Source organism: Tenrec ecaudatus, chromosome 2 (assembly GCF_050624435.1).
Source record: "Tenrec ecaudatus isolate mTenEca1 chromosome 2, mTenEca1.hap1, whole genome shotgun sequence".
NCBI classification, from domain to species: domain Eukaryota; kingdom Metazoa; phylum Chordata; class Mammalia; order Afrosoricida; family Tenrecidae; genus Tenrec; species Tenrec ecaudatus.
Window position 1 is genome coordinate 187,636,832 of NC_134531.1, and position 72,089 is coordinate 187,708,920.

Consider the following 72,089-nt stretch of genomic DNA (forward strand, 5'->3'; position numbering starts at 1 on the left):
CTGATGCTATGAAGAGGAACAACATCAGAATAATTGGATTACTGGAGGAAGACACAACAAAGAAGTCAACTACAAAAATAGTGAGAGAATTCTTGGAGGAAAACTTCCCCAGATTAATAAATGAAAACCAGGCAACCATTCAGAAAGTGAAAAGAACACCAGCTAGACTGAATTCCAATAAGTCTCCAAGACACATAATAGTTAAACAATCCAACTTTGAGGAAAAGGAGAAAATCATGAGAGCAGCTAGCGAAAAAGAAGCAGTCACATATAAAGGTTCCCAAATAAGCATGTGCTCAAACCTATCAGCAGACACTATGAAGAAGAGGCGAGAGTGGAGTTACATATTCCAAAAATTGAAGGAAAATAACATAAACCTAAGAATACTCTATCCAGCCAAAAGTTGGTTACCTGAAAGGATAAACAGAATGAACAGATCACTGGCAAACCAAACCAAAGAAATAAAGGAACACATTTCAATAGCATGGATGAGCATTGAAAGAGGGGACACTGGGGCAGGGAATGTATGGATGTGCTTTATACAATTGATGTATGTATATGTATGGATTGTGGTAAGAGTTGTATGAGTCCCTAATAAAATGTAAAAGAAGAAAAGAGAAAAAAATGATTAGGGCAAAGACTGTACAGATGTGCTTTATACAATTGATGTATGTATATATATGAACTGTGAAAAGAATTGTATGAGCCCCAATAAATTGTTAAAATTAAAAAAAAAAAAAGAAAGAGGGGGACACTAAAACAGACCCTAATGAAATCAAAAGGATGATTACACAAAACTACGAAGGATTGTACTCCAATAAATTTAATAACTTTGAAGACATGGACAAATTCTTGGAAAAAATATCCCTCCCTTGACTAACCTTGATGGACATCAAAAGTCTCAACAGATCCATAGCAATAGAAGACATAGATAAGATTGTCAAGGGATTACCAACAGGTAAAGCAAGCCCTCCCACTCTGCCCTTCTTGAGGAGTTATCTGCTAATTCTAGACTTCTTTTAGTTTTTTCGTTATTGTTGTTTTGTTCTCTTTTGTTGGTTTGTTTTGCTCTGTCTTGCTTTTTGTGCATATTATTATCCCTGCAGGTATATCTAGATAAGACAGGCAGGATAAAAAATCTGGAGGAGAAAACAATTGGACCGATGGTTCTGGGTGAACATGGGAGCCGGGGAGGTGAGGGAAAGGAAGTGGTGTGAACAAACCCAGGGACAAGGAAATAACAAGTGATCCAAAATCAGTGGCAAGGAGAGTGTAAGAGGCCTGGTAGGACTTGATCAAGGGCAATGTAACAGAGAGGAATTACTGAAACCCAAATGAAGACTGAATATAATAGAGGGACAAGAAGAAAGTATAGGCAAATAGAGGAAAGAACTAGGAGACAAAGGGCATTTATAGAGGTCTAAATACAGCCATGTACATATGTAAATATATTTATATATGACAATGGGAAATAGATCTATTTATAAGTGTAGTACTAAGGTAGCAGATGGACATTGGGCCTCACCACAAGTACTCCCTTAATACAAGAGTACTTTGTTCTATTAACCTGTTATTCCATGATGCTCACCTTCCCAACAGGATTGCTGAAGACAAAGAGGATGCATAACCAAATATGGAAAAGAAAGCTGATGGTGCTTGGTTATCAAAAAAATATAGCATCTGGGGTCTTAAAGGTTTGAAGATAAACAAGCGGCCATCTAGCTGAGAAGCAACAAAACCGACATGGAAGAAGCACACCACCCTGTGTGATCACGAGGTGTCAACAGAATCAAAGAACAAAAAATCATATCATTGTGAATGAGGGGGAGTACTGAGTGGAGACCCAAAAAACCATCTGTAGACAACTGGACATCCCTTACAGAAGGGTTGTGGGGAGGAGATGAGGTAGTCAGGGTGCAATAGAGCACTGATGAAACGTACAACTTTCCTCTAGTTCTTTAATGCCCCTCCCTCCAGGATCATGATCTATCTTACATATTCGGCTAGACCAGAGCATGTACACTGGTAGAGATCAGAGCTGGAAACACAGGGAATCCAGGACAGATAGACCACTCAGGACCAATAATGAGAGTACTGATACCGGGAGGATAAGGGAAAGGTCGGGGGAGAAAGGGAAAACTGATCACAATGATTTGCATATAACCCTCTCCCTAGGGGACAGACAACAGAAAAGTCGGTGAAGGGAGACTTGGTCAGTGGAAGACATGAAAACATAGTAATAAATTATATTTTATCAAGGGTTTGTAAATTTATAAATTTTAAATTGTCAAAAATTTGTAAGGGCGGGGAAAAATGAGGAGCTGATACCAAGGGCTCAAGTAGAAAGAACATGTTTAGAAAATGATGATGGCAACAAATGTAAAAATGTGCTGACACAATGGATTTATGTATGGATTGTGATAAGAGTTGTACAAGTCCCCAATAGAATGATAAAAAAAAAATAGGTAGCCCTGAGTTCAACCTCAATTGTCCTACTACCTTGAGCAAGTCCATGTGTCTCTCTAAGCCTCAGTTTGCTCCTCTGATGAATGGGATAATAGTTCCTCTTACTCAGGGCAGCCATAGGGTCCAATAACATGAAGCATAAAAACAATCTAGCAATGTATCTGGCATATAAGTAGATGTATGGCAGAGTGGTCATTATTGTCCTAACTCTCAGACCAGTAGAAAAGGCCTGGCAATCTATATCTGTATTGTACAGGGGATCACCTTGAGTGTTACTTTCTGTCTAACTGGCAGCTAGTAATTCCAATCAGACTTCAGTCCCAGGAAGAGTGAGAGAGGAGACCCAAATTTCGCTACAAATGTATATTTTGGGAAAGTTCAAAATAAAATAAAGACACAACTTTAAGTTCATACCCAGAAGGCCCTTCCCAGTCTTTCTGCCTCTCATTCTGTCTCTGTTGTCAACTTTTCTTTTAAGTATCTCTAACCTTTCCCCACCCCACACTTGTGATCAGAGCAGTTGTGAAGATGGCAAAGTACCTAGCAGTGTTTCCTTCTGTTGTCTATAAGGCGCCTATGGATGGGAACCAACTTAATGGCACATTCCACCACCTACCACCACCACCACCACCACCACCACCACCACCACCACCACCACCACCACCACCTCCACCACCACCACCTCCACCTCCACCTCCACCTCCACCTCCACCTCCACCTCCACCACCACCACCACCACCTCCACCTCCACCTCCACCACCACCACCACCTCCACCACCTACCACCACCACCACCACCACCACCACCACCACCACCACCACCTCCACCCCACCTCCACCACCACCACCTCCACCCCACCTCCACCACCACCACCACCACCACCACCTCCACCACTACCACCACCACCACCACCACCATCACCACCACCACCATCACCACCACCACCACCACCACCACCACCACCACCACCACCACCACCACCACCTACCACCACCACCACCACCACCACCACCACCACCACCACCACCTACCACCACCACCACCACCACACCACCACCACCACCACCACCTACCACCACCACCACCACCACCACCACCACTACCACCAATCCTTTCCTCAAATGAAGCCCACAGTCCAACTCCCCACGCGGTCCCAGGGGAATTGTGGAGGCTCCAACATCCCCGAGAACACAGGAAGTCCTGTTCTTGACATCCCTAGTCAGAGAGTGCTGGGCATTATCAATAAGGAACATAATTCGTTGTGCCTTTTTCTTGAGGCCCTTAAGACAATCCTTCAATTTCTGCAGAATGCAAAATAAAAGTATTTTTGCATAAGTTTAAAGGACCCAAGTGATTAAAAGACATGCCCCCAAAGCCATCGTTTTATAGGGCCCTAACTTTATTTTATAGGGTCGCTATGAGTTGGCATAAATTCAATGGCAGTGACTTGTTGGGTTGTTTTTTTTTACTTTGTTTTGGGTTGTGCAAACAGTGATCATACTTGGCTGATAAGGAAAGTTGAGGTCTGTCTACCCAGAGGTGCCTCCAAAGAAAGACCTAGTGGTCTACTTCTAAAAAATTGAAAACAAAGCAAACAAACCCTGGTGGAACACAGCTCTACCCCCACAAGGGGCCACCATGAGCCAGCATCGTTTTAGGTGCAGCTGGGAGTGGTGACCGCCGTGAGCGCACACCACTGGGACGCCCACCCAAAGGGGCAGGAGAGGCGCACTGTCTGTGGTTAGCAGACTCTATTATACCCAATACAATATTGACTCCCTGTGCTTGTTAGTGGGACTCCTCGTTTGTTCAGAGCATCATTTAGCTCACTTTCCCGTGACTCACTCACTGCTCACAGACAGACTTCCTTGAAATTGGGGGTGGTCATGTAATACATTCTGGCCAATGAGACAAGCAAACATGGGAAACCTTTGGGCACTTGTTGGCTTTCCTGACAAAATGGCAGGAACCATACATGTGTGCTTCCACAACGTTATTCAACCCGGTGCAGACATGGTGGGTGACATTACAAACACCATCTTTCAAGCAAGATGAGAAAGCTCACTGCCATTGGTCAAGGAAATGTCAACTCACAGAGACCCTCTAGGACACGGCAGAACTGTCTCTGCAAGTTTCTGAGACTGTAACTCTTTATATGGCAGTAGAAAGCCCCAATTTTCTCCCTCCAAGTTGGCTGGTGGTTCCAAAGTACTGACCTTGTCGTTAGCGTCCAAATGCAAAACGATTACACCACCAGGGCTCCTCAAAAAACAAAATGAGCATGTGGAGGTAATTCCTAGATATGGCTCCTGCAATAATTTATCTGCTGAACTAGAGCCAGCCTGATATCTGCTGATGGGTCAAGACATTAGAAAAAGGGGTAATACACTCTCATGAAGAGATCGCTGAAGATATGGGAGCTATAGCAAAATGGGGTGAAGAAACCAGATGGTGCTTCGCTATCAGAAAACGTGTGTCTGTGTGTCTGGAGTCTTAGAGGTTTGTCTTAAAACAAGGGAGGCCTCAACTAAGTGCACATGGAAGAACAGCAGCCAGTGTGATTCAAGGATTATAAATAATGAAATCCAAATTTATAGGAGGGAATGCATCAGAGCTTCACTTGTGAACACTTGGTTTGTAGAAAACTATTGATGACATTGGAAATCCAAAATCCATTTGCAGGGTCTCCACCTCGATAAAACCTGCGGTGAATCCCCTGTGACCACAGTCGAGGGATACGGATAGCCTGCTATCAGACATAGATCATTATCAAGTCAATTATGACTGATGTAGTTAGGTTAAAATTTATCCCTTTTATCCAATTATAAAATTGTTTTTAATGTAAAATAAAGAAAATAGTCTATTTGTTTCAGTCACTTTATTGGGCAGGATTCATTTCTCCTAGTCATTCCTATATTGCCCAGAGCTGAACATGTTTATAGGAGATAGCAAGTCCGCACTTGATTTGGTTTGAAGGCTAGTGGTTCTCAGAGTGTGTGCTTTGGAACACCAGTTCCTTGGGGTGTTACTAGGGATTGGGCCCCACAAGGATTCTAGGGTGTAGAATGCCAAACTCTTGAAGGTTAAACAAGCCTCTCTACTGCCCAATTTCCCAGAGTCTTGGCTGTGTCATAAGCCATCAGGAGGGAGATTAAGAATAAAAATTTTCCACAGTGTCTTTGTCCATGGGAATTTTTCTCGTGGAGAACCATGACTGAAGGATGTCTTTTAGAGAGTCCTAAATTAGACTTCTTTATATTTTAAAAGAAAGGATATGTCAATGCTTTTGTTAAGGTCTCCTAGCTGGTTGCAAGCATCAATGAAATTAAAATGTGAGCGCCTTTGGGCACACCTGGATGAACACAGGAGTACTCAAAATCAAAGCAAAAAACTCTTTGTTGTCAAATCTATTCTGACCCCTGTGGGCCCTATAGGGCAGACTAGAACTGCCCCCCTGGGCCTCCAGGACTCTCGATGGGGGTGGAAAGCCTCATCTGTCTCCGTTGAAGTGGCTGGCGGTTTCAAACTGCTGACTTCAGGGTTGTCAGTACAATATGTAACCCACTCTATCACTAGGGCACCGAGGCAGTGAATTACGGTTGAGAAGGCAGTAGCTAGAGTGGTCAGGAAGATCTTGGGCATACATCCTGATTCTTTTCATTGCCTACCTGCATCACCATGAGCAAACACCTCCCCTCTCTTTCAGTTATAGGCTTCTCATCTACAAACCGACTCATAGTGCCTATCACACAGGGTGCTTGTGATGTGCAAAAGGTCTACAACAAACTAGGAAAAAAGACCTGGGGATCCACTCCTGAAAACCAGCCTGTGAAAACCTTATGGATCACAACAGAATGTTTTCTGACTCATTTGCTTAGGGACGGCAGCAGGAAGGATCAATCATGAGAGGCAGACATCGTATTTGGTGAAATGAATGGCCCGAGAGGGCACTAAAGGCCCACGATATGATAGAATGTCATAACCGCCTTACTTATGGACTCACTAATTGTCAGGCTGGTGTGGTACTAGGCAGCATTTCGTTCTGTTGTGCACAGCGTGTTATGGGTCAAATCGACTCAATGGCAGCTAATAAGAGCACCAATGGTCTAATACATATCAAATGCTCAATTAATGGTCAGGAAAACCAACAGCATCTTCCAGATGCCCCGTAATGTTAAGAAAGATCCTTAGATCTAGGAGGCAAACAGAAGAAAACCTAGCATCACTTTGGACACACATGCCAATGATATTTCACCAGGAAATGACAAAAGCCAGGAAAGTCTCGGCAGGTGCCCAAGAAGAGTTATACTCTCCAGCCCAAGATTACCAGAGACAAGAACCTCTTCATTCTGCAATGGTCATTCTTACCCCCGGGGACTAATGCATGCACAGCCACCCCTCTGTTCTCAAAACCACCTTCCTTCCTTGTGGTGGTGACCGTCTTCCCCTGATCTTCTGTACCCCAGAAGTCCTCTCTTCCTCCACAGTCTACCATGATTTGGTCTTTGCTTCTGCTCTCTCCACTCTCCCTGCCTTTCTCGGTGCCTCAATGTCACTAACTCCTTCCACTCTTGGACCACGCACATGTTCCCTTGTGTGTCTGGTTGCTGGCTTAACTCTTCCTTCTGTTCTCTCCACACATGCCAATACTTTAGGAGAAGTTTCCCCCCAAACCCCTTGTTATCCACATACAATGCTTCTTATGTATTTCCTGAAAACTAAACCACACTTGCAATGGTGCATTCATAGAATTAAGAAATAATGTCTAGCTACTTCTGGAGTATATACTTTGTGAATTTTGCTTTACTTACCATTGTATCCCTAGGGCCCGAAGAGAGCCGGGCACAGAAATTAGGTGCCCATCAACTAACTCTTAGTTGAAGTGGCTGTTGAATGATGTATCATCTAGACAAAGTTTCTGACTTATTTCTGAGGGCCCATGGGGCCACAGGATTGACCCGAAGGGACCCATTCAAGTCACTTCCTGTGAGAGAGGGTAGTGTTTGAGCTTCATTGTGTGAATGGCCATGCAGTGCCCCCATCTTCAGTGATCCCACACCCCAACATTCCATAGGGGGCCCTTTAAAGATCCTTGGGAGAATCTTCTCCCAGGAGCATTCTTGGAAGAACTCATGTCTTCCAATTTGCTTCGGCTGCTGGGAAGCTGGGTCAGACTTTGTAAACTTCTCTTGAAACCATGTGAGAGCCAATGGCATGCACCTTATAGTAAGAACACCCAGAAGGCGTTTGCCTTTGTTACCCTTATTTTCCTGTTGCTCTGTTTTCTCACCATGCTTATTTTATATCCTGATTTACATAACTCAAATCCCTCCTGCTATTTTTCAAATTCAAATATTAAGATTAACTATTTTAAAGTATAAGATTCAGTGATATCTAGCATTCATGCATTCTGTAATCATCACCTGTATGTAGTTAATTCCAAAATAGGTTCATCTCTCCAAAAGAAAACTTGTGCCCACTCAGCAGTTGCTCCCCATTGCCCCTTCCTCCCAGCCCCTGGCAATCACCTCTCTGCTTTCTGTCTTTATGGGTTTGCCTATGCTGGGCATCTCAATCATGCAGCACATGTTTTTTTACCTCTGGGTTCATTCACTTAGGTTGTGAACAGAGGCCCATCCATGCTAGTTTCGTGTGTCAGAACATCATTCCTCTTTATGGTGTGCTTTGATCAGAAATGGGAGCCACCAGAAGCTGAGGTATTGCGGGCTGTTTGAGATGTAAAAGGCAGAAAAATCTCACCAGGTCTCTGGAGATTTCACCATAGAGTCTTGCACACAGAAAACCAATGTCCCGTGGATGATCCAATATTACATTCCAGAGGTCTTGGGACCTGAGTACAAGCTGCTTCTCTCCAGAGATATTCTCCCAGAATAGACAGAGGTGTCACTCAGCATAAAAATAACCTTGACAGTGATCTTCGTGCCAGGAAGATAGCCACAAACACAAGTGCCAAGGGACATGGTGGCAGGGAGGGGCTTCTAAATTAAGTGTTGGGCTGTGAGTTATATTGGCATGGGTCTGACCTGTCAGTTCTGCTCCTCTGGGTGCATGTTCCTGGTTTGGCAGGTGGTGGGTTGAGAAGGAACTTGGGAAGCCCAAATCGGAAAAGATGCCAAGAAATGTGGTCTGATTTCCAGTACTTAGGTTCTACGTTGAGACTGAACGTAACCGAGGAGCTTGGAATCAAGGAAAATAAATGAATTTTGACTCTGTGAATGGGACTCAGACAAGCAAATGTAATGGCCGTTGGTTACATGGGGAGGGGTCCATTAATGTGTAACATTGATAAATAATTGACCTGAGAGATTGGTTTTTGACACTAGAGATGATAACAAAAAGAACAAGGGGCTGAGTGGACGAGACGTAACTGTGGAAACTGCCACAGCCCAGTCTAATGTCCTTCGATGATATATCACTGTGTTTTTCTTTTAAAATATCACAGAAGGTGAAATGCGATCTAGGCATTTGGAGAAGGCTTAGGGACAAAGTGAACCCAGGGAAAGATCTCGAGCTACGTCACTTTGGAAACGTCACCTGCATGGCCCTTAGTTTTCTGTTCTGTAAAGTAGGACCATAGCATGATTACATCAAAGAGCTACTGTGTGGATGAAAACTGATCATGCAAATGAGATCCCTGGCATGTATAAGACGTTCTATGATTTTTTTTCTCTCTCTCCCTCCTTCTTTCAACGTCTAGAATTAAGGTTCCTCTCTAGTATGGTAGGGGAGGTAGGAGGGGAGGAGATAAAGGGGAGTTGATATCAAGGCGTTCGATAAGGAAGAAAATGTTTGAAGCTTGTTGTGGTAGCAATTATACAATACTGCTTGATGGAATTCCACTCTGGAATGGTATGATATGTGTATTAGCTACCAATAAAATGGTTTTTGGGGGAAAAAGGGTAAATATTGGAGGAGCACAATAAAGCACAACACTGAATGATGAATTTCTGGATTATCTCAAGAACAAATTTGACACATTGGACACTAAAGGCAGAAGACCTGATGAGCTTTGGGAGGACATCAAGAACATCATTCTTGAGGAAGGCAAAAGATCATTAACAAGACAGGAAAGGAAATATCAAAGTGGATGCCAGAAGAATCTCTGAAACTTGCTCTTAATTCTAAAGTAGCCAAAGAAAATGAATGAAAGGATGGAGTCAAAGAGTTGCATAGAAAATTTCAAAGGGGAGTTCAAGAAGACAGTTCAAGTATTCTAATTATATGTGCAAAGAGCTAGAGTTAGAAAACCAAAAACAACACACTTAGCATATCTTAAAGTGAAAGAACTAAAAAAACACAAAAATTCAAGCCTTAAGTTGGAATTGTAAAAGATTCTATGGGCAAAATATTGAATGATGCAAGAAACATCAAAAGAAGAAAGAAAGAATACACAGTCACTATTCAAAAAATAATTAGTCAACATCCCACTGTTTCAGAAGCAGTGTGAGTGAGAACCAATGGAGCTGAAGCAAGAAGTTCAAGTTGCATACATGTACCACCTAAAAAGGAGAGGGGAGGGAGAAAACAGAAATGGGCAGCAGGGGAAAAGGCACTAACCCACTCAAGGAGAGGGTATTGTTTATATCTCCACGGGGAATGAGGGACCAGACTTCAACCCGGTGCTCCAAGATTTAAATGCAGCATACTAGCATGAAGCAGGGAACCAGTAGAGAAGTCTGAGGAGATGTCCTCAATCCCAACTACATGGACACCACCTCCTTCCCCTGAAGAATTAGCTTCAGAGGACAGCACTGAAGCTACAGCTCAGGGAGAGGGACATGTCTGATCAGAGCACACAGAAGCAAATGAAGGAAGAGGAAGAGAGAGTGGAGCACATCCTGGCCCACCAAACCTTGAGGACGATATCTCTGCTCAGAGCATCCAAGGCAGAGAGGCCAGCCATATGACTGGCCCCACTAGGAGACATGACATCCCTGACTGACCCATAGACCTATGGGAGACAACACTGAAGACAGTGTGGGATTTGCACCCGATCTGACTCTACCACATGGAGGCAAAACACTAAGGGCGTGCAACAGAACAGCAAGGGGAGCAGAGCAAGGAAGTCCCAAGGTAATACCAAAAATAGACTTTGGGGCCAGGGTGTGGCACCCCGTCAGACTCACCCAGAAAACACTCTGATAGGTCAATGAACATATCTTGAACTATTTACAAGCTTTTCTCTTTTTTTGGTCATTTTTTGTTGTTGTTCTCATTTGCTCTGTCTTGTTTTTGTGCATATTATTATCTCTGCAGGTCTATCTAGATACGATAGACTGGATAAACAAACTGGAGGAGTAAACACGGGATGGATGGTTCCGGAGTGGGGGGACATGAAAGACAGGGAGGTGGGGGAAAGACAGTGGAGTTAACAAACCCAGGGACAAGGAAACGACAAGTGATCCAAAATCGGTGATGAAGAGGGTGTAAGAGGCTCGGTAGGGCTTGATCAAGAGCAATGTAACAGAGAGGAATTAAAGAAACCCAAATGAAGGCTGAGCATGATACTGGGACAAGAGGAAAGTAAAAGGAAATAGAGGAAAAAACTAGGAAGCAAAGGGCATTTATAGAGGTCTAAATATAGGCATGTACATAGGTAAATGTATTTATATATGATGATGGGGAAATAGATTTATGTGCATATATTTATAGGTTTAGTATTAAGATAGCAGATGGACATTGGGCCTCCACTCAAGTACTCCCTCAATACAAGAACACTTTGTTGTATTAAACTGGCATTCCATGATGCTCACCTTCCCGACACTATCGCCGAAGACAAATGGGTGCATAAAGATGCGTTGCTTTAGGTAAATCTGTGATCTCCAGGTGTGCGTAACATCAAGGCCAGGTTTCCCAGCAACCATTTTTTCTTCTTTACTTGTGGATTTCACATTCCAATCTTCATTTATTATTAATGCATCTTAAAAAAATCACTTGTTCTGATACTTCATCCACATATCATACATTTCAATATTTCAATCATATCAAGAGTTGTACAACCATTATCCCCAATCAATTTAGAATGTTTTCTTCTTCCTTGTACCCATTGTTATTAGTAATAATTATGTTTTTTAATTGTGACATAAATATACACAACAAAACATTCTCCAGTTCAACAACTTCTACATGTATAATTCAGTGCCATTGATCATACTCTTCATGTTGTGTAACCATTGTTGACATCGTTTTCCCAATTATTCCACCATCGTTAACATAAATGCAATACCACCTAAGGAAAGGTTCTTCCTCCCTCACCCTTGGTAACCGCTGGTCAACTTTTGTTTCTTTTTCTTCTTCAGTAGTTTTCGTGATATTCACATGCCATACATTTCCATAGTTAAGTGACTTTTTCAAAGAGTCATATATATGATCACAATCAGTTCTAATGTCCCCCTCTGCATTCATTGTTTGCCCCCCGACTCCTCCACCCTCCCCATGCCCCCATCCCAGAAAAACAGTGCATCTGTTATTGTCTGTGTGCATCCACTCCTTCAGTGTTTCATAAACTGTGAAACCTAACAGAAACAATAAAAAACAAAATGAAATAGAAAGAAGAAAAAATATATAAAGAATAAGAAAGAAAAGATCACCAATGTTAAAAAAAGAGAGAAAGAAGAAATTTCTGTCAGGGGCCAAGCAAGAAATATTTAAGGCTAGAGCGAATTGATTGGTCAAGAGGCAGGTCAACTGACCAAGCATCATATTATATCATGCTTCCATCACCATAATGAAGTTGACAATAATCGCTTTCTGATAGTAAAGCTGCTCGAGTCCCTGGCCTGTGGCCCGAAGCTTAACCTGACTAGACACCCTGCAGATGGATTTTGCATTCCTACTGCCCTCCTTAGCCTTCTACAAAGTGGGTGTTCACAATTTAAGCTCTGATTCTTTTCTCTTCATAATCTATTGATTTTGTTTTCACCATCTTTGGATCACACGGGCTGGTGTGCTTTCTCGATGTGAAGTTGGTTGACACCTCAACTTTTTTGTTTGAATACAAGCCTTCAAGACCCCAGCCACTATTCCAATTGATAGCCAGGCACCATCTGCTTTCTTCACCACACTGCTGTCAAATCCTTATCTCTTCATGAAGGCAAATACTGAGCAGGGCCATGTTATAAAAACTAACTGTCTTGGATTGGTAGTAGAATAAGTGGGAGCCAGAATCCATCTGCTTGTCCACGGGTTTTGAACATCTCTGGTGTACTTTTGCAGTCATATTATGACAGAAATGAAAACAACAATAACAACAAACAAATAATAATAAATTAAAAAGAAAAACATTGTCAATCACCACCTAGGGTATAAGGCGATTGCATTGATAACATCAATAACGTATCCAATGGCATAGCATTTACGGTACCGTTGATATGGCACATTTATGTAAGTATAATCCAACTGTGAGCTTCAACCCATGAGTTCCCCTTTGTACAGGTTGGTTTCTTATTTGATCGAGCTCTGTTTACATTGAGCATGGAGATTGGTGCTATGGGTTTTTTGAACTGTGAATCTTGGGCATTCCATCCAATGCATAACCACTAGCCAGTGGGGCTCCAGTCAAGACTTTCTATTTTTATTCTGATCAGAGAGGTTGTTTGTGATTGCTGCCACCTTTAGGTTCTGCTGGTTTCAAGGTAGTAGAGGCTTGGGTTCACATGGTCATTAGTCCTTTGGACTAATTATTGCCATGTGTCATCTTCGATTTGCTTCATTCTTTGCTTTAGATGAACTGAGACCAATAGTTGAGCCTCCGATGGTCACTCAGGTTTTTAAAAGTTACTACTCATCAAAGCAGGATATAGAACATTGTCTTTGTGGCTTATGTTCTTCCAGTTGGCCTATGTATCTCCCCCTCCCCCAAACTATGGTTCTGAGCTCCACGACTCATTCTTTTATGATGTTCAGTTATAGATAAGTTTTCATAACTTATGCTCTATTATATACATAGAAACATTTTCACTGTATACAAATCCATACTAGGGATATAGTGCTGTTACCACCACCCCCACTTCATTGAGTTTGCATATCTACCTATGCATCCACTTATAAATTGTTGTGGTATTGCTATTTTTGCAGGACCATGTATGTAACCACGTTTGTTATTGCTGGCTTTTGCTCTTGGGTGCCTCCCAGTGTCTTCCTTTACTTTGGTCATGTGCTGACCTCTGCCTTTTTGTGCATTGCCTTTCTCTTCGCCCCAGTTAGCACTTTTCTCCTCTCTGCTTAGTGATCTTCCCTTCTCATCCTTGGAGACTGTCTGTTCTTACTGTGTGAGAACCTTTATTTACTTGTCATTGTAGTGGTCTTAGACAATATTTGTCTTTTTGTGATTGACTTATTTTATTTGGTTCTTTAGACTTATCCATGTTATGAGGTTATTTTGTGGATTCATCATCTTCTTGTAATGCTGTGCTGCCATCCATTATACATATGTACCACAGTTGGTTTAGTCATTCATTCATAGACTGGCATTTAGATTATTTCCATCATTTTGATATTATGAATAATGTTGAGATGAACATGGAAGTACATATATCTATTCATGGTGTGATGCTTATTTCTGAAGGATCTATACCAAGCAGTGGTATTGCTGGATTGTATGGTATTTCTACTTCCAACTTTTTAAAGAAATGCCATACCATTTTTCAATGACCATTATACCAGTTTACAGTCCCATCAGCAGTGGGATGGAGTTCCAATATCCCCACACTCTTGTTAGCATTTGTTGTTTTCTGATGCGTGTGTTTTAACTTTTCTATTATTGTTGGAGTGGGATAACATTTCATTGATCTGAATCTCTCTAATAGCTAATGATTGCAAGCATCTCATCATGTAATTTTTGGCCGCTTCCATATATTCTTCATAGGTGTCCTGACAGTGTAGTGGTTACACATTGGGCTACAATTGGCAAGGTCTATAGTTCAAAACCACCAGCCACTCCTCAGGAGAAAGATGGGGGTTCTACTCCTGTAAACAGTTATAGTCTCTGAAACCCACAGAGGCAATTCTACCCTGTTCTATAGGGTCACTATGAGTCGACATCAACTTGATGGCAGTGAGTTTGGTTTTGAGTTAAACATATTCTCTGGTAAAATGTCTGTTCATGTCCTCTAGCATTTTAAAAATTGGTTTCTTTTTCTTTTTGTCATTGAAGTGTTAAAATTTTCTATCAATTTTAGGAATCAATCACACAGATATATTATTGGCAAAATTGCGTTCCCAGTCTCTAGAGTCTCTTTTTACTCATTTGAAGAACTCTTTTGATGCATCCAGGTGTTAAATTGCTTGGACATTCCCGTCACCTAGCTTATCTTCTGCCGCTTGAATATTACTAGTTACTCTTCACAACCTATGAATGCGTGTCAACACGGTGCAAGGGCAGTGTCTGGCCTCCTCTGAGTTGATAAGGGACAAGCAGAACCCAAATCTACACAAGCCAAAGGCCAAAGCCAATGAGGTGGAGCTCCGACATACCTCCTCCTGCTAACATTCTTTCCTTGCTTGAACCAAACGTGGGTGTCACTAAAGAATCTAAGCCCACTTCAATTTTACATCTCCTCCTAAATATTGGCCCCTCAGACCCAGATTTACATCTGAAGGGGAAAGCATCTCAAGGGTTTTTAAGCTTGTGACTTTTCACTCTTTTTAAAATTTTTAACTTTATTTTTTCTTTCTTTCTCTATGTACTGAATCAGGTTTCAAAAGAAAAACATATTCCGCGTGGTTTCACAGCCTCAAATACTCTACTGATTCTGACACCAATCATCCCTCCCTCCCGCTGGGCGCTCAACTTCTCTGCTGGATTCAGTAATACATTGCTGTGGCCACGTAGAATCCAGTTAGGAGGCTTATTATGAAAATTAGTCAATGACAGTTCAGGACCAAAAATGATCAACATACAGTTCTTCTGGTCAGAAGCACCTCTTCTCAGCCATGCCCACAGGCAGGCCACTCTCTGGTATCTGGCCTGTCAGTGACATGGGCCCTTGTTTTCTGCCCTGCTCCGGCAAGACTACAGAACTCTTCGTACTGACACTCCACTCCACTCTGCAATAAGCCTCAGCCTGAAGGCACTTGGTTCTAGCTCTGTGGGTTAGCAAACCTAGCTCCCCAATTAAGTCTTTAAAGAAACCCCCTTGGTAAGTGAGCCTCCTGCTCAACAGCACTCAACTCGACTGACTCACAGGGCTACGAAGCCCATCACTCTGTCTCCTGCTCTCGATGTCGCTGCCTCTGCTGCCACTATGCCTCTGTCACTTCTTTTCTGTCTCCTGGGTTGAGGAGGGTCAACATGCAGAAATCTCAGGGTCTAAAGGATCCACTCTACTCCTGGATCTTCTTTCTTGGTGATAGTAAACCTCGGCCCACCCATCCCACACGCATTTCTGCTTCTGAGATAGCGTAGTTTATACTTTGTGGGAGGGCAAAATTGACCAGTCTCCAGGTTAGCATTCCAATTGTTAACAGCCACTATTAACTCTGCCAACAATCACTTACAACTGGCTCATATAATCACATCAGCATCTCCTCCCACCTTCTCTTACCCAGCAGCATGAAAAGAGGAAACACACCCAACTGCATGGTCCCACCTAGTCATTTGCTGGGTGTCCAACTCTAGTCCACGAGTCTGATGCTGGACCACATATTCGCATGCCAGCGACACAGAATGGTGACCCAAGGAGCAGAAAGATCATAGGCTGGTGAGTGCAGTGTTCCGTGGATCCCAGGTCAGTGGAAATGTGGCCAGGTGCCAGCAGCATCCAGGGCCTAGTGGCCCACATAGGGGACACCACTTCTCAAGACAGACACAGAGTCCCAAAGAAGCCACAGCAAGGAGGATGGCAAAGTGGTAGAGAGAAAGAGCAGTTCCCGAGTCCCCTACTCTTATGCAAAGGCCTATGACATGAAGGAGGTGTCATCAGGTTGTAGTTTGATTGACAGGCTTGACTCCATCCCTAGCTAGGAGTGTCTAGTCTAGTTGATATAATCCCTAACTACCACATTTCAAATGGATTTGTGCTATCTTAAAAAAAATTATTTTAAGAGGCGGACTGTCAAGTCTCTCTTCCTAGCCTCTAATAGTCCAGAACCCCTGCTGAAACCTTTCCCTCAGAGGTGCCCCTTCTGGTATTTGAAATACCAGTGACATAACTTCTGACATCACAGCTGCATGTAGGTCACCATCATATGACAGAATGACTGATGGTTACTAGCATTAAAATTAGCATAAATCTAGGTTCTCTCAATGGCCTTGCCAATTTATGATAAAGAGTGTTCCTTTCTTAATTAAACCTTTGTAATCAATCTCAGAACAGGGGTTGAAGAAACATGTGTGTGTCCAGTTATGTCATTTCAAACACGATAGAAGAAACTGATGAGTGCTATAGAGCAGGGACCTACCAAATGGGCAGAAAGGAGGTGAGAATTAACTCCTGGGAGGAGTGGCAATGGCTTGTCTGCATTAGCTTTTGGCAGATGGGAAGGAGTCGTCAGGAATAAAGAGAGAGAAGCACACGAGCTTGGAAACGTAACAGAGCTAGAATTGCTCAAAGACGAGTTCAGAGGAAGCAGAAGACAAGACACTTGATGCAAGTTCCCAAAGGTGTGGCTGGAAAGGGGAAGCCTTTTCCTGACTGTACCCTGAGTCAACATCTGGCTCCCTGTCCACCTGGAAGAAGCACACCAGCTTGTGTGACCACGAGCTGTCAAAGGGATCCGGTATCAAGCATCAAAGAACAGAAAATTATGTAATTGTAAATGTGGGTGAGTGCAGAGTGGAGACTCAAAGCCCATCGATAGGGAACTGGACACCCCTTCCTGAGGGTTTTGGGGAGGAGATGAGCCAGTCACTGTGCAGGGTAGCAATGATGAAACATGTAACTTTCCTCTACTTCTTAAATGCTTTCTCCCCACCCCTTATCATGATCCCAATTCTACCTTACAAATCTGGCTAGACAAGAGGATGTACATTGGTACAGATAGCAACTGGAAACATAGGGAATATAGGACAGATGACTCCTTCAGGACCAGTGGTGAGAGCGGCGATGCCTGGAGGGTAAAGGAAAAGTGGAGTAGAAAGGGGGAACTGATTAGAAGAATCTACGTATTACCTCCTCCCTAGGTGGGGGGTTGGACAACAGAGAAGTGGGCAAGGGGAGACATTGGACAGTGTAACATATGACAAAATTATATATGGATTATGAAGGGTTCATGAGGAAACGGGGAGTGAGCAGGGAGGGGGGAAAATGAGGAGCCGATCTTAAGGGCTCAAGTAGAAGGCAAATGTTTTGAGAATGATGATGGCAACAAATGTGCTTGACACGATGGATGGATGTATGAATTGTGATAAGAGTTGTATGAGCCCCGAATAAAATGATTTTAAAAAAAAAACAAAACAGTCCCACCTGGTGGTCTGCCCTGGTTAGACTAGCCTCTATCCTTCTAATTATGTCATATGATGAACAACCAGCTGACGCATTCACGTGTTCTTAGCTTGCTGTCTGCCTCCCTGGGGCTTTGGACCCAAGGGAAGGACCCACCATCTGAGAAAGGACTCTGGGCAGGGGGCTGAGAAGCCAATGCTCTTTGAGAAGCCAGACGTTGGAAGGTCTGTAATCTATGCTGTGAGACCTGCTAGTACAGCCTCCAGCCGTCTGTAATGTCTATGGCAATCGCCGGCAGAGATTGAGGGTGGAGATCATTTTTGGCCAGGCACGCATAGTCTGGTACATCTCATCATTTCCCTTGGAGGCCTCCTGGGGGGTGCTGTCTGTCGCCGACAGTGATGTCCATGGAGGCCCCATCAGCATGGCCTGCCTCTGATTTGTTTTCCCAAAAGTGCGGCTGGATTTATTCAGTGTCATCTGCACTATCTCACTGGCCACCCCACCCGTCATCTGTTTACAGGCTGTCAGACAGCTGGCTGGGACAAGGGGGACACTGTGTGACCATAGAATGAACAACATTGACTGCCTCCGGCCTGAGGGACCCGCGGGCCTTTACCTCGCTTGCCCTGGAATCCACCAGCTGAGCAGATGGGCTGCAGGTCAGACTAGGAGCTGGGTCTACAGAATCAGAAACACCATCAGCTCCATCATCAAGAACAAAAATGCTACCAGTGATTGGTTGAGAGTCTCTTAGGTACCAGTTGCTGTGCAAATACCTCATCTAATCCTTCAAAGCAACTATGTAAGGCAGGGGTCATTGGTCTGCTCTTACTGATGAAGAAGCTGATGTTCAGAAAAGTGATGTAGATCAACAAAGGCCTCACAGCTAAATGACAGATCTGGGCATGATGCCCTTGTTCTATTTCACTCCAAAAACACAGGATCCTCTAAGCACAGAGTTAGATTTCAGAGTTACATTGCAAGCTACCTGTCCTGCCCTGCACCTGCCTTCTGTCCATGGGGAGCTTCAAAGGTTGAGATCATGTGAGTGAGATTACCTCTCACCCACAATCGCATGTCTTGGGAAAGTCAGAGCTGCCCCCAAATTTCTGCAATTTCTCTTTCTCCCTTGATCAGTCGGAGCTCAACTATGTAGACATAGATGTGAGATTCAATGCCTCTGGTGCTGGGATGGCTAAGCCCGTGACTGCTCATTGAAAAGCCAGGGTTTCAAACCTACTAGCTGCTCTGGGGAAGAAAGACCCGACAATCACTTCTGGAAACATTGCAACAAACAAATCCTTGTTTGCTCTGCTCTGTAGGGCTGCTCTGAGTCGGGATTAACTTGTTGGGATGCAACAACAACAAGAACAACAACATATTTGACTGGGTAAAGTGGAGGATGGCTTTACCTTGCACACCTCCATTAGTTCTTTTGAAGTCTTTGAGTGGTACAAACAGTTCATGTGTTCGACTGTTAACCCTAAGTTCAAAAGTTCGAGTCTACCCAGAATCATTTTGAGATGAAAACCTGGTAATAGAATTCCAAGAATCCAGCCATTGTAAACCCTGTGCAGCACAGTTCTGCTCTGACAAATGAGTGCTCCACGAGTTGCAGTCAACAGAATGGCAATGGGTTTGACTGTATCTTTAAATCCTCCCCCGGTACCATATCTGGTCCCTGGATGACTCCATTTTCACACCTCTCCACCCTGCTGCGTGTACTGTGTCCTTCGTTTTCTATATACCAGGATTGAGGACCTGAACAGGTTGTAAGGCAAAGAACAACAGGGTGACATACTCAAGATCAGTGATGAGTCCTACCCAGGCCTTGTAAAGACTGGCTGCAATCCTTTGTATGATGCCTGTAGTCAATGTCACCTGTGGGTGTCTTATTGATGGGCATTTAAGTTTTATTTACCCACAAATCCACTACTTCAAATAATGCTGCAATTGGCATTTTTGTACCTACACCTGGACAAGAAATTCTGCTGAAATGAAGTGTGGGTGGACTAACCTCTTACTAGATTCAATAAATTAAACCTTCACCAACCGGCCAGTTTGACATACTGGGGCGGCTTGCATGCTGTGATACTGGAAGCTGTGCCACTGGTATATCAAATACCCACAAGGTCAGCCATGGTGGAGAGGTTTCAGCGGGGCTTCCAGACTAAGAAGATTAGGAGGAAAGGTTCAGTGATCTACTTCTGAAAATGAGCTCATGCAAATCATATAAAATTGTTGAATGCAGTGCTGCATGATGAACTCCCTAGGTTGTAAGGCACTCAGAGTGCAGAGCGTGGCAGCAGGGGATTTAGATTTAAGCATACCAACAATGATCAGGAAGATGGTACCAAGTTGGGTTATGTTTTATTCTGTTTTAAACCCAGTTAGTATGGCTCCAATGGCAACGAACAATAACTGCTTCAATAAATGACCTTGAAGGACTAGTTCTCATCCGGAAGGCCTCTGCCAGCACTTGTTTGTTCTCAGGAGAAGCCAGAGGTGGTCACATGAGTTACTTTACCCACTGACTAATGAGAAGTCGTGTTGTTGGGTTGAAGCATGAATAGCCAGTGCATGCTTCATTACATTCCCTCTTGTCCCTCAGGCACCCCAAAGCCTCCGTGCTGTTGACTCTATTCCAACCCATATCACATGCAAGACAGAGTAGAACTGCTCCACGGGATTTCTCAGCCTGTAAATCTTTAGAAGAGTAGACAGTCTCCTCTTTCTCCCATGGAGTGTCTTGCGTGTTTGAACTTCTGATATTGAGGTTAACAGAACAATGCTTAACCCACATTGCCACCTGGGGTTCCTTTCATATATATATATATATAATTTACTGACCTTCAATAGATTCTAATCAGTGACCCTTAATTCAAGATGATGGTGATTCTGCTAGCCTGAAACCTTGACCAACATGAAGGAACTGGCAAGTTGTTGGCCACAGTGGACGCACTGTGTTCTTGTTACATGCAAGTGTCTGTTGCAACTCACAGCAATCTTACGTACAACAGAACAAAGCACTGCCTGGTCCTGCTTCATCCTCACAACCGTTCTCATGTTTAAACCCATTGTTGCAGATTCTGTATCAATTCATATCTTCCAGGGCCTTCCTCTCTTTCACGGCCCCCTACTTTACCAAGCGTGCTGTCCTTCTCCAAGGATTGGACTCTTCTGACAACATGTACAAAACACATGAGGCAAAGTCTCTAAGGAGCATTCTGGCTGCATTTTTTAAAGACAGATTTGTTTGTTCATTTGGCAGTCCACGTTATTTGCAATGTTCTTCACTAGACCCATACTTCAAATGCATCGATTGTTCTTTTGTCTTCACTATCTCATGTCCAACTTTCACATGCACATGAGGCAACTGAAAGAACCATAGCTTGGGTTAGGCATATCTTAGTCCTCAAAGCAACATCCTTGCTGTTCAACACTTTCAAAGGATCTTGTGCAGCAAATTTGCCCAATGCAATGTTCATATCTTAAATGGAAATACCTGAGGAAAAAATTTAAGCCTCAAGTTGTAATATTGGAAGTTTCTATGGATAAAATATAGAATGATGTGAGAATCATGTAAGGAAATGGAAAGAATGCAGTGCCACTGTACCAAAAAGAACTAGTCAACATTCAGCTATTTCATATGAGCAAATTGCTACAATATCAATTGAAATGTTTCAACAAGTGGATGAAACAGTGGCACTCACATGCATATCCCCAGAAATTTGTAAGACAGCGACATAGTCAATTGATTGGAAGAGATCCATATTTATATCCATTCTAAAGAAAACTGAATGTGCAAATTATAGAACAATATTATTTATACCAAATGTAAGTAAAATTTTGCTGAAGATCATCCAGCAATGGTTGTAGCAGTACATTAACACAGAACTGCTGAATGTTCAGGCTGAATTCAGAAGAGGAAATGGAACAAGGGATATCATTGCTGATGTCACCTATCTCTTGACTGAAATCAGAGTGGGCCAGAAAGATGTTTACTTGTGTTTCATTGACTGTGCAAAGGCATTTCACTATGTGGATCATAACAAACTATGAATAGCTTTGAGAAGAACAGAAATCCCAGAACACTTCACTGTGCTCATTGGAAACCTTTACATGGGCAAAAAGGTAATTAGGAGAATGACAAGGTATGTGTCAGGGCTGTATCCTTTCACCATACCTATTCAATATCTATGCTGAGCAAATAATGAAAGAAGCTAGCTGTATGAAGAAGAATGTGGAATCACGATTGGAGGAAGGTTTACTAACAACCTGTGATCTGCGAATAACACAACCTTGCTTACTGAACGTGAGGACTTGAAGCCCTTGCTGAAGATCAAGGATTGCAGCTTCCAGTAGGGATGACAACTCAATGTCAAGAAGACCAAATTTCTGGACCAATAGGTAACATTATGATCAATGGAGAAAAGATGGAAATTTTCAAGGATTTCATCTTGCTTGGATCCACATTCATTGTTCATGGAAGTAGTAGTCAAGAGATCAAATGACGTATTGGATAAATCTGCTGCTGCCCAAGACCTTTTTAAAGTGTTGGAAAGAAGGATGTTAGTTGGATGACTCAGGTATGGCTGACCCAAGTCATGGTACTTTCACTTGCCTTATATGCATGCGAAGGTTGGACATTGAATAAGAAAGACCAAAGAGGAAATGATGCATTTGAACTATGGTTCTAGAGGGAAATATTGAAAGTAACACGGACTGCCAAAAAAACAAATAGATCTCTGTTGTAAGAAACAGCAAGAATGCTCCCTAAAGACAAGGATAGCAAGACTTGTCTCACATACTTTGGACATATTATCAAGAGAGACAAGTCCCCGGAGAAGGACGCATTATGCTTGTTAAAGTGAACAGGCATTAAAAAAACAAAAGGTCAAGTCCCTTGAAATGGATTGACACAGTGACTGCAGCAATGAGCTCAAATACAGCAGCAATTCTGAGAATGGCACAGGGCCAGGCGTTATTTTGTTCTGTTGTACATAGTGCTGTCATGAATCAAAACCATCTTGATGGATGGCACCTAACAACAACAATGAATTGCTTGATCTCTTGTCTGCTGCTTCCATCAGCACTGATTGTGTATCTAAGCAAGACAAAACTCTTGACAACTTCAATCTTTTCTCCAATGATCATAGTGTTACCTATTGGTACAGTTGTGAGGATATTTGTCTTTATATTGAATTATAATTCAGACTGACGGCTGCAATCTTTGATTATTTTTAATACAAAGCTTTGGAAACAAAAATTCAAATTTTGCGAAGGTCTATTTTATAATTTATGTGCTCTGTTGGGTGGGTAGGTTCCAGTTTTGGGAAGGTTTGTTCTGTCCCGCTCATTGAAAGCTTCTGTGAACACATATCAGACTAGGAAGTGCACAAGCTCCATAGAACAGAAGGTGAGCCCTGTGGACACTCCTGCCTCTGCGGCAGGAGGGATGCGAATCAAAGCCACAGCATTTGGGGCTTGTGGCAGGAGTTAGGGGGAGAACTCCTAGGTGATGTGTGTGAATGGGGTGTTTAGAAAGGACTATGGACAACAGGCATTTCCGATAAGACTTCATGTGAAACATGCAATGTAAATCACTTCTCCATCCCATCCCAACAAAATGTAGAGGTGTTGAATTCCACATGGTATTTGCATAGCACGACTGAAATTCAGCAAGAGAGAAGTGGAAATTGTAGAAATCTTTGTAGGCTTGGACTTGCCAGGGCCCTGACTTTGAGGGTAAGAGGCCTTAGTTTTCAAGTCCTTCCAATCCAGACCTTGAAATTATTTTACTCCCCAGATGTCATTATCTCAAGAATTGATGAGTGATCAAGTGAATGAGTAAGTGCTGACTCCTGCACATTGGAGGTAATATATACATTATATTATATATATTATATTATATATATCACAGCCCATCTCAAAAAATGAAACCAAGAACAATATTATTCTTTTGCAGGTGAAGACCCCGTTTTTTTCCAGCACTATTTGTTAAAAAGGCTATCTCTTGTCCATTTAATGTGTTTCAGTCCTTTATCAAAAATTAGGTGTCTATAGGTATTTGGTTCTATTTCTGGATTCTCAATTCTAGCTTATTTGTCTTCTTATCTATTGTTGTACCAGTACTGAGCTATTTTGATTATTCTGGATATATAGTAGGTTTTAAGGTCTGGAGTGAAAAGTCACTTCCTTTTTATTTTTTAATAGTGTTTTATTTATCCTAGTTTTCTTTGCTTTACATATAAAGTTGGCAATTAGTTTTTCCATTTCTTTTAAAAATTGTGGTGGGCTTTGGATCAGAATTATATTGAGTTTGTAGAGTAATTTTGGTAATGTTGACATTTTCACAGTATTTAGTCTGTGTATCCAGGAGCTTGGTAACTTGGTCCATTTGTGTAAGTTTCGTTCAGGTTCTTGAAGGCGTGTTTAGTAGTTTTCTTTGTGTAAGTCTTTTGTTTCTCTGGTAAGATTTATTTATAAATATTTAATCTTTTGTGTAGTTATTATAAATGGTATTGTCCTTTTGATATCATTTTCGGTATCATCACTCTTAATATACAAGAATCCAACTGATTTCTAAATGTTGATCTTATAGCTTGCTACACTGTCAAATTTTTCAGTAGTTTGAACAATTGTTTAATAGAATCTTTGAAGCTTTCTAGATATAGAATTATGTTGTCTGTAAATAAAGAGGCTTTTTTTCTACTGTGTCTATGTGGATATCTTTAACTTCTTTTTGATGTTATGGCTCTAGCCAAATTTCTAGAGCTATATTAAAAGTGATGACAAAGGACAATTTTATTCAAAGAGGAAATTGTTTCAAATTCTCTCCATTAAGTGAGATGCAGGATATTGGTTTCCATACAAGGCTTTTATTATGTTGAGAAATTCCTTTTCTATATCTATTTTGCTGAGATTGTATCAGAAATGAGTGTTGAATTTCTAGATCTTATGATGATTTCATTCCCCAGATGTTGAGTCACTCCCAGGCGTTGAGCCTCCACAGCTAATAACCCAACACCAAGAAACAGAGATAAGCAAGTTTCACTCCATCTTGTCTGAATCCCTGACCAAGGAACCCCAATCCCTAAATCTGCTGCTACTGAGTCCATTCTGACTCACGGTAATCTCATATATAAGGTTTCTGAGGCTGAAAATCTTTTCAAGAGCGAACAACGTGATCTTTCTTCTAAGCAGCAGTGCTCAGTGAGATTGGACAACAACCTTGTGGTTAGCAGCCTAATGCCCACATAAACCTCCATGAAGAATACAGAATGGCTATTTTGAGCTGCCAAGTATTGGGATAATTTGTTACAAAACAACAAGTGCACAGTAACTGAATATTGAAGGGCAATTGGTTCTGTTTTTATGTGTCCCTTCTGGCCATGGTCTTGTAATTTCCACAAAATGATTGTAAGTAAGGTGTGTAAAACTCTTGCTTAGATTGGCTCCAAACTCGCTGCCACGGAATCAATTGCAACTCTTTGCAAACCTATCAGACAGGGTAGAATTGCCTCCGTGGTAGGTCCCCTATGGCTCTCCACAACGAGAACTTGTGTGCATTTATCTGTTTCTGATCTCAGTTACTTTGTGTATATTATCTAGGAGTGGATATTGGAAAGCAATCCAAAGGTCTGTCAATAGGTGAACAGATGAACAAGATCTGGTGTATGTTTACAATGGAGTAAAGAGAAATGAAGTTCTGATTCATCCCTCAACTTGAGTGAACATTAAAAGCATGATGTTCGGTAAAATAAGTCTGCTGCAAAAGTACAAATATTTTAAGAGTTCACTTCTATGGAATGTTGAGAATAGGCAGATGTATAGAGTCCAAAGTTTCACAGTTTTTACCAGGGTCCTGAGGGGAAAAGAAATAATCATCGCTGAGGGGACCCTGAGCTCTTATTAAGGGTGACAGAACACGTTGGGACATAAATTGTGGTGATGGTTGCACCCCATGATGGATGAAATTAGTGTTTGTGAATTATAATGGATAAAAATGTTGAAAAGGCAAAAGTCTACATAAATATATACACACATATATACATATGTGGAGGCAGTTCATTGGCCTCTGTGGTATTTAAAAAAATGTTGTTTAATGCCAGTTTCTTCTGATTTGCCTCCAAACTCCTTTGCAATTGTAATTAAGTATTAAAATTGTGAAAAGGATTTATAAGGATCTTATAACTGTCTTACATAACTACTAGGCTTTCTTCATTTTCTTAATTCTCTTTTCTGATTATTTCTCAAATAGATTATTAGCAAAAGATTGGTCCTCTATTTCACCGATTTTTTTCTTCCATCGATTCAATTATATTGTTATGTCCTTCCATTAAGTTATCTATTTCTTATATTTTCTTCAATGTTTGAATTTTCTAGTTGCTATTTTTGAGTTGTTTTCCAACAGTTTTACTGGCATATGGTTCACATATCATATAATTCAAAAGTTCAATCACATCAAGAAGACCTGTCCAGGCATCACCACAATCAGCTTTAGAACATTTTCTTCATTCTTGTACTCATTGTAATTAGCTCCCCATTTCCCCCCAATCTACTCTACCATACCCCATAGAACCATTAAGTCAGTTATTGTCTCTATAGGTTTGCTTATCCTGTATTTCATAAACAGAAAAACATTTAAAATAACAACAACAGCAAAACTAACAAGAATAACAAAGGAAAACAGAAAAAAAATCAATTGAAAAGAGAGCAGAATTTTGAAAACTAGAATGAATGTAAATGGATCATAAGGAATGTCAAATGATAGGATGCTATATTTTAGCCTAACCTTATTTGCATAATCAATTTTCCAATATATTGTGCATGTAAGCCAGGCTATTCACGTCCTTGGTCTATGACCAGAGGGGACTGACCAGGGCCTTAATCCATGTATATTTCCCCTGCACCTTTTTTAAAAATTCAGTTTTACTGGTACTTCATCCACATGTCACACAATTCAATAATATCATAAGAACTGTACAATAATCACCAGAATAAGTTTTTGAACATTTTATTCTTCCGTGTACTTGTTATTATTAGTGTCACTTTTTAAATTATGGCAAAATATACATAACAAAACATTCTCCAATTCAATAACTTCTACATATCTAATTAAGTGCCTTTGATTACACTCTTCATGTTGAACAAACATTATTAGTATCCTTTTCCAAATTATTCTACCACAATTAACATAGACTTAATGCTCCCTAAGCAAAAACATTTCCTCTTTGACCCAGGGAAACCATTGGTCAAATTTGGTTCCTTTTTTATTCAGTAGTTTTCTTGATATAATATTCACATATCCTGCACTTCCATAATTAAGTAGCTTTTTTAAAGCGTTGTATATGCATCATCACAGTCAGCTCTATTGCTTCCTCACCCTTCCAGCTTTCATTGTTTGCTTCCCAAATCCCCTCAGCCTTCCCACATGCCCTTCCCCATCCCCATTAAACCATTGCATTAATATTGTCGCTATGCATCCATTCCTTCTGGGCTTCACAAACTGGGAAACCCAACAGAAACAATAAAAACAAAACAATACGAAAAAGAAAGAATAAAATAGCAATAATAATGTACAGATAAAATAAAGAGTATGAAAGCAAGAACACAAACAATATGTAAAAATCCAGAGAAGCAATGTCTGCTGCGGAGCAAGCAAGGAATATTTGAGCCTAGAACAAATTCAGGTGGATCAAGAGGGAGGTCTACTGACCAAGCATTCTATTATACAATGGTTTGATCCACCATAATTACGTTTACAATAATCTCTGTCTGATAGTAAAGCTGTTCCAGTCACTGGTCCAATGGCCAGAGAGGATCTGCCAGAGGCCTAATCTGACTAGATACTCTGCAGATATATTTTGGGATCCCATTGTCCTCCATAGCTTTCTGCAAATTGTGTTTTTTTCCCCCACAATTTAAGCTCTGATATTTTTCCTTTCATCACAGTCTGGTGTGATTTCTTGATGCGGACTTAGGTGATGCCTCACTTAGAAGCCTGCTAGTTTGAAGACAAACCTTTCAGATCCTAGGCACTAGTCCAATTGGTAGCTGGACACCATCTGCTTTCTTCTTTTATTTTTCAATCATTTCATTAGGGACTCCTACAACTCTTATCACAATCCATACATACATCAATTGTGTAAAGCACATTTGTACATTCATTGCCATCAATTTCTCAAAACATTTGCTCTCGACATAAGCCCGCTTTGTTTACAGTGATTATGTCAGGAAGGTGAGCATCATGGAATGCCAGTTTAATAGAACAAAGCATTCTTTCATTGAGGGAGTACTTGAGTGGAGGCCCAGTGTTCATCTGATACCTTAATACTAAACCTATACATATATGCACATAGATCTATTTCCACATCTTCATATATATGTACCTATGTACATGCCTTTATTTAGACCTCTATAAATGCCCTTTGCCTGCTAGCTCTTGGCTCTATTTCCTTTTACTTTCCTCTTGTCCCACTGTCATGCTCAGCCTTCATTAGGGTTTCAGTAATTCCTCTCAGGTTACATTACCCTTGATCACGCCCTACCAGGCCTCCTACACGCTCCTCACCACCGATTTGGATCACTTGTTGTTCCCTTGTTCCTGGGTTGTTAACACCACTTCCTTTCCCTTCCCCTCCCCTTCTCCCACATCACCCTGGAACTGTCGGTCCCATTGTTTTCTCCTCCAGATTGTTCATCCAGCCTATCTTATTTAGACAGACCTGCAGAGATAATAACATGCACAACAACAAGACAGAGCAAAACCAAACAAAATAAAACAAACCAAACCACAACAACATGCTAATGACAAAAAAACAAAACACAACACAACAAGAAAGAAAAGCTTTTAGTTAGTTCAAGGACTTTTTGTTGGCCTTTAGGAGTGTTTTCCAGTCAAATCTGTTGAGGTGCCAAGCCCTGGGCCCAAAGTCTATTTTTAGTATTCCCTGGGGACTTCGTTGCTCTATTCCCCTTGATGTTCTCTTCCATGCCCTTAGTGTTTTGCCTCAGTGTGGTGGGATCAGATCAGGCAGAATTCCCACACTGTGTCTCCAGTGTTGTCCTCTGTAGGACTGGGTCAGTGAGGGATGTCTTGTCTCATAGTGGGGCAGGCCAAGTGGTCTTCTCTCTGTATTGGCTGCTCTGAGCAGGAATATCATCCTCAAGGCTTGGTGGCCAGGATGTGCTCCACTCTCTCTTCCTCCCCCTACATTTGCTCCCATGTGTTCTGATCAGCCATGTTCCTCTCCCAGAGCTGAAGGTTCAGTGCTGCCCTTTGAAATAAATTCTTCTGGGGGACCATGTGCTTTCTTCACCACATTTTTCTGTAGCACCTTTATCTTCAGTGATCACTTCATGAAGTCAAGTATTGAATAGGGCCATGTTATAAGAACAAACTGTTCTCTGATTGGGGTTAGAATTAAGTGGGAGCCCATAATCCATCTGCTTTTCTATGGATTATGACTGAATCTGATTTACTTTGGCTGTCATATTATGAATAAAAACAAAAACCAATAAGAACAACACCAACAATAAGAAAAACAAATAATCAAATGGCAAAAAGACAAAGACAATGAAAAAATTATCTGCCATCCCCCTAGGGTGTAAGTTGATTGCATTGATAACATCAATAATTTATCCGATGACATAGAATTAAAGATACTGTTGATATGAGGAGTTTATGTAAATACAGTCCAACTGCCTGCTGCATCCTTGAGTCTTTGCTTTGTACAGATGGATTTCTTAATTAATTGAACTCTGTTTACATTGATCATGGGGCTTGGTACCAGGAGAATATTTCTTGTATCATTTCTTACCAGGGCAGATCCTTGTCCATCAGATTAAAACCTGTCCTATTAATGCAAGGAGAGCATTGAGGCCCTAAATATACAGTGGTTCTGGGTCCCCTTTCACTGGACACCAAGTAAGCTAGGAAACCTGCCAAGGTCCAATGATGACCACAGTAGTGTGTGTGTGGGGGGGGTACTTTCATCGCAGTATTTCAGTCCTCTGTCCAAGGGCACAGTTCATTTTGAGGTAGTTCTCAGTTCACTCACTCAGTCTTCCATGCTGCGTCCTTCTGCTGCAGCCCCTGGGGGATGCTGTGTGGCCTGTAAGGGCGTGGTTCCCGGAGGGTTGGGTAGAAACATATTCACAGTGCCTGCCCTCTAGCTTCTATTTTTGTATGGGTTCAAATTGTCTGTTCACTTTGTCGTATTTGATCTTTATTGTTTTCCTGAATTCTTCTAGGGATTTGTCTGTGTTTCCCTTGATCTCTTTGAGGATCCTATATTTGCCTTTTGAATTTCTCTTTAGAGAATTCTTTTAACATTTTTTTCATCGAGAAGGTTTTCTGCCCATTTATTTTACTCACTCACTCGTTTGAGCATTCTTGTTTTATTTTTTTCATATGACGGATTATTGTCTGTGTGTCCAAGGGATTAAAGCGTTAATTAATTTTATGTATTTATTAATTGATACATGTATGTTTGCTCAGTGCTGACTTTTAACTTTTGTTTTGATGTATCCAGAGCTTTGCTTCTTCTCTTTCTCTTTAGAAAGTTTTCCATCAGTTATATTATTTTAATTATCGTTGTTTTGTGGTTCTGGTCTGTGTGTGATGTGGGTGTTATCTGCTGGTTGGTGTTACATTTTATCACTAGTGGATATGGTGGGTCACACCCACATGTGAGTCCTCTGTGCTTAGGCTTATCTGCGTTCTCTCTCTGAATTAAGTGGAGGTGGGAGAGCAGGTTCTTTCCCTGTTATTGGGTGACAGTGTTAGTTGGCCAGCCTCTCTCCACAGCTCCCATGGGCCCATCAGGTCCTTCTGGTTTGTTGCTAGCAGTTAGTACACACTCTGGAGGTCAGGACACGAAATCTTTGCATCCTCGGAGAAAGAGTGCTACCGAAAACTACAGCACAGGCTGCTGTACTTGTGCACATTGACATCTCGAGAGACAGTGAGTATTGAGAGGGTTTTGTGCAAGGTCAGGTGGCCTGCAGGAACTGTGGGGGCTGGGGGGTGACATTGCAGCCAAGTGGATGCTGGATAAGGGCGTTAGAGTCTCCTGCTCATTGTTTGGCAGAAGTGCAGATGGCACTTGCTAGGATGTGACTGGCATGTTGATGAGGTGGTGTGACTATCTGGTCAGATACTGGGGTGTGGATGCAGAGTGTTCCCACCAGTCTCTGGGCTGGGTGGTGTGTTCACAGCTGGCTGCTGGGTGGTCGGGGCAAGGGTACCCAGGTTACCAGTCACTGGGTGGATAGCACAGAGAGGCGTACTGCTGATGTCCAGGCATGTAGTATAGCAGGGGTGGAGAAAGGAAGAGAGTTAATGGAAACATTTGAGGAATTTTTGATAACAGATAAAGGTATAATTGAACAAGATAAACATAATTATTGTCACTAAATTGTGCATGAGAATATTGAAATGGCACGTGTGTTGTTACATCTATTTGCCAAAATTTTTAAACGGTAATTTTTTTAATTCAATAGGTTAAAGTATAGGATAAATGTTAAAATATTATGCCTTTATTGATTTATTTAATAGTATGCCTTTAAAAGCATTTATTAACCCAATTTGTTTTATAAACAAAGGTTAGAAGTTTTGAGAGCTTTAGACAGAAGTCATTAAATTGTATACAAGAATATGGTGAAAACTGTCTTATAAAACTTCCTTTTAGAAAAAAAATCTGAGTGTGGAGGCAAGCAAATATCTGATAAGTCACTTTAGTGTGGGGTCCAGGAAGAGCAGATGGTGTCTCAACGCCTATCCATTGCAGGTTCAAGAGCAGAATTCTCATCTCTTGTATGGGAGACCTGTCCTTGGTCCCCAGCCAACGCGTCACACGGGCAGCCACCATTCATCTGTCAGGGATGACGTGCATGTTGCCAGAGCGCAGAACAGATGTTAGCAGAGCTTCAGGAAATACTTCCAGACTGTAGAAAGAGACACCTAGAAACCGACTTCTGCAAATCAGCCACTGAATTCAGTGGACAGCAATGGTCTGATCGGGAAATAACCCTCAGATGATGTGGGTCCGGGCAGTGTTCCAGTGTAGATGGGGGTTAGGGGTTGCCACGAGTCAGAGGGGACTGACTGAATGACAGCTAATCACAATAACAAACTCACTACTAAGCTGAGTGAATTTTAGGAAATGATTCTGATCCACCAAAGTGGAGTAGATCGATTTAGGGGGAATGCTGCATTGTTTGATCCAATGGAAAGGAGTTGGAGCATTTGTGAGGGTGGGTAGTTTGGAGAGGAAACCACTAGGGGCAGCATCACAGAGAGGGAACTTGGTAGACAGGCCTGTCTGGTGAAGCTGGAAGAGGTGTGCTGATGTTCCACCCACAACAAACCTGACTGGATTATTACTCATGGCAAGCCTAGGTCTGCCAGAGTACAACTGTATTCCATAAGGTACTTCATAGGGTTTTGGGGAGACGATTTTAAAAGTAGATCCCCAGACTTTTCCCCAAGGCATTCCTGATTGACTCAAACATGCAACCTTTTCGCTAACGGCTGAATGTGTTTACGGTTTTTATCACCGAGGAATTTCTCCAGAGGTAGACAGGGCCAAAAAAGAAATTTCTGTATTTGGTTTACTTGTTTGATTTAGGGGAGCTATAAATGACAGAAGTAGATACACATCACTGGGGGTGAGGTAGGGGGCATACCAATATCACAATAGTGACCAATAAAGTGTTCCTCCTGGAAAAGACTGCACTGAATCTTAAGGGATGGAACTCAGTATTAAATTTTAAGAGGAACAGCAAGAACCTCCAAAGTGGTCAATTAATTTGAAAAGGAAAGGAAACTTGGAGAATAAATTATCTCCAAGAAATGTTTAAAGGAACCGGGATTGTTTCACTTGGAGAAGTCTGATGATGTGAGTTTCCAGGCTTATGAAAGATTTGTAGAGATGGTGGTCACCAGCTGCTGTGTATCTCAACTTGGGATGGAAGAGGGGAAATTGGCTTCTGCAGCAGCCCCAGGGTGTCTATACAGAAGAATTTTCTGACCCAACATAGTCAGCATGACTCAATGGCAGTGGGTTTGGAATTTTTGGGGGGGGGTGGGGGTGGGGTTGAGTTTAGATTGGGCTGGGACAGCAAAAAGAGTAGTCCTTTTGTCTAGGGTGAATTCTTTAAGGATCAATAAGAGAAAGTGTGTGTGTGTGTGTGTGTGTGTGTGTGTGAGAGAGAGAGAGAGAGAGAGAGAGAGAAGAAAGAGTTTGATTGACTTCAAGTAAATGGCTCATTCAATTGTAGGATCCGTCAATCCCCAGACTCATGGGTCAGATATGGCTGAAGTTTCTCCTGACTCACAGGATGGCAGGGACTGACACACAACAAATTGGCAAGTCAGATGGCAAGATATTGGCTCTCGCTGGAGCTCCAGGAATTAGTGAATTCCAAAATCTGTAGTCCAGATGGCAGGCTGCTGACTCATGTCCTAACAACCAGAGATACAGATATGATGAGTTAGATGCCGGCATGAGAGTGAGCTTTGCCAAAACATCCATGTGTATTGGGTGCAGGTGGGTGCACCACCTTTCAACAGCTTGCCTGAGAATCAAGAATTAGCCAAATCAGCACATAATCTTAACCATCACATTCCACTCCTTGTCAACTTGGCACCCGTGCACATCTCTTTAAACCATACACAACCTAAGACAATTATAAAATCATACTTGCACGTAACATATATACAATGCAAAATACACCAGCACTGCATATATCTTATTTTTGTAATGAGTAATGGAATAAGTGCGGGAAGAATACAAATATTAGCAGTATACATGTTAGGCAGTACAATGGGGTCCTTCCTTCATCAAAGGGTTGTGAGTCCGTAACTGCCTTATGTCTGGACATTAATTGAGAGGGCATGACTCTCTGTCCTGGTGAGTTGAGCTAGACAACTGTTCACTGGAAAGGAATTCTAGTTTTCTCAGATCAAGGAAATATTTAGTGGATTTCCCATCTATGAAAGGGCTTCAAAAAGTTCATGGAAATTGTTCATTATCATTTACTTCTGTTTTCCCACAAACTTGTTGAAGCTCCTTGTAGTCCTAACGACACCATGACGCGTAGCCAGTGCCCAAACCCATTGAGTTGGACTGTGGTGGTTACTGATTGTCTCTATTGTCCATTACAGTAACCCGCATCTACCTGGTAGTTGTCAATTAAGTGCGGCCTCTTGGCCCTATCACCATGTAGCCCAATAAGCCCCATTGTAGTTCAGCGTGTTTATTTATTTTAAGGCAGTTCCTGATGTCAAATCTGATTTACATAAGGTAGCAATCCCAGGAGTCTTCAAGGAAGCTAGAATCCCTTCACCATGTAATCCCAGGTGCTCTCTGAGTGCTCCATGGGAGGGTCCGTGGTTTAACGTCATAAATCCACTCTAAGAGAGCAAATGGTCGACGTCTTTGGATTATTCTTCTACTGTATATCAGTCAGGTCTGGCGTTTCGACTTGATTTAGGGTAGGTGACCACACAGTTCATGCTTCAGGGAATCCCCCAAATGAACTATCAGGTCTTTTTCTAACCTCTTGAACTGAAATATTAAATGAAGAATCCATGCTTAGTGAGTCCACAGAGAAAAACTCAGACTGCTCTTTGCACCATTATCCCATAATAGTTATTCCCACAATATTCTCCAGCTTTCCGTTTATGTATAGAAGAAAATAAAGCAGTTCCTCTGGAGTGTAGTAAACCCCACCTGGATTACATTCCGTGCTTCACGTCTTGGGGCTCACAAAGACTTAAGCTAGTTGGTCTAGAAGCAATCAACAAGTAAAAGTTCATGCTCTGTTACAATAAACACAAATAGATTTAGTAGTGGCTCAAAAACAGTTCAAGCCAGGGACACATTTGATCTTATAGAGTGAGGTAAAATGTTCCCCAACAGTGTAGTAATGGGCATATTATAAGGCAAAATCAAAGAGTACAGGTACAACATTCTGGCTGGAAGCTGTGAGATGAGGGAAGCTGGAGGCAGGGCCACTCTGAATGGAGGCTTAACAGTGAGTGGTTGGAAATACAATTGTAGGCTACTTGGATTTGGAAATTTAAATATGTGACTGAGCAGAGTTTTACTGGGTGGTCACAGGGTAACTGTTTTAACATATTTCTGGAGGGCTGCAGACCCAGTTTCTGGATCAAGATCCTCGCTTATGAACATTCTTCCCTGATTCAAAGGGAAAAGGCATGTTCTTTATTGTGTGCTTAAGCCTGTCTAAGAGTTTGACTATACAAAGACATTCAACTGCGTGTTTCATTACAAAGTATGCATAATATTGTGAAGCATGAGAATTCTAGAACATTTATTCTGCTCACATAGAACCAACCATGCCTAGATTAAGAGGCACTCATTGGAACAGAAGAAGGGGTGCTGCATGATTTAAAATCAGGTGAAGATCAAAGCCTCCAGCCTTCAGTATGGATCAGACGTCACTGTAAAGAAAACCAAAACATTCATAAATGACAAGGAGACATCATGATAAATGGAGAAAAGATTGAAGTTGTTAAGAATTTCATTTTACTTGGATCCACAGCCAGTACTCTTAGAAAGCAATAATTTAAAAAAAAATCAAACAATGCTAGAAAGCAATATGGTGCTACCTAAAACAATTGCCACCAGAAATACCATACGATCCACAATATATACCCCAAATAAGTAAGAGATACAATATGAACAGATGTTTGCTCTCCCATGTTCATCACCACACAGTTCACAATAGCAAGATGGTGGAAACAGTCCAAATGCCCATCAGTGGAAGAATAGATAAAGAAGCTCTGGTACATACACACAATGCAATACTACACATCCCTAAAAACAGCGATGAAACCATGAACACCTCATGACATAGAAGGACCTGGGGACAATTATGCTGAGTGAAGTTAGTCAAGCACAGCAGGACAAATATTACATAAGGTCAATTTACTATATTGTAGGAGATCAATATACTGTAGTGTAACCACCAAGAAAAAGGAAGGCAAGTCTGTTCTCAGGTCATGGAATACTTCAATTCTGTCTCCCAGGCCACAAGGTGATGTGCTGCCTAATGATCGTGATCCATATATCACCCCTCATCTCTTAATAATAGTGTAATAACATCTTAATAACCATTTTGGCAGAGGAGGCTTAGTCCCAGATGGAGTCAGTTTCTTGTGTTGAGAGAGGGAGAAGACCAATCATTTCTTTCATGGCACCTTGTTCTCTGGTCAGCCCATATCAACTGACATTTCTACAAGGGTACTTAGTGAACATGAATGGAAATTCAATCTAGAGGTAGTGGGGGCACATGTCTGTCTCATAGAAGACAGTTTCACTTTGTTGGTAGGTAAACCATGTGGAGCAAGTTTCCATTGAGAAAAATGTTTAATATTACTTATATAGACACACACACCCCAAGGGAGACTATATCCAGTATTTTTTCCTAACTGGAGACTTTTGATCTACTTTCTATCCAGCTCTTGGTGACCCAGGTCACGTGCTATAGATAAGCAATTAGACTCTGTTCTTTCAAGATGCACTACATCTTTCCTAGGCTACACCAGAATGATCCAATTCAGAAACCCCACTAAAAAAACTGGACTTTGCTTTAAACACACCCGTAGCAGATTAAAGGAACTGAAATATTCCCATGAGCATATGGCTGAATTCCCCTAGTGTGAGACGAAGCAGTTGACTCTCCCAAGGTTATGGATTCGAAAGTCTTTGGTTTAAATTGCTTGCTCCGAGGGTACCAGATAAATGGTAACCCAAGGGTACTATATATTTGATATATTCATACTCTCTTTGTTTTTTATGACATGTCTTAGTCCTGCAGGTATAGTTCTGTCTTTATGAATTATCCTCATTGAAAATTTTGTTGTTTCCAACGCTCATTACTCTTACATAAAAAGTATCCAGTCACTTAAATTTTAATCTGTACAAATAAGTAATCTATGTACTTTAGTCCAAAAAGTTTTTCTATACATGTATATTTTCCTTTTCTTAACAGTGTTTTACCTTCTATACCATTCACTACATTAATAACACTGTCAATATAATGGCCATATACCCCATGGGGATAACTTGTGATGTTCCACAATGAAAGCATAATGATGTCTCTAAAGTGTGTCAGGGATATAGATAAACCACAGGTATATAAATAGATTTTGATCTCTCCCTTAATCGTAGCCCTACTCTAAGAACAATCAGTTCTTGATACTTGCCGCCATGAAGAGCTCACTATGGGTGCTCTGGAAAAGTGTGCTGACATCGGACTGTGTGGCCCACGAGGTATCAGGCATAGAAGATCCAAAACAAGATCCTTGTTCGCATATTGATGCGAAAAAGGAGGGTCGTAGGGGAGACCCATAGTCCATCTGTAGACAATTGTACATCCCCTCACAGAAGGGTCACAAGGAAGGGATAAGCCAGCCAGGGTGCAGTGTAGCACAGAGGAAACATACAGCATTCCTCTAGTTATTGAATGCTTCCTCCCCCACCCCTAACATGACCCCATTTCTACCTTACAAATCTGGCATGTACACTGGTACGGATAAGAGCTCTCAACACATGGAATTCAGGACAGATGAACTCCTCAGGAACAGTAATGGGAGTAGTGACACCAGGAGAGTAGGGGGAAGTGGGAGAGAAGGGGAGAAAGGGGGAGCTGATTGCAATGATTGATGTATAACACCCCCTCACCGCTGAGAGACAAACAACAGAAACATGGGTGAGAGGAGACAGTGGACTTTGTAAGATATGATAATAATAGTAATTTATAATTTATCAAGGGTTCACAAGGCAGAGGAGGGAGGGATAAAAGAGGAGCTAATACCAAGGGCTCAAGTAGAAAGCAAATGCTTTGAAAATGATGATGGCAACATATGCCCAGATATGACTGATGCAGTTGATGTATGGATTGTTTTAAGCATTGCTACAGCCTCCAATAAAATGATTTTTTGAAAGAAAAGTATGCTGAGTAAATCAGATGGTGCCCAGTTATCAGAAAGAATGGTGTTTGGGTTCTTAAAGGCTTGTCTTAAAAAAAGCAACCATCTAAGTGAGATGTCAGCTAAGTCCACACTGAAGAAGCACAACATTTTGTGTGATCCAACAATTGGAAATAATAAAATCCAAAACTGGAGGAGGGGAAGGTAGAAGAGCTTAGTTTCTGATACCTGGTTTTCAGAAAGTTATGGATGACAGTGAAAACCTAAAATCCATTTGCAGGGTCCCCATGTGAATGAAGCCTCAGGTGAATTCCCTCTGACCATTGACCAGGGCTGTGAATAGCCTAGCTCTCAGACAGAGTGTATTGGAAACTGGACTAATGCACATGTAGTCAGGTTAGAATTTAACACTTTCCCATTTGTTTTCCCTTTTACATTTCTGTTGTTGTTAGGCGCCATCAAGTCAGTTCTGACCCATAACAGCCCCATGCAGACAGAATGAAAGACTGCCCAGGCCCGCACCCTCTTCAACACTGTTGTGATGCTTGTGCACATGGATGCAGCCACTGTGTCGATCCATCTTGCAAAACGTCTTCCTCCTTTTCACCACCTCTGCTTCACCAATCACGATGTTCTTCCCCAGGGACCGGGGTCTCTTGACAACATGTCCAGAGTATATGAGGTGAAGTCTCACCATGCTTGCCTTTAGGGAGCAGTCTGGCTATAGTTCTTCCAAGACGGATGTTTGCTCTTTGGCAGTCTACGGTACTTCCAATATTCTTCACCAGCACCATGATTTAGATGCATTATTTTTCTTCAGTCTTCCTTATTCAATGTCCAAATTTCACATGCATATGAGGCCATTGCAAAGACCATGGCTTGAGTCAGACCCACCTTAGACCTTAAAGTGACATCATTGCTTTTCAACACTTTAAAGAGTAGCAGACTAATAATGCAGTGTGTCTTTTGAGCACTTGACTGCTGCTTCTATGAGCACTGATTGTGGATCCAAGCAAGAAAAATATCTTGACAACTTCAACCTCTTCTCCATTTGTCACGATGTTATTTTCTGGTTCAGTTGTGAAGATTTTGGTCTTCTTCAGCCACACTGAAGGCTGCAGTCCTGGATCTTCATCAGCAAGTGCTTCACGTTCTCCTCATTTTCAGCAAGCAAGTTTCCGTCATTTGCATATCATAGGTGGCTAATGAGCCTTCCTCTAATCCTGGTGTCACATTCTTCTTTATATATTTCTCTGATTGAGAAATCACACTCAGTGTGTTAGGCCAGGTTGACTAGAGAAGCATAAGAAAGAGCTTTTATTAAGAAGTATCCATATACCAAGAAAGCACCCCAACCCACCCCATCCACCTCACCTCCATAAGTCTCCATACTAGTCCATAAGTCCTCTTCAGATCCACACGGCCACATACCATGCTGCAGAAGACAGGAAGATCACAGGTCAGCGGGTTCAGTCATGTGGATCAAAGGTCCGTCAAAAGAAGACAGAGATCTGGCAGCTCTCAGGGTGGTCAACAAGCAGAAAGGAGAGGGGGTGAGGAGGGGGGGGAATAGAGGGAGGGAGGGAGGGAGGGAGGGAGGGGGGAGAGAGAGAGAGAGTCTCAGTAACTCACACTCTTCCACCATCAAGGAGTCATCGGCTGTGACTTGATCCACAGGCTTAACTCCACCACTACATCTTCATACATCTTCAAGTTGACATAAACGTATTATCTATTACACTCAGCATACAGATTGAACAAGTGAGGTGACAGGCTGCCTTTCCTGATTCAAAACCATGCAGTTTTAATCACAACTGCCTCTTGAGCCACGTGCATGTTTCACATGAACACAATGAAGTGTCCTGGAATTCCCATTCTGCTCAAGGCTATCCATCGTTTTCTTTGATCCACACAGTTGAATGTCTTTAAACAATCAGTAAAGCACAAATAAACAGCTTTCTGGGATCCTCTCCTTCCAGTCAAGATCCATCTGACATCAGCAACGACATCCTTTGTTCCACATCCTCTTCTGAATCTGGCCCAAACCTCTGTCAATGTATCGCTACATCGTTTTAGAGGATCTTCAGCAAAATTTACCCTCCATGTAATATCAACGAGCAAACTCAAAAAACCCACTGCCACAGAGTCAATTGTGCCTCAGAGGGGCCTTATAGGACAGGCTAGCACTGCCCCTGTGGTTTCTGAGATGATGCACTTTTACGGGAGCAGTCTTGTTTTTCTCCCTCAGAACGACTGGTGGTTTTGAACTGCTGACTTTGTGTTTGACAGCACAGCATATCGCACAGTGTACCACCGTGGCCCTGGTGGCAAAGGGTCTATGCTCTGAACTGCTAACCACAGGTCAGTGGTTTGAGGGATAACGATTTATAGCCTCAGAAACCTGAAGGGTCCGTTCTACCCTGTCCTGTAGGGTCATTTGTGTTAGATATCAATTATATTTTCTGTAATATGAACCTCTCTTTGGAATGGGTACAAATATAGATCTCTTCCAGTTAGTTGGCCAAGTAGTTTTCTTACAAATTTCTCAGTATAGATAAGTGAGTGCTTCCAGTACGTCCTCAGCTTGTTGAAACATTTCCACTGGTATTCCATCAATTCCCGGGGCTTTGTTATTGGCTGATGCTTTCAGAGCAGCTTGGACTTCTTCCTTCAGCACCATTAGTTCTTGCTCACATGCTGCCTCCTGAAATGGTGAAATGCTGATTTTTTTTTCAGTACAGCGACTCTGTCTTTTTTCCCATTTTACTGGGATGCTTCCTGCATTATTCAATATTTTGTCCACATGATTTTTCAATATTGCAACTCCAGGCTTGAAATTTTTGTTGAGATTTTTCAGTTTAAGATTCACTAAGCATATAAAAATTCTGTTTTAGATCAGAGCTGGAAACAGGGGATCCAGGACAAATAAACCCCTCAGGACCAATAATGAGAGTAGCAATACCAGGAGGATAACAGGAAGGTGGGGGAGAAAGGGGGAACCGATCACAATGATCTACATTGTAATGTGGGGGTGGGTGGGCAGACAACAGAAAAGTAGGTGGAGGGAGACATCAGTCACTGTGAGACATGGAAAAATAATAATAATTTATAAATTATCAAGAGTTCATGAGGGAGGGGGTGGGTGGGGGATGGGAAAAAGTGAGGAGCTGATACCAAGGGCTCAAGTAGAAAGAAAATGTTTTGAAAATGATGATGGCAACATATGTACAAATGTGCTTGACACAATGGATGGATGTATGGATTGTGATAAGAGCTGTATGAGCCCCCAATAAGATGATTTTTTAAAATCTGTTCTAGTTTTTATAATTTTCCATTGAGGTTTTGTCTGTTATTCTGTTATTGTTGTTATGTTTTGTTTATGGATATGTTTTTCTTTCTTATGAAATCCAGGACAGGTAAATCTATAAAAAACTGGATTAATAGTTTCTTAGGGCAAAGGAGGTTGGGGGGAAATGGGGAGCTTATAATAATGAATTCAAGAAAGAAGAAAACGTTCTAAACTCGAACGTGGTGATGATTGCACAATTCTAATATGATTAAATCACTGACTTGCAGAGTATGTAAATGATACGTCATTGGAACCAAGAAATAAAATTTTAAAATGAATGTATTGCATTGGGTAGATCTGCTACACAACTTATTTATTTAAAACATTGAAGTACAAAGATGCCACTTTGAGAACTAAGTGCACCCGACTCAAGCCATGGTATTTTCAATCACCTCATATGCATGTGAACCTTGGATAATGAATGAGGAAGGCTGCAGAAGCACTGATGCATTTGAATTAAGATAGTGGTCAAGAATATTGAAAGCACCATTTTGCCAGAGAAACAAATTTGTCTTGGAACAAAGACAGCCAGAATACTCCTCAGAAGTGAGATAACAAGAGTTCACTTCGTACGCTGATATTCTTCGGACATGCAGTTAGAGGAAACTAGTCCCTAGCCAAGCACATCCTGCTGGTAGAGCATCGATGAAAAAGAAGAGGGCCCTCAATGAAATTGATGGCACAGTGGTTGCAACAATGGGCTCAACTGTAGCAATGGTAGATACCCCAGGACTGGCAGGGAGGGCAACGTTGTATTCTGTTAGGCAGGGTTGCTATGAGTCTGAGCCAACTCTATGGCACCTAATAACAACAACAATAACAATATTTTGATTCTGATAAGCAAAAGATAAGATGGGGCCAGGACTCAAATCTAGACCAATCATTTTGATACAAGTCAAATGTCTCAAGTTTAGAGGTCTCAAGCATGCCCTCATTTTGATCAAAGATTTTGTTAACATCCTTTGATCACTATTATATGCATGCTTTTTCTTCAGGGGGTTGCAATAATGATATTCAATTACTTATGCTTTTGACAGTATTGTTTAATATTCAGACAACCTCTGATCTCTTTGTCTTGCTATGACTTGGAATTCAGCTTCTGTGATCTTGGGTGGGGGCGTGAGGTGGGTGGGAGGGTCTGTGTGGAGAAAAGTTATATTAGAGAAACTAATTTTGACTGTTCAAAAGACTAAAACAGTCTGAGATCAAGTCCATTTGGGAAAGGGATCTTCTCTAGCTACATAATTCTCTTTGTAAGTATTAAATTGGCCTGTACCAACAGTGGTTATATATTTTATGCAATATTATTTTAATAGTTATAAATTCAACAATTAATATCTTTAATCCATTAAATTAATATCAATAAAATACTATTCTGGAACCCAATACTTTCAAATAACTATTTGGACATATAGAAGGGGGTATCCCCCACCTCAACTCTCCTCCCAAAACAAAACAGAAACAAGCTCCGATGAGTGGAGCTTTCGTAGTACACATTTTTTCCTGCTAGGCGAGCATCGAGCAGCTCACTCTGAGTTAGTTAACCCAGTGGTGTTGCCTGGAGGGTTTCTCTGGTCACAGCGAAATTTTTCAGAGAAGCAATTTTGCTCAAAACTCGTGTTTTTGTGATGGTTGATTTAAGAGAACAGCGCGCAGCTGTGAAAATTTGGTTTCCTGCTTGGGAACTGTTGTGTGATGTTGGACACAGCTTCCAAGGACAGGTTTGTGGTGAAAACTCAAGTGTACTGGCGATTTTCTCATTTCAAAAAAGGTGAAACGTCGACTGATGGCAAACCTCATTCTGGATGTCCACCCACTTCCTGAAGGGACGGAAATGTCTACAAAATTCATGCACTTGTGCTCAAAGACCCACGATGGACCACTGAAGACGTGGGGACGTAATCTGAACTATCTAGGGGACCGGTTCAGCGAATTTTATTGGAAGATTTGGAAATGAAAGGGAATGCGGCGAAATGTGCTGGGGTTCTGACAGACCAGGAAAAAGACCTTTGAGGGAAACAAGCTGCGCTTTGAAAGTACAGCTCAGAAGTGACCCAGACTTTCCCCCCCCCAAGGTCATTACTGGTGACAGACATGGTGCTATTTCTAGGACCCAGAAAGTAAACATCAATCAAGTCAGTGGAAGATGCCATCATCACCTCTCCCCCCCAAAAAGCTCACCAAATGAAATAAAAGATCAAGGGGCTGCTCGTTTGCTTTATTGATGTGAGGGGGACAGCGCATTTGAAGTTCATTCCACCAGGTCAGTCTGTTAATCAGGCTCTCTATTTAGAGGTTCTGAAAAGATTGCATAACAGTGTGTGACAAAAAAGGCAGACGGGGGACTGGTTTTGCCACCACGATAGTGTACCTGCTAATGCAGTCATCTAAGTGGGTCAGTTTGGGGCAAAAAAAGTAACATGGCTCTCGTGCCCCAAGCACTTGACTCACTTGACCTCACTCCATGCAACTTCTTTTTGTTTCTGTAAATGCAGAGGGACATGAAAGGACAGCGATTTGATGAAGCAGAAGAGGCGAAGGAAAAATGAGGGAGGTGCTGTTGGCCATTCAAACAGATGAGTTTGAAAACTGTTTCCAAGAATGGAATTCCAGATTTGACAAATGTATTAAGTGTAATGAAGAGTACTTTGCAGGTGATAAGGTTGTTTTGTTAAAAAAAATTAAATACATAGCTTTGAAAAAAATATCCTGCTCTTAGGGGGTACCCCCTGGTACAAAAAAAAAGAAGGAACAATCAAGTAGCCAATGAATGCAACTCAATCTTCTTCTCATAGATCTTCGTAATGTCTTTCTCTACTTCTCTTTAAAAAAAAAAAGCCCACCTAAAAAGCAAAAAAAAAAACAAAAAAACAACACAACCAACCTGCTCATTACCATCAAGTTAATTCTGGCTCACGGTGACCCTGTAGGAGAGGGTAGAACTGTAAGTTTCTAAGACTGTAACTCTTTACAGAAGTAGAAAGCCTCATCTTCCCCCCAAGGAGCACCTGGTGATTTTGAACTGCTATCCTTCAGTGTAACAGCCCATGAAATAACCTACTATGCCACCAGGCATATACTCCTCTTTGTTGAGCTAAAAGGAACTCGAGTGATGAACTATTGAACTAGTTATCTATTAGGCTAATTTTGTAACTGCATTTTTTCTTAAGCACCAGAAGAAACTGTTAGAAATAAATAAGATTTAAATTGGCGTTTATGGTGAACAAATTTATTAGGCAGTAATAGTATAAGTTTACAATAAAGCTAATAGCCTAAGAATAGTTACATTATGTGAAAAAGTAATAAATATTCTAGCAGATTATATGAACTTTTGTTTTGTAGTCTGGGATCAACTGTCTACCTTAGATGCTAGATTCTGGTTACCTGAGTGTTTGAAGTGATTTTTAGTTTTCTAGAGGGTTTATAAGTCTTTGGGAAAAGTAATAGTCATAACTTTGACGTGTGCATTAATATCTTCTAATATTCTGTAGCCAACCTAATGCCATTAGCTATTGAAATAACTAATTATTACATTGAAAGAGAGAAAGGAAATAGTAGTTTCAGCTCTAAAATAAGACTGTGTTATCTGGGTAGACTAGAGAAACAAATCCAATGAGACTGACATGTGTATAAGGTAGAGCTTTATATACAAGAGCAATTGAATATTGAGAAAACATCCCAGCCCAGGCCAGATCAAGTCCATAAGTCCAGTATTAACCCATATGTCTGATGCCAATCTATAAATTCCTCTTCAGACTCACGAAACACATGCCAAATTCAGGGTGAATACAGGCCAGTGGGTGGGAAGTCTTGTGGATCCAGTGGCAATATAAGCATCTCAGCGCTGGCAGGGGTCTTCACGTGGGTTCTCCGGCTGCAAGGCTCTGGCTGCCACTAGCCTCTCTCCATATGGCTTGTCACGTGCAATATCTCCCAGGGAGTCAGCCTGCATTCTGCCTCCAGTGAGCTATTTATCTCCTTAGTGCCTCCAAATGAGGTCATCAAGCTACTTCCTTATTAACAGGCTAAACTCCACTTCTTCACTCTTAATCCTCTCAAATTGACAACAGATTATATAACTACCACAAAAACACTGAACATCAACAATATTTTTATAAACTATCTGATAATTATTCTAGTCCATATGTATATATGTATTTGCAATATATATGTGTGTATATATCCTTTTCTGTGGCATACTCATTCCTTTGTAGGTAATTTTGATCCTATGTAATTCTGGGCCAACAGCAGTCTGTAAACTTTGTTAGTTTCCAAACAAGAGTTCTGGAAATCTTGATTCAGTCTAGCAGTATCCATGTTCAAAACATTATAACCTGAATATGCTTGATGTGATAATATTTTGGTCATTTTCAACAAATTTTCAAAGTATATACTTTTAGATAAAATTTAGTATTAGCGTGATTAACTTATCATATTTATTTAAAAATAAAAGACATGATAAGAATTCATTACAAACTAATGCAAAGTGAAAAACTCAATCTAAAAAGCTTTGACTAAAATGTCAACTTTCTTGTAAAAGAGTTTCACATATACACAGAATAATCTTAAAATATTCTACCATGTAGTCAGAAAATACTGAGATTAGTAAATCTGATTAGCTTAAAAATAAAAAAAACTATGGGCAAGCAATATGAACACCTCATTTCAGACTATCAGCTTTGGTGATACTATATTAAAAATAAAGTTACAAGCAAGTCGATAATTAAAAATACTAAAATTATGATTCAATATTATGTGCTTGTTGTCAATTTTATGCAAAAATCATTAGAGGAAACATTAACATATGAATTTTGAATCCAAAGAAAATCAGGCATGTCTCTTGATTGGACAACCTGTTTCATGTAATTCATGAAATATGAAATAAACTTTTTTAGCATTTTTCTTTCCATAAAATATATGTGGGTCTACACAATATTTCAAAGTTATCAAGAGTTTATCATGGGTCACCAGGAAAGAGTAATTAAATTATTTAACCATAAATTTTTAAGGTTAAATCTCAGTATTTTTTTCAAAATCACATGACTTGGTTTTCAATTCAGGAAATTATCTTACTTAGATGTCAAATCCTTGCTTTCAAAACAAAGTAAAGAAAGAATAAATTAACTCTTCAACTCAGTAATTCAAGAAAATTTTGTTAATAGCAAACACACACACACACACTCACACACCACCTTTAGCACAGTTGTGAGGCTATAGGTCTTGCTTCCATTGAGTTGTAAACAATCATTGACTTCATCACCAAGTTCTTCACATCCTCCTCACTTTCAGCAAGCAAGGTTGTATCATCAGCACACCGCAGGTTGTTAATAAGATTTTGTACAATCCTGATGCCACACTTTTCAGCTAATCCAATTTCTCTGATGATTTGCTCAACCTACAGACTGAATGAGTATGATGGGAGAACACAACCCTGACACACACCTTTCCAGACTTTAAACCATGCAGTGTTCCCTTGGTCTGTCTCACAACTGCCTCTTGATCCATGTACAAGTTCTGAATGAACACAATGAAGTGTTTAGGAATTCCCATTCTTCTCAAGTTTATCTACAGATTATTATATCCCATATATTGAATGACTTTGAATAGTCAATGAAACACAAGTAAAAAATCTTTCTGGTATTCTTTCCTTTCAGCCAAGATCCATCTGACATCAGCAATGGGATCCCTTGTTCTATGTCCTCTTCTGAATATATATGTGTATACAGTTATATCCTTTCTCGGTGACATAGATAAACTTAAATATTACTAATATCTATAAACTCAATATAACATTGGGAATGTATCTAAATGTCTTAGAAATTTATTATTCCCATACCATAAAACACAGATACTTTCAAATAATATTTGTTTTCATTCAAACTTTGACCACTTTCTGTATTTTTTCCATCTAATTTTATCGCATTAAGATTTATCAGCTGGCTTTGGAAATCACTAATTCTCTGTTCAACCTGACCCAGTTTTGATATGAATTTAGCCTAAATCTCTGGCTAGGAGTGGTAACATTTCCTCGGATCATTTCAAGTGTATTTCAATATGGTTTATATCTTTTTGGCTTCTTATAATTTCTCTAAATAAAAATAATTTCTTTACAGCGATTTCATGATGGAAATCCATCCAATTTCTGATGACTACGGTAAGATAACATTTGTCCTATTTTTCTTTACCTTAAAAGGTCTTCACTGTGTTAGAAAGAGTCCTTCAGAGTTTCTATGGCTTTCATTGGTTCCTGGAAACACAGACAATGAAATTTATATACAAATAAGTGAAATCCACTGCCATCTAGTTGATTGTAACTCACAGTGACCCTGTAGGACCGGGTGGAACTGCTCCGATGGTTTCTGAGATGGGAAGTCTAGATGGGAGAGGAAAGCCCTGTTTACCTCCCTCAGAGCAGCTGGTGGTTTTGCCCAGCCCATCTTGTGGATGACAGCCAACCAGTAACCGCTACGCCACCAGGACTCCTAATTAAATTTATATAAGCACTTACTGGTCATTAGATTGTTTAGAATAGTTTTTCCTTGAAGGAATATTACAATTTAATTTTTAATAAAATTATATAGCGGTAGGGAAATATATTCTATTTTTCATTCTTTTGTCTTTTGCTTCCTTTATAGAATCCTACAGAGAAGCAATTAAAAGTAATTTGTCTGGTAAGGTCTTGTTATACAATCAAAATAAACAGCCCATCTTCTTTCTAGAGGGCGCACTTCCCAGAGACAAGTTTATGTCAAGTTTTTCAGAGCAGCTACTACACAGACAGATCATAAAACAGATAAGAAGCCATTTTTCTTGGGATATAACAAGTTTGATATTTTAGTACAGCCTCATCAAAGGCAGTGATTGCCAGCCCTGGCCTCCAGGTAAATCAGAAACTCGAACACACAAAAAAAGAGAAAAACCACTCAGAATATAGGTTTGTAAGCTCAAACTCTAGGCTTATAGAATATGAAGCAAAAATACCCCAAAAAAAACCCCAACAAAACCATAGTTTTTTTTTTGTTGTTGTTGTTGTTTTTGCGTCTGCCGCGCCCAAAACCATAGTTTTAAAAAATATCTACAAAAGTTACTTGGTAAGAACTGACAGACAACTGTAAACTTAAGAAAGAAAAAGAACGAGAAGATGTAAATGGTCAAACATAAGAAATGAAATGAGTGATATCAAACAGATTCAAATGAAATAAAAAATACATTACTACAAAAGATTGTAAAATGTAGGTGGAATGGACAAATCTCTAGAAACACAGAACCTCAACAAACCCATATCCAAAGAAGAAAAAGACCAGGTTATTAAAAAAAACTTCCAACAAAAAATAGTTCATGGCCAGATGGTTTCATGGGTAAATTCTATCAAGCATTCAGATAAGAGTTGGCAGATTAATGAGAACAACAAACTCCAAACCTCATTTTATGAAGTGAGTGTAACTGTAATAATAAACCCCAGACAAGGACACAGCAAGATGGGAAACTGCAGACCGACATTCCTCATTAACCAGATACAAAGATCCTCAGCACAGTACTGCCCAATGGAACACAGCCCTATAGCCCAAATCCAATACAGTACGTTCAAGTCGGATTCAGATCAAGCACGTAAGGATGTTTCAGCATAAGAAAATGAATGTAATCCACTACATTTTTAAAAAAGATAAATAAGAACCAGGTGATCATATAAATTTATGCCAAAAGGCATTCGACAATATACAATATCCATTTCTGATTTTTAAAGTTCAGTAAAATAGAAATAGTAAAAACAAAATTTCTCAACATAATAAAGGCTATGTATGCAAAACCAATAGTCAGTGCAGTGCGGTCAGTCTTCGCCAGAAATATCAGACAACAAAAAGAAATCAAAGGAATCCAGATCATCAAAGAAGAAATGAAACTCACTATTTGCAGGGGATATCATTTTATATCTAGAAAATCTCAAAGACATGAAAGCAAAAGAAGTTGTTAGAAACAATCTAACGATTCAACATGTCAAGATACAAGATTAACTTTAAAAAAATCAATCAGATCCAAGATAGTTCTGAAAATGACAAGAAAATAATTAGATTTACAATAACCACACAAAATGTGGGATATTTAGGAATAAACCTAGCCAGAGAAATGAAAGTCTTATCCAAAGAAGACTACACCAAGAAACCAAAATAGATCTACAAAAATGGAAGAATAGTCCATGTTCATAGATAGGAAGGCTTAATATTGTGAAAATGTCTAACTATTCAACCAATCTATAATTACAATAAAATTCCAACCCAGATCTCAACTTTATTCTTTAAAGAAATGGAGAAATTATCAACTTCATATGGATACCAAATAGACCCAGGTTAAGCAAAGAACTATTTAAGAAGAAAAATAAAGAATCTCTCACTTCTGAAAACCCATTACACAGCCACAGTAGTTAAAACAGCCTGTTACCAGTACATAAAGATACATAACCCAATGGAAAATAATAGAGAAACCAGAAATAAATCCAACCTTCTATCAAACAACTAATCTTTGACAAAGGGTCCAAATATTTTAAATGGAATAGACATAGTCTCTTCAACAAATGGTGCTGGCATAACTGGATTTCCATATGTAGAAGAACCTCATACCTCCCCTTGCCCACACCCCATTGCATGTCCAAAAAAAAAAAAAAAAGAATTCAAGATGGATCAAAGACCTAAAGGTAAACCCAGAATTATAAAGGCCATCAACAAGAAAACAGGGACAAACTGAAGTGCCTTATTGCAGGATTCAGACATACTATCAGTTATATCAAAGGAAACACACACAGTAGATGACAAAATAAACAACTGGGACCTGCTAAAAAATAAGACACTGTGTGTATTTTAAAAAACAATTAAAAGAAAAATAAGAATCCACAAAGTGGGAAAGTTTTTTTAATTACAATATCACAACATATGAGGGGCTAATCTTTAAAATATTTAGCCAACTGCAACACCTCAACAAAAAGACAAGACAATCCACATGTGAGCAAAGTGCATGGACAGACAGTTCACCTGAAATATGTCAACAAACATGAAGAAATAGATGGCAAAACAAGCATATGAAGAAAAGGTCACAGTCTCTAGCCATCCAAGAGATGCCATCAAAGCAATGGTGATCCACCACCTTACACTGACAATGACAGACACGTTTTAAAAAATAACAAATGTTGCAGAGAGTGGAGCCTTCATACACTGCTGGTAGGAATGTGATTATGTGTCACTGTGGGAAGTGAGATGGCACTACCTCAAGCAACTGGGAATACAAATTCCCTATGACCCAGCAATACTTCTGCTGTGTATATATCCTTGGGCAGTAAGAATCATTACAAAAATACACATAAGCACAGCCATGTTCATTGTAGCACTATTCACAACAGCAAGAAGATGGAAACAACTTAAATTGTCACCTATAGATGGAAGCAACCTAAATAGATGAAGAAAGTTTGGTATATACATACAAAAGGATACTGTGTCTCATGATAAAGCAAAGAGGAAACTCCGAAACAACTGATTAAGTAATATTAGTCAATTACAAGAGAGCATATATTGTATGAGACTGCTGTTAGAGATTTTCACAGACTGGAGTTTTCCAAGGGGGTTGGTGGGGAAGGAGACAAGGGAAGGAAGATAAAACCATGAGCTACACTCTTGACAGGTCATAACTTGGGTGAACTGGAAGATAGTAACTCACAAGAGGGAGAAGAACAATCAGGGAGTGGGCGAGGGGTACACCATTGAGGCAGTTTGATGAGAGCTTTAAGCTGTTGAACATAAGACGGATGTTAAAAGACTTTTCAGACAGTTTTGTATGCTGCTTTTGTAGGAAATAGAACAAAAGGAAGCTCAGATGAAGTATCAGATGAATAATAAGGCAAAAGATACAAAAGAATATTGGCCAGCAACTAAACAGAGACAGTAGAGCTGAATTTTGACATTGTTCTTCCACATTTTGTTTAATTGATTTGGAGATAGTATCTTGCATGAAAGTCATTTTGCTTCCTTGGTGCCTTTTAAAAACTTTCATATATCAATCAAAGCAAGCATCCAATTGCACACATATGTGTCAAATTGTGGAGCCTTTCTCTTTTAACTGAAACTTGACCATACAGTTTTTTAAAAAGCAAACGTTGAGTTTGAAACATTTGTTCATATAAGGGGTCAGTTGTCCAAAGATGATTCTACAGAGTCCATAGGACTGGCAGCCTGTCTTACAAAACCAGAGAATGTGCACAGGCTAGAAAACTTGAATGCGCATTGAACGAAAATAGCAGAGTTAAAACTTACAGGGCTGAGAGTTTGATCCTCTCAAAGTCTCTGTTTATTAGTCTTGGAAGTCTCATGGTAACAGCCACATCAAACACAATTTGGCAACAAATCCATCAAAGCACTTAGGGCAGGCTGGAAATGAAAGCAGAAGAGAAAGCCAACAATAAATCTCAAATAATTCAATGCCACGGAGCAGAGCTTGCTTCAAGAGGCTTTTTACCTGGGACAGCTCCCAGGAATCCCTGGCGACGGATGCACTTCAAAGGCTCTTGCTTGTAACTGATGCTCCAGGAACTCGGTGCTGAAGATCCAAATCTTTGATGTTCCAGGGGCTATCAGAGGAAATGCACCTTCAAATCCCACATATCTGACATGAGACAAAAATCAGCAATCCAGAATGCACATTCTATTAAAATAAACCCAGAGATTTATTGAAGGTTCAAATTAGGGATGTGCCTGATCTCCCAAAGTTAAATCAAATCCTACAGAATGGTGGAGAAACAGGCATATCATGGAGTTAAACTCAAGTCCTGAAGGTACAAGGCTCCAGGAAATGGTGAAACACTCATTGAAATATTTCAGGAAGCTTAAGAAGCACAGGGAGCACTCAGTTGTCTATGCCAGGAAATTTGGAAGACAGCTCCTTGGCCAACTGACTGGAAGAGATCCATATTTGTGCCCATTCCACAGAAGGGTGACCCGAGAGAAGAATGCTTAAACCATGGAATGATATCACTGATATTGCACACAAGTAAATTGTTACGTAAGATCATGTAAACGTGATTGCAGCAGTACATTAACAAGGAACTACCAGAAGTTCAGGCCAGATTCAGAAAGGATATCATTGCTGATGTCAGATGAATCTTGGCTCAAAGCAGAGAATACAACAAAGATGTTAACTTGAATTTCAGTGACTATTCAAAGTCATTCGACTGGGTGGGTCACAATAAACTGTGGATGACCTTGAGGAAAATGGGAATTCCAGAACACCTCATTGTGATCACTCAGAACGTGCACGTGTAATAAGAGGCAATTGTGTGAACAGAACAAACAAAAATCAGGAAAAGTGTGTGTCGGGATTGCATTCTCTCACCGTCCTCATTCAATCGGCATGCCGAGGAAATCATCAGAGAAGCGGAATCATGTAAGGAAGAGCACAGCATCGGGATTGGAGAAAGGCGTGTTAACAACCTACAGTAGGCAGACGACACAACTTTGCTTGTTGAAAGTGAGGAGGAATTCTGTCTTACTCGGCTCCACACCTATTGCTTATGGAAGCAGCAGTCAAGAGATCATAAAATGTACTGCATTTTTACAAATCTGCTGCACAAGACTTCTTTAGAGTGTTGAAAAGCAAGGTTACTGCTTTGAGGACTAAGGTGCACCTGACTTAGTATTCTCCCTTTCATCGTGTATGTGAAAAGTGTCACGGAATAAGGAAGATTGTAGAAGAATGGATGCATTTGAACCACTCTGTATTGGAGGAAGTAATACTAGCGTGCTCCTTAGAGGCAAGGATGGCAAGACTTTGTCTTGCCAACTGTGGACGGGTTGTCAGGAGAGAGCAGTCCCTGGAGGACATCATGGTCGGAAAAGTGGAAGGACAATGAAAAAGCGTGAGGTCTTCGATGACATGGATTGACACCGTGCTTTTAAAACATTTCCTCAGCCGCTGAGGGGATTTCTGACCATTTAAAATCATTTTGGGGAGGCTCTTACAGCTCTGATAACATTCCATACATCAATTGTACCAAGCACATTTGTACGTACATTGCCATCATCATTTCCAAAGCATTTTCTATTTGAGCCCTTCTTTTTATATCTTTCCTTAAACTACTTTTTTAAATGTTTTTTTTTGACAGGCTTAAGTCTAAGGGTTTGGGAGTTGCAGGTGGCAGATTTTCCTTATGTACTTAAACCTTTGTGATGAGTTTAGTGCAGGGGCTGTGAATTCTTTAATGTGGATTTTCTTTCCAAAGTCTCTGACCTTTCCCTGCATGGGAAGGTGGGGGAAACAGTGAAAGGACTCACCTATGAGTAATTATGAATAGTATTCCCTGGAGAGCCATCCTTCTGTGAATAAAATTGGTCTTCTGAGAAGAGGAGGAGGGATCTCATTACCAAACAAGAGCTAGGAGTGGAACCACGTCCTCTGTACCCAAGATCTCTATGCAATTAACTTCCTTTACCCAAATGAAATCAAACCTTGACCCACCTATAAAATCATAAGAACCAGGAGCCAACCCATGTTGCATACTGAAGGAATTCCCAATTCTTGGAGCAAGTAAAGCTGAATGGTTTTGTGCAGAAGGCTGGTTTGTGGAGTGGGGTGCCCTTGGGCACTTCCTTGGGAAGTTAGACTTACTGGCCCATGGAAGTGAAGCTGGGCTACCTCTGGGCACAGCACTGGGTCTGCTGACTCATTCCTCTTGAGCTGAATGCCTTCAAGTTGAGGCTTACTGCAGAGTGGTATGTCCCTTTGGGCATTTACTAGCAGATCTGAAAGGACGTTTGAACACATCCTGATAAACCACTCAATCCTGAGCATTTCTCATTGGCATTCCAACTCGTCAGCTTCCTGAATAAACCCTTTAGTCATTACTAGCAAGGGCTAGGAATGGAACACGTCCTCTACACCCAAGATCTCTGTGCAGTGAACCTGTCAGTGAGGATTCTGTGTAGACATTGCAATGGATATTAGAACCCAAAGAAGTAAACCAGAGAAGCTTAAAATTATGGCAATACACTTAGGTCTACCCAAGGCAGGGGTGGGGAATATGTCATCGATACCAGCTAGCATCATGCACCTCACTCCAGAGAAATGGTTGTAGAGATGAGCTAATTAAGTGTTTGACCAGTATGGCCCAAGGTTTAGAAGTATCCAAATGACGCTTGGGAGTAAAAGTTTCCTACCATTGGTCGCAGAGTTTGACAGTGCTAAAGGAAATAGGAAAGACTCAGAAGGGATTATGACTTAGACCTGAATTTAACATCCCGATAAAAGTGATACAATTTGGTTACTGTCAGCAAAAGCAAACACTGGGGGGTGAAAGTGGGTCCTGGGAGAGTCAGCAATGTCCCAGGCGATACAGCAGGCAACATCTCAGGCAAAATATTCTTCAGGCACAGAGAGCTAGGTTAATCTTATCAAATGAGGGGGAGAAAGAATAATTGTTTTACTGGGGAAGGTGGATTAGCAGGAGTGATTCAGGGAACTTATGGGCAAAATGTCCCCATTTTCCTGATGATATGTTCATGATTCCCCACCCAAAATGTCAGGATCTCATTTCTTCCCAGTTGGTCCTCTCTGTTTAACTGTAGACACTGTATGCAGTTGAGAGTTCGGTTGCTGTTCTAATTCAGGCACTCTTATAATAAAACTCCAGATTTGGCAACATCACATCTGTTACTATAAGAAACAAAGCTGCCTTTCAGGGCTTATGTGGTCACTTTGGGACCTTGTATGTAATACTTGAGATGTGACTCTAATGCTTTGAACTCACACCTTTTTGCCTAATAAAAGTAGAACCAAGCAACCCAGCTTTGTCAGATTTCTCCTTCTGACAAAATGGTAGAAATTTGTCAAATATGTAGTTACCCGGAGCCTGTCTCTTATGAATATGCTATCCATTGGTGGTGATCATTTATATATATAAAATCATTTTATTGGGGGCTCATACAACTCTTATCACAATCCATGCATGCATCCATTGTGTCAAGTACTTTTGTACATTTGTTGCCATCATCATTCTCAAAACATTTGGTTTCTACTTGAGCCCTTGGTATCAGTTCCTCATTTTCCCCTCCCTCCCTACTCCCCATCCCTCATGAGCCCTTGATAATTTATGAATTATTATTATTGTGTCATATCTTACACTGTCTAATGTCTCTCTTCACTCACTTTTCTGTTGCCCAACCCCCAGGGAGGAGGCCACATGTAGATTCTTGGATTCTTTTGATCCATTCCCCCTTTCTACCCCACCTTCCCTCCACCCTCCCGGTATTGCCACTCTCACCAATGATCCTGAAGGGATCATCTGTCCTGGATTCCCTGTGTTTCCAGATCCTATCTGTACCAGTGTACATCCTCTGGTCTAGCCGGATTTGTAAGGTAGAATTGTGATCATGGGGGGGGGGGCGATCATTTAAGAAATAGAGGAACATTGTAAGTTTCATCATTGTTACACTGCACCCTGACTGGCTCATCTCCTCCCCACGACTCTTATATAAGGGGATGTCCAGTTGCCTACAGATGGGCTTTGAGTCCCCAATCTGCACTCCCCCTCATTCACAATGATATGATTATTTGTTCTTTGATGCCTTATACCTGATCCCTTCGACACCTCATGATCACACAGGCTGGCGTGCTTCTTCCATGTGGGCTTTGTTGCTTCTGAGCTAGATGGCCGCTTGTTCACCTTCAAGCCTTTAAGACCATAGATATTATATCTGTTGATAGCCAGGCCATTTGTATATTTTTATTGCTACCTTAAACTGTAGCGCCCTGGGATCATTCTCAGGTGAGTGTTGAACTGATAACTATAAGGTTGGTGGTTCAAACCTCCAACTGCTTTAAGGGAGAAAGATGAAGCTAACAGCTCCCATCAGGATTTACAGTCTTAGAAACCCAAATCGAGTCATCATAAGTCCGAATAGACTCTGTGGCTGGGGGCTTGGTTTTCTTTACTACCAGAGGTGGACTCACCAACATTATTAATATTAGCCAGACTTGAGAACCAAGGCAAGAAAATTCATCCTGACGATTTTATTCCTCTAGAGCCCCTCTTGGTACCACACACCTTAAGCTGGGCTGTCTCGAGGAGTAAAACCAATGAGGTGCATACCTCTCCTCACTTATCAACTCTCTTGATATATGACATTTCACACTTACGCCAATAGCAAAAAAATTACTATTCACCTATGTTGTTTATTGATGTATGGCTGGCAGTAGGAAAGCCTGAGGTGTGAGGTGCTGGCTATGGTGGCTAAAGTAAAGGCCAGTAGGCAAGGGCTGACGGCTGTAACTTCTACAGCAGCCATGCTCTCTACTATCTCCTGCCTCCTACTGGTCAGGGATGCTGGGTCAAGCCTGGGAATCTGACTCAGATGCTCTGCCATCAAGTTGGTTCCAACTCATAGTGACCCTGAGAGTACCGAGCAGAACTGCCCCCTTGGGTTTCTGGGACTTTACAGGAGTAAATAACTTCATCTTTCTCCCATGGGTGGCTGGGTGGGTTAAAACCACTGACCACATGATGAGCACCTCAGTGTGAAGCCCACCGTACCACCAGGGCTCATGGAATCTGACTCTGGGGGCCTGTGCCATCTGATGCATAATCTGTCACTGGTTGTGTGTCGCCATGGCTGGGCCATCATTCTCAGTGGTTTGGCAGTTACGGAATGATGTCATTTATCAGCCATCCTCTCTTTTTGTGGCCCTCCTCTGTTTTACAGAATAACTGATTTTCACACAGTGACCTGATCTTTGTAGCATAAATCAGGTTGATAATGGAGGAGAGGACATACATATAAATATAGATTATTTATATAAGTAATAAATATAAATAGAGAGAAAAGCTTACTTCAAGGAATGGTTCCTGCAGTTATGGAGGTTGGCAGTTCTCAGTTCTGTGGGTCAGGCATCAGTCAGATTGTTCTGGATTCTCTTAGATCAGCAGTTCTCAACCTGTGGGTCACGACTCCTATGGGGGTCGCCTAAGGCCATTGGAAAATACATATTTTCAATGGTCTTAGGAACCGAGACACTGCTCCTCTATCCGTCTCCAGGGGGTCCCCGCACATGCAGATATGCCCACATATGAGTACCCGGCGTGATGATATCATTGCGCCAACCCCATCACATACATCCCATACAATTACAGGTGTTTGACAGGGTTGGCACCATAATGTACTTATGCAGACCAATCACATGTGTAGAGAGCAGCTGCTGCGTAGGAAGCAGCTGCTGGGTTGAAAGCAGCTACTCTGTTAAAAGCAGCTACTGTGTTGAAAGCAGCAGAATTGGAGGTAAAATGACATTTCATGAATTAAAATTACATATTGTTTTTGTGATTAATCACTATGCTCTGATTGTGTTCAATTTGTAACAATGAAAATACATCCTGCATAACATATATTTACATTATGATCCATAACAGTAGCAAAATTACAGTTATGAAGTATTAACAAAAATAATGTTATGGTTGCGGGTCACCACAACATGAGGAACTATACGAAAGGGTCGTGGCATTAGGGAGGTTGAGAACCATGGCCTTAGATTGATCTGGGTTCCAAACGCAGCTCCACCATGACTAGCCCTGTGACCATGGGTAAGTCATTTCATCATCACTACTTTCACTTTCCTCGTTGGTACCACGGGGATGATCATCTTGCATCCTTGTTGTATGGAGGGATCGGACATAGTATGCATACAAAGCATCTTGCCAAATGATTTTCAGAATAAGGCAGTTGGAAGATTGTTTCCCATGTGTGACCACAGCAGAGCCCCATGGGATCATTTCACGAGACCATCAGACTCAGGATTTACAAGTACATGTGAATCTGAACTGGCTTGAAGAGAGTTCTCCTTTGTCCTCTGCCCAAGTCTGGCCGTCTGGCAAAAGGGAAAGTGTCACCAATGTTCCCCTGGCTTGTTAGCTTTCCCTGGAACAGCTAATCTGATTGGGCAACATGAACACCAGGGGGTAGGTCCACTAATTGGCTTGCTTTGCTGAGTTCACCATTGGAAGAAAGGTGACCCCAGGCAACGTTTGAGGGTGATTAGTCATGAATGAAATTAAAATTTCTCAACTTGGACATGAATGCCATTTTGGGATTGGACAATTCTTGGTTGTGGGAGCTATCCTATACAATGTAGTTTAGCAGATAGAAAAAGGCCTTTGGGGAAGGGAGTTGTGGTGTACAATGGGCCCCAGTAGAGAGCCACTGAGTTCAGCAAAGACATTGACCCAGTTCCATGGTCTCTATCACAGCTCTAGAGAGGAAGAAAGGCAGTCCTCTCCACGTCCCATTAAACACCTGTGGGTGGAGAAGAAGCCTCCTTCTTTAATTTCTTGTATGACAAGAGAGAACCAGGGTAAGAAAGACACTGTTCTTGTTGTTAGGTGGCAGTGAGTCAGTTTGGGCCCATCGGGATCCTATGCACCAGAGCGAAACACTGAGGGGTCCTGCCCCATCCTCATAATTGTTCTAATGCTGAGCCCATTGCCGCAGGTACGGTGTCAATCTATCTCCCCGAAGGCCTTCCTCTACCTAGCCCCACCCCTCCACTTTACCAACCATGATGCTCTTCTCCAAGGACTGGTCTCTCCTGACAACATGTCCGAGGTCATGTTGGTCTCACCATCTTTGCCTCTGGGGAGCACGGAAAGAGGCAGACTGGGAAACTGAGGCAGGGGCTGGCAGTGGTGGACCTCCCTAAAGTCTGCAGGGGTGCTGGGCAGCAGGAGGAGAGGGAGAGGCAGACAGCCTGGGGTTGTGAGTACCTCCCTGTGCTTGGGCAAATTTGCTCTCTGGGTTGGGAGGGCTGGCAGGTCAATATTAGCAACCAGCTCCAAGCCAGTGACCAAGGACACACAACACCTTTTGCGGAATCCACGTGGTTTTTCTTCTCCCTGTCTCTTTACCCTGCTGGTCACTGCAAACTGCCCTAAGTTGTCCACCCTGCCCAGGGCCTCTGCCCTGGGTCATTCACCGACCGAGTTGGCTCCACAACTCTTCATGGCTGGAACGACGAGACAAGTGGGGACTCCGCCCAAGAAAATGAAACTCCCTAGCCCTGGGCCATTGAAAATAATCCCTGCCTTTACCAAAGCCTCCTTTTGTGGGTGCCTCTTCACATCAACGCTCGCCATCGCCAAGGCCAGAACTGTGTGTCTCGCCACCTTTCAGCTCTTGTTAAAAAGCAGAGGCCTGTCAGGGCCAGGCAGGGCCACAGGACAGAGCACTCTTTCTTCCAGAGAGAGCTTCCTTTTCTGGATGAAACTCAGCGCTTGCTCTCCTGAAAGCTCTTCTTAGCCCCAGCTGGCACCCATTTCCCTAAGCTGGACAGAAAAATTGCCTGGGTCATCCTTTCCCGGGCTAATTTCAAACGCATAATTATCATCACGGTAATTGATTACTATTTATTTTGGCCGTGCATACTAATGCGCCCCCTGGTTATCCGGGGATTAAATAGTCCAAGGGTATTTATGGCACGTGGCAGCCGTATTTACTTTCCCTCGGTCTATCCCGTCCCTCGCTTCTGTGGGGGGTAGCTCCTTGATTTCACGGTATGGGGAGAATCCTTCTCTGGCTCCATTCTAAATGACGATACTCCAATAAAGGGAGTTGATGTGGAAAGTTTGGGGTTCATGGAAGATAGAGAGCTATGGCAGTAAGTTTCCAGGGGGAAAAATGTGTAGACCCAAAAAAAAAATGTGTAGACCCTCCAAACTTGTTCTGGAGGCAGGAGGCGAGGAAAGGGGGCACAAGGAGGTGTGTGGAGCACATGGGGACAGTTATTAATTCTCCGTCTTGAATGAGGCAGCCCCCAGTCTCAGGGGGGCAGTTAATTTGGGACAAGAATTGATATCTTTGTCTTCAAGACAGAGAGCCTGGGAACAGCTTGCTGTGGCTGTCCAAGGCTCACAATGCCACCCAAATATTCAGACTATGGGGAGCCCCTCTGCCAAAACGCTTAAGACTCCATCAAATAAAAGTCTTGAGGAGGTTCGTTTAATTCATACCCACCCTTGAGTTGGAACGATTTCACCTCCTTATTTATCATCCCATCTACAGTTAGGTATGTAGCTCTTAAACAGCTAAAGTAAAGGCCAGCAAGCAAGGGCTGACAGCTCTAACTTCTATGGTGGGCACGCTCTGTCTCCTACCTCCTACTGGTCAGAGATGTTGGGTCAAGCTTGGGAATCTGTGCCATCAAGTTGATTCCTACTCATAGTGACCCTGAGAGGACCAAGCAGAACTTCCACCTTGGGTTTCTGGGACGTGACCTCTTTACAGGAGTAGACAACCTCAGCTTTCTCCCATGGGTGGCTGGCGGGTTCAAACCACTGACCTTGTGGTTAATACCTCAGTGTATAGCCCACCATACCACCAGGCTCCTGAAATCTGACTCTGGGGAATCTGACTCAGAGCCAGCCAAACATTAATACTACCCCCAAATCACCTTGCTTCAATTGATTGGTCAAACGATGGATAGCAAGCTCAAATTAGGCCAATCAGAGACCTTTCACAGTAGTTTCAACCCAGAATCAACAAAAGCATGAGTGAGTCCTTCCTTGGTGTTGGAAGCAAGCAATCAGTCACACACAGCTGTTCACCTGCCGTGTGGATGCCCCAGACCACCGAGGGAAGGATGTAGGCAACACATATAGAAGCAGACTTTCAGAGGTGGAGAGAGAATCATGGGGGCATCTGAAATCCTGCTCTGGCTCATCCTAAGACCTGGAGGAATCACACGGAGAATGCCTAGGTAAATTTTTATTTACACAGGAAGTATCCCTCATGTGGTTGAGGTATGACAATGGTCCGGGCATGGTGTACTGTGCAGCTCCCGCCACTGCATATGCTGACCCCATGTGGCAGTGCCTCTGCTCTTTCCTCGGCTTACTTACATAGAAACCAAAGAGTTGCTGGTGAGTGGATTCTGCTTCGTGGTGACCTCGTGTGTGTGTGTGTGTGTGTGTGTGTGTGTGTGTGTGTGTGTATGCGAACTGTGCTCCATGGGGTTTTTCACGGCTGATTTTTCAGAAGCACATCAAAAGGCCCTTCCAGGTGGACTTGAAAGGTCAACCTTGTCATCATGCAGGGACTGGCATGAGATATTCTGATATCCTCTTATTAAACTCTCCCCTTTGCCAAATCCATTTGGAATTAGATTCCTGCCGCTTAAGCCAAATGAGCTCTAATAGGACAATGAGAATAGTTTATCTATAACTACCCCCCACCCCCAAGATTTCAGTGTTCTGCAATGGTCGCCCAGCCCACCCCACTGACTTTTTCAGGATCCAGGAAGGAAGGTTTGTAGACTTTCAAAGGACCCAGGGGATGCAAATACCACCCCCCCCCACACACACACACACACACACTCCAGCCACAATCCCGGGGTGCCAGGCCTGTAGAACTGTCAGGCCATGTGGAGCATTGGTGAATGCCAAAACTTTCCAGAAGGCATTTGGACTGGCTTGGTGGGAACAGCTGCACTGCTCTAATGGGTGTCAGTATCAATGTAGACGCAACATTTCCAGGAGGAATGGGACTGAGCGAATGCCCTGCCCCGGCCTGATGAATCTCCAGAGGAGTGTGAAGTTGGGGCTGGGGTGGAGGAGGGGTGGGGTTGGGCAGAGAGTGTAGAATTAGAGAATGAGAGGAAGGTTGCCAGGAAAAATAACTGCAGGCCTGGGACTGGGGAGGGAGAAAGAATGAGGAAGAGTCTTGAAGAATCTCTGAATCTCACAAGTAAAATATGTAGACACAATTAGTTTCAGGAATGATAACAACGGAAAGATTTTAAGTAGCAGAAAGCGCAGGCAGCATTTTTAGAAGACAGAGGGAAGAGAATTCAAATAATCCCAAGGAATGTAAACAAGGGTTCCACAGAGATGTGGTGTGGCCCCGTGGGCTCAGTGTGGATTGGGGAGTCAGCTTGATTTGGATTCACATCCTGGCTCTGCAGTACCTTAAGCAAGTTATGTCAACTCTCAAAGCCTCCGTTTCCTCATTTAAAACATAGAGAAGCTGGCTTTGGTTTACAAGGAGTACCCATTGCCGCTGAGTGAATTCTGAGCCATGGTGCTGTTGCACTGGAGCATGTTCTGACCCACAGTGACTGGACAGGACAAAGGAGAAGTGCCCCCTAGGTTCCCAAGACTGTCAGCTGGATGGAAGCAGAGGGTGACAGCTTTCTGCCGTGGGATGGTTGGGGGCCTAAGCAACACCCATTAGGTTGCAGTCAAGTGCGTGACCACTTGCTGTCAAGGTTCTTCATGCTGAGTTATCGTGACCCAGTAATAAAACCCAAATCCAGCTCATTGCTGTGGAGCTGATTCCACCTCATAACCACCCAGCAGGACAGAGGAGGACTGTCCCGTGGGATTTCTACAGCAGCAGACTGCCACGTCTTCCTGGTAGGTTTGAGCTGCTGGCCTTTTGGTTGGCAGCCAAGCACTTCAACCACTGAGGCATTAGGGTGTCTTGACTGTGTAAAAACAAAAAGCACAATACACTCACTGCTGGCAAGTCAAGTTCAACGCATAGTGACCCTGCTGGCCTGAGTTGAACTTCCCCATGGGATTCTGGAGACTCTACATCTTGATGACAGCAGTCTCATCTTTCTTCTACCAAGTGGGGGGTGAACCTGGGTAACTGCTAACCTGTGGGTAGCAGCCCAATGCCCAACACATTGAGCCACTGGGATGCCTTTGACCCTCCAATACCAGCCCACTGCCTTTGAGTCCATGCTGATGCAGAGTTCCCATATAGGACAAAGTACAACTGCTCTGACAGTCTCCTTACAGCTTCTCAGGGAGTAAATCTTTATGTAAGTAGACAAGCTCATCTTTCTGGTGTGGTGGTTATGTGTTGGGCTGTGATCTACATGGTTGGGAGTTCAAAGCCACCAGCAACTCTGAGGGAGGAAGACTGGGCTTTCTACTCCCCCCAAAAAAGTACTGTCTCAGAAACCCTCAAGGGCTGGCTATGAGTCAGCAATGACTTGATGGCAACGAGGTTGGTTTGGTTTATATATAGTCACATACATACATATATACATATATGGATATGTAGATCCTTCAAAACTGCAAAACTCGCTGCCGTCAAGGTCAATTCCAATTCATAGCAATCCTGTAGTACAGAGTGGAACTGCCCCTGTAGGTTTCCAACCATACATCTTTATAGGAACAGAAAGCTTCATCTTTCTCCCTTGGAGCAGTTGGTAGTTTTGAACTGCTGACCTTGTGATTATCAGCCCAACAACACACTCTTCCACCAAGACTCCTAGAGGCAGACTAGAGAGTAGAGAAATAGTATAATGTAGGCATGTGAGCCCTGCAAAAACACTAGATATTTAGTTCCGTTTCTTTGTTGTCATTTTGTCCCTCTTACTATGTTCTCTTTTTTTTAATGTTTTATTAGGGGCTCATACAACTCTTATCATAATCCACACATACATCAATTGTATAAAGCACATCTGTACATTCTTTGCCTTAGTCATTTTCTTTCTTTCTTTTTTCACATTTTATTAGGGGCTCATACAACCCTTATCACAATCCATACATATACATACATCAATTGTATAAAGCACATCCGCACATTCTTTGCCCTAATCACTCTCAAAGCATTTGCTCTCCACTTAAGCCCTCCGCATCAGGTCCTCTTTTTTTCCCCCTCCCTCCCTGCTTCCCCCCTCCCTCATGAGCCCTTGATAATCCACAGATTGTTATTTTGTCATATCTTGCCCTATCCGGAGTCTCAGTTCCCCCCCTTTTCTTACTATGTTCTTGACAGGACCCCTGATGACACAGTTATTACGTTCTAGACTGCTAACCAAAAGGTCAGAGGTTAAACCCACCACTTCCTCCAAGGGAGGAAGATGTGGCCGTCAGCTTCCCTAAAGATCCCAAACTCACTACCATCAAGTCGATTATACTAGTGACAATAGAGAGCCGATTATAACAGTGACAATACAGAGCTCAGTAGAACTACCTTGGAAACCCTATGGTGCCCTTCACCCCCACCTACGGGATTGCTGTGAGAATAAGGTGACGTGCTGGCGGCAGTGGAGAATATGTTCTTGATAACGCGCTGGGGTCCTACATAAATTCTCATACAACTCAGTTCTCTGCTCCCACCGCAGGCCCAATTAAAACAAAGCCATGGAACATAGTCCAGTCCCAGAGTAGTCCGCTTGGCTGCTTATGGAAAAGTGGGAGATTCAAATCCACCTAGAGGTATCTTGGAAAACTGGCTTTTGATCTACTTAGGATCAGTCACTGAACATCCCACGGAGCGCAGTTCAACTCTTCCACACAAGGGTTCACCGTGAGTAAGCGTGGCCTTGAAGACAACTGCTCAGTACTGTGGCTGGTCCGTCCCCTTAGTCATTGAGAAACTCAGACTCCGGGTTTTCCAGGATTCACGCCACCACAGCGCGTGCTCTCTCTCTGTCTCTCTCACCTCAGGCCCAACCGATTTTTCAACATCTCGTCTCCCCTTGTATTCTTCTGATTTGCTGTTGCTGTTTGCATCTATTTCTCATTGCATAGAGAATTACACCCAAGCATCATGGACATTGGAGCATCTTAGCTTGAAGGCTCTGTTTCTGTTTCAGTGTGTCTCCGGAGGCTGCCAGCAGGATGTTGGCAAGAGTCGCTGGCGTCTGAAGGGTTAGTCGAAGCTGCAGGAGATGTTCCCCAGATGGTACCTAGATGAGGCAAGAGGCCTCAGTTCCTCCCTCCCCACAGAGGCCATGGACTGTCCTCACAATATGGAGTTTTCTACAAGAGTGGATCTAGAAGTGGCCTGGATGGAGAAGCCTATATTGAAAATCATTGTCCTGTACAATGTTTAGGTCACTGCTCCACGGTTTGGTTTGGTTTGGTTCAGAATGTGCTGTGGAGAATTTTGAACTCCTTCCAATTCCAGATCTTGTGTATACGATCTGGCTTTTCTTTCCCAGGCCCTGCCTTCCAGAAACAAGATAGGATCTTTTCTTGTCCCCAGTGTTGTGACGGTCCCATAGCAATGTTCCTTGGTGTGATTATATTTCCACCTCTTGTGCTGAAAATTTGCAGTTCTCGTTCAGTGTGGAGATTCTCTTCTTCAATCTTGGGATGGATTCCAGTGCTAACTTGATGGGGAATCACCCCTCCTCCCTATGCTTGCTATTTTTTTCAAAATGTGGATCCATCTTCTAATTCTAGTCTTTCCTTCTCTTCTTTCTGCATCATTGTCTTTCTGATTCACCTTCTGAAGGTTATCGTCAAATGTATCCCCAAGATCTCTGTAAGGGTTTTTTTTTAATGTCTAGAGGATGAATCAAAAAGTACTGCCACTCAGGCATTAATGACAAAAAATTCTCAGTGTGAATGAGGGGGAGAGCAGAGTGGAGACCCAAAACCCATCTGTACACAAATGGACATCCCCTTACAGAAGGGTCATAGGGAGAAGATGAGCTACTCAGGGTGCAGTATAGCAACAATGAAACATACAGCTTTCCTCTAGTTCTTTAATGCTTCCTTCCCCTACCCGCACTATCATAATCCCAATTCTACCTTATAAAGCTGCTAGACCACAGGATGTGCACTGGTACAGATAGCAACTGGAAACACAGGGAATCCAGGACAGATGATCCCTTCAGGACCAGTGGTGAGAGTGGTGATACCAGGAGGGTGAAAGGAAGGTGGGGTAGAAAGGGGGAATGGATCACAAGGATCTACACATAACCCCCTCTCTGGGGGATGGACAATAGAAAGTGGGTGAAGGGAGACATCATACAGTATAAGACATGACAAAATAATAATAATAATTTATAAATTATATAGGCTTCATGAGGAAGGGGAGTGGGGAGGGAGGGGGGAAATGAGGAGCTGATACCAAAGGCTCAAGTAGAAAAAAAATGTTTTAAGAATGATGAGGGCAACAAATGTACAAATGTGCTTGACACAATGGATGTGTGTATGGATTGAGATGAGCTGTACAAGCCCCCAAGAAAATGATTTTTAAAAAAGAGAGACATGCAAGTCAAAACAAAACCTAATGGGGAGCTGCTATCAGGGGCTCAAGTGGGAAGAGAATGCTTTGAAAATGGTGAAGGCGGCATATGTGCAATATGCTTGACACACTGGATGAATGCAGGGATTGTGATAACAGATGTGAGATCCCCCAGTAAAAGTATTTTTTAAATGGGGCAAAAAGTACTACCATGAAGTTATAGAAGTTTTTATTAAACGAAAATATCACTATGTGAAGCTATTGTTTCCCCGTCTGTCCTCCATCCAGGTCTATCCATTCCTTCTCTCTAACTGTCCCTGAGAAATTCTGTGCTCTGATTTACACCACATCAAAACAGTGGGGGCCTCACCGAGGGACATTATTTGTGTCCCCTTTCAGTGCCCTTTGGGTGAGGGGAACAAAAAGAAGTCTGAAGGGTCAAGATCAGGGCCATAGTGTGGCTGAGATAAAGCTTCCCAGTGAAATTCTCCGAAGACAGCCCTTGTTATCCTCCTTCCAGAGGTGCATTGTTGTGATGCCAAGGGGGAAATTCCTCAGTGAATATTCCTCTGGGCTGTTTATTCCCTCACCAATGTCAGTCTCCTAATAAACACCCACGATCACCCTGTGTCCTCAAGAAAATCCATCCAGATGACCTCTTTGGAATCCCTAAAACCTGTCACCATCACCGTCTGAGTGGACTGCTCTGCCTTGAGTTGCACCGGCCCAGCCGCTCCCCTAGGAAGTCACAGTGCAGATTAGAACTGATTTTAAAGGCACTTCCTAAGACAAGTGCATTATGGAGAGGACATGTCTGTAGCCCTCAGCTATCGGAGGTATGCTTAGACAAGTTCCGATTTTAATAAACTGGTTGGTGTATGAATAGGAACCTTAGTAGCAATATTTTTTTACTTACGTTATATTTTCACATGTTTAACTTCCCAGAAATCATTTTTGTTGTTGTTCCAAACGTGCTGTTCCTAAAAGCGCTCTTATTTCATGGATACAACATCTTTTCTTACATCTCAAAGCTTATCAATGACAATGCATCCACCCCTTCCATCATGTCTGTTACTTTCACATCGCTCTTACTTATTTGTGTGTTTCTGTCTCTGATGATCGGACTCATGGTTTTTTTCAGGTGTTGGTCACCCGTGATTGTCCATATGGGTAGTGACTGTTGACTCAGGGCCTTATCATGGGACCATATGTTGCATCAATTGTTAGGAGAACTCTGTGTCAATACCTTCAGGTCTTGCCACCTGGGCTTGTCCAACTTAGTAGAGGCAATTCTTCCCACCTCCTGTCTATAGTGCAAAGTCCTGGTTGCCAGGATCCCCTTCCTCCCTACCAGGATGGCGGGAGTGGCGTGGTGGTCTTGGAAAAGAGGAGCTCAATGTCTAAATTCAAGATTCCGCCTGTTCTCAGTGGATGCCGCATGTTGTAACTGTGTCTGGTATCCTGGAGTCCTGAGCCCCTAGGTTTTACTCTCCTTGGAAAACCAATACGGTTCAGTTAGGGTGAGGCCGGGAAGACGCCTCGCAGGGTTGGTTGGTGGATGGAATCCAGGCATCCAGCCAGGTCTCAGCCAGATTTCAACCAATGGTCACTATTCTACACTTCCCCTGCCCCGCACCTGAAGTACAACAGGGGTGAAAGTTTTATTTCATTTTAAAAAAATCATTCTCTTGTGTATCCCAGTAGATCCATGGGTACCCTGCGACCAGCTTGGAATTCAGCTGTTAATGCTGCTAGGTCTGCTACTTCTCATCCATAAACTTCCCAGCTTCCAAAGCTGTGCCGTCATTGTCACCTCACTTGTTTTCCCTTATAAGCTTATGGTTGTTAAAATGCCTTTCACCGTCCTTTTGGCAAGGCTTCTCCAGCAAGCAAGCCCAGTCACATGCATGCAGGCCCTCGGCTGCTGCTGACTTCCAGCATCGTGTTGGGTGTTCTAGTGTAGTAGTCATGCATTGAGTTACTAACTGCAGGGTCAGCAGTTTGAAGCCACCAGTTGCTGAGGGACAAAGACAGGGCTTCCTACACCCATACATAGTGACAATCTCGGACACTCCCAGGGGCAGTCCTGCTCTGTGCTAGAGGGAGGCTATGAGTCAGCGTGGACTCGATGCCGTGAGTTTGGTTTGGGTTCGGTTGGGGGTTCTCTGGGGAAGGAGGTCGGATAGGTTTGCAGGTGTGTTCCAGCTCTTCTTTCTAGGGTCGACAAGCACCTTAGCTCCTTCATGTGCTAGATAGCAAACACAAATAAGTCCATTAGATGATCAAAGGAATCATAATTTCATAATTTCTGATGCTTTTCTCAGGTTTTTAGCACTTCTTTTTGCCTCTCTTGTATCTCATCTTAGCCTAGTCGACCCCGTAGGTGGTACTGGGAGAAAATAAAGAAAGCAGGTTTGGGGTAAGAACTTTATTTGTTGGCTTGAGACACTGATGCAGTTGAAAGGCAACCTGATAGTGACTCTCCTTTGACTTCAAATTCTGTTTTGGATCTGAGTGGGAGTGGTGGGAGTGAACAGAGAGGGGAATAGTCATAAATTTTAATAGCAAAGGATCATGATATGTGTGTTTGTAACAAAAGCACCTGCTCACCTTCCTGGACTCAGGACTCTCTCCCCACCTCCAGCCCTTTGACAGCCAGCCCCATGCCCTGCTCCCTAAGCCAATCTATCTTCCTTCTTGGGGTGTGCTTGCACTCTTTCTGCAGTATCTGCGTACCGCCTCGGATGACAGCACCCAGCTCACAGGTTCTCTCCTCTAGGGTGCTTCCCCAACCTCAATAGGGAGCCTGAGCTCTTCAAGGTCCCTGGCTTTCCTCCAACAAGAACCTCAACTTTAGAACAGTTCTGGGATCACACACTGGCCACCTCTATGGGTCAGTGAACTCCTTACAGGTCCGAGCCAATGGGTCCAGAGCTCAGACACAGCAGATGCTGTGAAAACCTTCATTGAATAAATTGAAGAACGGGAGGAGGCCATGCCACCTTATTGATACATAAGTCTCAGATTACTAGGACGAGGGTATGGGAGTATTGGGGTTGATTTGTATATTGTCAACCATACAGATTCTACCACTAAAGCAGAGGTAGGGTCCCACGAACTCTTTGGCATCCCCTGGTAATTATAAGCTGGGGGTACGGTGGATAGGGAGGAAATGTTGACATTTTGCTTGCTTTCCTAATCAATCTTCAGAAGCTCAGGAAGGCAGCTTCCAATGGCTGAGCCCCTATGGATGATGGCTGCCCTCCATTCATTTGCTTCAGCTAATTGGCTCAGACAGAACATCTCCCTCAAGCAAACATGCCTCCCAGTGTAACTCCTGGACCTTGTCCATTTATTCGTTCCACTAATGTACATTGTTTAGCATGACTGTTCTTGAAATTCATAGAGACTGGTGAATCTATAGAAAAGACCCTTTCCCTTGTGTAACATGCATTTCATGGGTGAAGATAAACAAGCTGAGTTAAGGGAGCTAGATGGGGCCAGTGGAAGTTCAGTTCACCTTCCATTCAAGAGACACAGATTTTATTCCTGGCCATTACACCTCATATACCAACACCACCCATCTGTCGATGCAGGCTTTCATGTCACTGTGATGCAGAACACTTTTCAGGAGAGTTACTAGGCTAAAAGGGACTAAGAACAAAGTCCTGGCATTCTAGTCTCCTCACCGACCACCACCACCACCAAAAGAGCTGCCATTGAAAACTTAGAGCACAGTTCTACTCTGGCATTCTCTGGATTGTCCTGAGTCAGCATGGACTTGACAACAGTTGGGTAATTAAATATCTAAGTGGAGATGTTGAGTGAACAGTTGGTATAGATTCAACGAGACTGATAAAAATAGCTAATATTTATGGAGCTCTTCCTTCATGTTTGTACTGTTTGTATGCTTTATGTGTATCATGTCGTTCCATCACAGTCTGATAAGGGCTTGCTATTTCTATGCTATAAGTGGGAGTTGGAGGCACAGAAAGGTTAAGTAACTTGCTCTGGGTCATATCATTACTGAGAACCGGAGCTGGGATTCAAGCCAAAGTCTACCCTTTTCCCCACGATGCTCTCCCTCCTCCTCCTCCTCCTCCTAACCCACCTGGCAGATGCATTTAAGGTCTTTGGGGTTGGTGTCAGCACCCAGATGCCTAACCATGTCCACATGGAATAATGAGGCAACAAGCTCTTAGGCTCAGGGTCAAGAGGGTAATAGATTCATGCTATTGCCCAACGTGAGGTTTCTGGGGCCAGTCAAATCTCTGTTCCTCACAAACCATGAGGAATTCACTTGATCTTTGTGTCTTAGCTCTCTTTTCTGTATAATGAAGGCAATTAGGTGTTGTGTTGGGAGGGAGAGAGGTGAGATTGATGAAAGAACTTGGAAACCTACTACAGTGTTGTTGTTGTTGCTGTCTGTTGCTATTGAGTTTATTCCTACTCGTGGGGTGGTCCATGTGGGTCAAAGTAGAACTGAGCTCTTGGGTTGTCATGGTTTTGACTTTTCACAAGTAGATCACCAGGCCTGTCTGCTGAGGTGCCTCTAGGTGATTCACACTGCAAACCTTTCAACCCAAGGTCCCATGCTTAAACATTTATATCATCCAGACACTCTCTAGTATAATATTAAATCTTTTACTATAATATTATAGCTTATAAAGTCCTGTTAAACCTCCCTTTCTCTGAGTCACAAGTGGTTCAGGGCATTGTCTAACTTCATGATCTCAAGAATATTTTGTGGACAATAAAACCACCTTCCATCCTTCAAGCTCAAATGGTCTATTTTAACTTCTATTCTCCAGGACAGAAAGAAGTACTATGGGAAGGAAAGGTACCCAGAGCTGGACTTTTAGCCCACCAGGAGATTGACTATTTCCTGAGGCTATTGTGAACTCCCCCTGGGGGGTGTTGAGCCTGCAGCTTTGATTGACCCACTTTACCACACACCATGAGGAAAACCTTGGATTGTTTCCATAGACAAGCTGTCTCTGACTTACAGGAATGAAGAGTCACCTTTAATTCCTGGGTCCGGCATGCTCCCAAATGAATTTAGAACAACCAAAGACTCTCAGTTCAGAGGGACACTTAAAAAAGCAACCAATAATTATCGTTTGGGAGCCATGGAATAGTCTGAAGAGATGAGGATCCATCCATGCTAAACCAAAGAAAGAATTTTGTTTACCAAATTTTCATTCATGCGCTACCCACTTCCATGAAGATTCTGGGGTGGCCAACTGCAGAAAGCAAACACGGATTTCAACTCTAGCACTTCACTCACTGGGAACAGTCCAGAGGGAGATTTAATTAATTGGGTCACTTTGCGGGGAGGAAAAAGAGATCATGAAACCAAATAAATCAGAGGACTAGGACCTGCTACTCAGATGGACAATGTACACTGGAAAGTGAAAAGACTACAGATGCTTGTTTTCCTAGCGTCATCCATGAATGGGAATTTTTCATCACATGCCCTCACATGTAAATGACGGATAGCTCTTAGTCTTCAAACACCTTCTGCTAGAAGTTGCTTTCCCTTCTCTACAGACTGCTATTGAATTGATTCCAACTCATGGCTACCCCAGATATATCACAGAATAACTGTGCTCCACGGGGTTTCAAAGGCCCATTTTTCAGAAGTTGATTCCCAGTCTTTCTTCTGACATGTCTTTTGGTGACCGGCACCTCCAAACTTCTTGTTAGCAGCAAAGTACGTACAGTAATCTGACCCCGTGTAGGGCTTCTGGTAGTTCAGCTCCCTTCCCTCATTGGCAGGCAGCAAGAAGAGCCCAGGAACCCAAGGTAGGTTGCCCACTGGGTGACACAGAGGCTCATCGTGCAAGCTAGTTCTTCCTTCCAGGGTGCTGCTGATAGTTTATGACCCACAG